At 44.6% G+C, this 72,089-nt stretch overlaps 1 protein-coding gene across 2 annotated transcripts; it reads left to right on the top strand.

The window, feature by feature from the left end:
• Positions 1-20,779: 20,779 nt before the first annotated feature.
• On the top strand, positions 20,780-32,666 carry pi15a (peptidase inhibitor 15a). 2 transcript variants are annotated; one of them, XM_041869142.2, is made up of 6 exons: positions 20,780-21,174; positions 21,470-21,805; positions 28,991-29,109; positions 29,999-30,131; positions 30,750-30,865; positions 31,792-32,666. In XM_041869142.2, exons 2-6 carry the CDS (start codon positions 21,527-21,529, stop codon positions 31,925-31,927), a joined length of 783 nt encoding a protein of 260 aa, XP_041725076.1. In that variant the 5' UTR covers positions 20,780-21,174; positions 21,470-21,526; the 3' UTR covers positions 31,928-32,666. The 2 variants fall into 2 exon arrangements, with proteins under 2 accessions (XP_041725076.1, XP_041725077.1); XM_041869143.2 differs by lacking the exon at positions 20,780-21,174 and adding an exon at positions 21,199-21,278.
• The last annotated feature ends 39,423 nt before the right edge of the window (positions 32,667-72,089 follow it).

Here is a 72,089-nt window from a genome sequence, read left to right on the forward strand (position 1 = left end):
ACGGGGGGTCGTCTTATAATCAGGGTCGTCTTATATTCGGACCAATACGGTATATGTTTTGCAGACATTATGGTCCTAAATTCTGTTTTCTGAAGCTTCTAAACAAAACTGGTCGTTTGGAATTCACGTGTTGATTGTAGTTTTGAGTTGGCTACTCCGTGACATACAATTCTTCATCTTTCTCAATGAATGAACCACAATGGACTTGATACTTTGAAACAATTTTTAAAAAAAAGTTTTGTTTAACAATAACATGCTACATGAATTCCTGTCCCGTCACCAAGGTTTCAATTGCTTCCTCTTTGTGATGTGCTGTTTGCACTTAATGGCCATTTGGTTTGTTCCTGTCCAGACTGCTGTTAGGGGAAAGTCATCTTAGATTCCACACAGTGAGTTTTGTGTCCGGCCAAAGGAACCAGGCTTGTATCTAGACAACAACATGAGCGCAACACATCCAGTCCAGCAAGGGGCTTCAGGGGTCAAGTCTTGGGGACTGGGGGGATGTAGTCGTTGTTGTTTTTTTTGGACCCAATGGGTATATAATATAATAATAATATGCCATTTAGCAGACGCTTTTATCCAAAGCGACTTACAGTCATGCGTGCATACATTATTTATTTTTTGTGTATGGGTGGTCCCGGGGATCAAACCCACTACCCTGGCGTTACAAGCGCCGTGCTCTACCAGCTGAGCTACAGAGGACCACAGGTAGGCTTTGGTACAACAATCCACCCACTAGGCACAAAGTGGTTGAATAAACGTTGTTTCCACGTCATTTCAACAAAGAAAATCAATGTGATGACGTTGAATCAACATGGAAAACTGATTGGATTTTTCTTCACCCAAGTTTGAACCTAAATCCAAGAACATGGTTAACAATTTTGTTGATTTCAAATCGAATTGACGTTAGTTGACAACTCAATCAAATGTAAATCAAAACTAGATGTTGAACTGATGTCTGTGATTTTGAATGACTGTCTTTCAAGGTCAGCAAGTACACAGTTTGATGAAAGGACTCAGATATGAATTGACTTAATCGCTGTGGTTGGAGTCATAGATAAAGAAGTCTGATATATTGTTTATGATAGTATAGTATAGTATAGTATAGTATAGTATAGTATAGTATATTATAGTATAGTATAGTATAGTATAGTATAGTATAGTATAGTATAGTATAGTATAGTATAGTATAGTATAGTATAGTGTCTGGTTGAACATGGGAGGAGATCAGAGTTGGAAATGAATCCCCTGAAGTTATAGTTCTCAGCAGTAGTGTATTTCTTTACTGTCGGCAATACAAACCCCTTGGCTCCTGGCGGCGATCCAAACCCCTTGGCTCCTGGCGGTGATCCAAACCCCTTGGCTCCTGGCGGTGATCCAAACCCCTTGGCTCCTGGCGGCAATACAAACCCCTTGGCTCCTGGCGGCAATACAAACCCCTTGGCTCCTGGCGGCGATCCAAACCCCTTGGCTCCTGGCGGCGATCCAAACCCCTTGGCTCCTGGCGGCAATACAAACCCCTTGGCTCCTGGCGGCGTTTGTTCACACTGAGAACTATACAATATCTGCTATGTAGCTATATATTGTACTGATACAGGGTTTACCAGCTGCATGTTAGAGAAGCAGCAGCCTGGTCAACTTGAAGTTGGAGACTGGGCTCCTGACCAATGTAAACCACTCTGAACTGTCACAATCTCTTTTTAACCTCCGGCCAACTAAAGCAAACTTGTGACATCACAGACCTTTATTTTTTTTCCCCCCGTCGTTAATTTTTTTCTCCAACTGACCAGTCCACCATCCTGTCTCTCTGAAACATCAACAGCTAGTGGGAGGCTAGCTTGGAAACCAGAAGAAATGTTTACTTTTCAAGTGCAGTAGCATAGCTTTGAACTTTGAACGTTGTATCATCTGAATACTGTACGTTACAGAGTTAAGAACCATTTCATTGTAGCCGTTATTTTACCTTTGAGACTTTCCAAAGAGTTCCAATTGTTAAATGTGAAAGTACATAAAAAAAGATTTCACAAAGACGAATCCATTTTTAAATATGCTTGAGAGAAAAATGAATACGAAGGAATGAGTGATGTCCACAGTCTCTCTGTTTAGGGGACCTGACGGAGATCCCACGTGTAATCGAAACATCGTCTGTTTAGTGTGGATCTCAACAAACACTGACCACAATAGTCTGAAATAACGACATATGAAATAATCCCAAAGCAGATAAACTAACTCCGTACTTCCCCAGTTCTAAACCTCTTTTTGGCAATAGCTGGGTTTTTTTTTTTCCAAATCAAAATAGAGCTCTCTCTCTCTCGTCCCCTCGTTCACACACTTACGACCTCTAAATGATTTTCCCAGACGTGGAGCGGCGTGCCCTGGGTGGAGTAGCACAGCTGTCCGCTGGTGTCTGCAGCTAGATAGAGATAGACAGATGGCTGTAACCTTTTGGCATGGACATTACCATTCAGGGTTTCCACCATTTTAATGTAGTCAACTGGGTTTCTATGGGCAGGGAGTAGGATGACCCAATGTTCCCGAATTCAAACACCACTAATTTAGAAACATTTTCAGAGTTGTCCCATTTTTCAGTCAGACATTCCAACCTGTCTCGTGCAGGTCATGTTGCGCTTATGAAAATACATACACTACCAGTCAAAAGATTGACCTACTCATGAAAGTTTTTTTTTTTTTTTTTTTTTACATTTTTACTATTTTTTACATTGTAGAAGTGTGAAGACATCAAAACTATGAAATAACACATATTTAATCATTTAAACCAAATCAAAACAAATGATATTTGTCACATGCGCCAAATACAACAGGTGTAGACCTTACAATGAAATGCTTACTTACAAGCCCTTAACCAACAATGCAGTTTTAAGAAAGAATACCCAAAAAATACAATATAAAATAATACGAAATAAAAGTAACAAATAATTAAAGAGCAGCAGTAAAAATAACAATAGCGAGGCTATATACAGGGGGTACCGGTACAGAGTCAATGTGCGGGGGCACCGGTTAGTCGAGGTAATTGAGGTAATATGTACAGGTGGGGGGGGTCTATGGTGTTGAACGCTGAGATGTAGTCAATGAATAGCATTCTCACATACAGTTGAAGTCGTAAGTTTACATACACTTAGGTTGGAGTCATTAAAACTCGTTTTTCAACCACTCCACTAATTTCTTGGTAACAAATTATAGTTTTTGCAAGTCGGTTAGGACATCTACTTTGTGCATGACACAATTCATTTTTCCAACAATTGTTTACAGACAGATTATATCACTTATAATTCACTGTATCACAATTCCAGTGGGTCAGAAGTTTTACATACACTAAATTGACTGTGCCTTTAAACAGCTTGGAAAATTCCAGAAAATGATGTCATGGCTTTAGAAGCTTCTGATAGGCTAATTGACATCATTTGAGTCAATTGGAGGCATACCTGTGGATGTATTTCAAGGCCTACCTTCAAACTCATCATGGGAAAATCAAAAGAAATCAGCCAAGACCTCAGAAAAACAATTGTAGACCTCCACAAGTCTGAAGGTACCACGTTCATCTGTACAAACAATAGTATGCAAGTATAAACACCATGGGACCACGCAGCCGTCATACCGCTCAGGAAGGAGACGCTTTCTGTCTCCTAGAGATTAACGTACTTTGGTGCGAAAAGTGCAAATCAATCACAGAACAACAGCAAAGGACCTTGTGAAGATGCTGGAGGAAACAGGTACAAAAGTATCTATATCCACAGTAAAAACGAGTCCTATATCGACTTAACCTGAAAGGCCGCTCAGCAAGGAAGAAGCCACTGCTCCAAAACCGACATAAAAAAGCCAGACTACGGTTTGCAACTGCACATGGGGACAAAGATCGTACTTTTTGGAGAAATGTCCTCTGGTCTGATGAAACAAAAATAAAACTGTTTGCCCATAATGACCATCGTTATGTTTGTAGGAAAAAGGGGGAAGCTTGCAAGCCTACATGACTATATGAATATAGATAATATTATTATTATTATTATTATTATTATTATAGATGAAACCTCTCTTGGTAGATAATGTGATCTACAGCTTATCATGAGATACTCTGCCTCAGGTGAGCAAAACCTAGAGACTTCCTTAGATATCGTGCACCAGCTGTTGTTTACAAATATACACAGACCGCCACCCCTTGTCTTACCGGAGTCAGCCGTTCTATCCTGCCGATGTAGCGTATATCCCGCCAGCTGTATGTTATCCCATGTCGTCGTTCAGCCACGACTCGGTGAAACATAAGATATTACAGTTTTTAATGTCCCGTTGGTAGGATATTCGTGCTTGTAGTTCGTCCATTTTATTATCAAGCGATTGTACGTTGGCCGATAGTATCGATGGCAAAGGCAGATTAGCCACTCGTCGCCGGCTCCTTACCAGGCGCCCCGATCTCCTTCCGCGATATCTCCTTTGCCAATGTCATAGGCCTATCGTCAACCAATGACATTTCTCAAATCCTTTCGGGCTAAATTCCAGCTTTACTTGGAGGACAGTTAGGACTTACAAAAAGCTACAAAAGTAGCCTGAGGAAATAACCGTATTAGACTGAAAGATCAGATCAAATGTGATTTTGTCAAACTTGTGAGGCTCTCACACTATCCCGGTTTAGAAGTCTCCCTTCCTAACTGTTTTCCATTCCCTGAGACCAACCAGAAATGTTTCCTTGGCCAAAATATTCCCAGATTTTAATAAAACAGCCACACATGTGGTCTCTCATCTCTGTATCATCAAATGTTGCGCAAGGCCAAAAAATTAGACTAGGTGCGCTTCAATTATCTCGTTGGGTGCAGCAGACTGCAGGGGTGTCATTTGTAAGTCGCTCTGGATAAGAGCGTCTGCTAAATGATGTAAATGTAAAAAAATGTAAAATGTGTAGTGCTGCTGGAGCTCTGCCACTTCTCACAATGGTGCTTGTTTAGTAAAGTTAGATCAAAGCTGAATCAATGTCTTGGAAGATCACATAAGGTTGAATTCTATTCTACATAACAGAACCCAATTTAATAGCCAGTATAACGCTACTGTTACACCAAAAACACCACCTCATTTCTTATGAGACTTTAGCATGGTTAGTCCCAAAACAAGTCTCAACCGCACCTCTAGGCCGAATGTGCTTGAAACAAAATACAGGAAGGACTTGAGGCAAAATACAGGAAGGTTTGGATTGAGACAAAATACAGGAAGGATTGGAACTAAATACAGGAAGGCTTGGATTGAGACAAAACACAGGAAGGCTTTGAGACAAAATACAGGAAGGCTTGGATTGAAACAAAATATAGGAAGGCTTTGAGACAAAATACAGGAAGGCTTGGATTGAGACAAAATACAGGAAGGCTTGGATTGAGACAAAATACAGGAAGGCTTGAAACTAAATATAGGAAGCATTTGAGACAAAATACAGGAAGGATTGAGACAAAATACAGGAAGGCTTGGATTGAAACAAAATACAGGAAGGCTTTGAGACAAAATATAGGAAGGCTTGGATTGAGACAAAATACAGGAAGGCTTGGATTGAGACAAAATACAGGAAGGCTTGAAACTAAATACAGGAAGCCTTTGAGACAAAATACAGGAAGGATTGAGACAAAATACAGGAAGGCTTGGATTGAAACAAAATACAGGAAGGCTTTGAGACAAAATACAGGAAGGCTTGGATTGAGACAAAATACAGGAAGGCTTGGATTGAGACAAAATACAGGAAGGCTTGAATTGAAACAAAATATAGCAAGGCTTGGAAGATCACATAAGGTTAAATTGTATTCTACATAACAGACCCCAATATAATAGCCAGTATAACGCTACTGTTAGACCAAAAACACCACCTCTTTTCTTATGAGACTTTTGCATTGGTTAGTCCCAAAACAAGTCTCAACCGCACCTCTAGGCCGAATGTGCTTGAAACAAAATACAGGAAGGACTTGAGGCAAAATACAGGAAGGCTTGGATTGAGACAAAATACAGGAAGGATTGGAACTAAATACAGGAAGGCTTGGATTGAGACAAAACACAGGAAGGCTTTGAGACAAAATACAGGAAGGCTTGGATTGAAACAAAATATGGGAAGGCTTTGAGACAAAATACAGGAAGGCTTGGATTGAGACAAAATACAGGAAGGCTTGGATTGAGACAAAATACAGGATGGCTTGAAACTAAATACAGGAAGGCTTTGAGACAAAATACAGGAAGGATTGAGACAAAATACAGGAAGGCTTGGATTGAAACAAAATACAGGAAGGCTTTGAGACAAAATACAGGAAGGCTTGGATTGAGACAAAATACAGGAAGGCTTGAAACTAAATACAGGAAGCCTTTGAGACAAAATACAGGAAGGATTGAGACAAAATACAGGAAGGCTTGGATTGAAACAAAATACAGGAAGGCTTTGAGACAAAATACAGGAAGGATTGAGACAAAATACAGGAAGGCTTGGATTGAGACAAAATACAGGAAGGCTTGAAACTAAATACAGGAAGCCTTTGAGACAAAATACAGGAAGGATTGAGACAAAATACAGGAAGGCTTGGATTGAAACAAAATACAGGAAGGCTTTGAGACAAAATACAGGAAGGCTTGGATTGAGACAAAATACAGGAAGGCTTGGATTGAGACAAAATACAGGAAGAATTGAAACAAAATATAGCAAGGCTTGGAAGATCACATAAGGTTAAATTGTATTCTACATAACAGAACCCAATATAATAGCCAGTATAACGCTACTGTTAGACCAAAAACACCACCTCTTTTCTTATGAGACTTTAGCATGGTTAGTCCCAAAACAAGTCTCAACCGCACCTCTAGGCCGAATGTGCTTGAAACAAAATACAGGAAGGACTTGAGGCAAAATACAGGAAGGTTTGGATTGAGACAAAATACAGGAAGGATTGAAACTAAATACAGGAAGGATTGAGACAAAATACAGGAAGGATTTGAGACAAAATACAGGAAGGATTGAGACAAAATACAGGAAGGCTTGGATTGAAACAAAATACAGGAAGGCTTTGAGACAAAATACAGGAAGGCTTGGATTGTGACAAAATACAGGAAGGCTTGGATTGAGACAAAATAGAGGAAGGCTTGAAACTAAATACAGGAAGCCTTTGAGACAAAATACAGGAAGGATTGAGACAAAATACAGGAAGGCTTGGATTGAAACAAAATACAGGAAGGCTTTGAGACAAAATACAGGAAGGATTGAGACAAAATACAGGAAGGCTTGGATTGAGACAAAATACAGGAAGGCTTGGATTGAAACAAAATATAGGAAGGCTTGGAAGATCACATAAGGTTAAATTGTATTCTACATAACATACCCCAATATAATAGCCAGTATAACGCTACTGTTAGACCAAAAACACCACCTCTTTTCTTATGAGACTTTAGCATGGTTAGTCCCAAAACAAGTCTCAACCGCACCTCTAGGCCGAATGTGCTTGAAACAAAATACAGGAAGGACTTGAGGCAAAATACAGGAAGGTTTGGATTGAGACAAAATACAGGAAGATTGAAACTAAATACAGGAAGGATTGAGACAAAATACAGGAAGGCTTTGAGACAAAATACAGGAAGGATTGAGACAAAATACAGGAAGGCTTGGATTGAAACAAAATACAGGAAGGCTTTGAGACAAAATACAGGAAGGCTTGGATTGAGACAAAATACAGGAAGGCTTGGATTGAGACAAAATACAGGAAGGTTGAAACAAAATATAGGAAGGCTTGGATTGAGACAAAATACAGGAAGGCTTTAAACAAAATACAGGAAGGCTTGGATTGAAACAAAATACAGGAAGGCTTGGATTGAGATAAAATACAGGAAGGCTTGGATTGAGACAAAATACAGGAAGGCTTGGATTGAAACAAAATACAGGAAGGCTTTGAGACAAAATACAGGAAGGCTTGGATTGAGACAAAATACAGGAAGGTTTGAGACAAAATACAGGAAGGATTGAAACAAAATATAGGAAGGCTTGGATTGAGACAAAATACAGGAAGGATTGAAACAAAATACAGGAAGGCTTGAGAAAAAATACAGGAAGGATTGAGACAATATAGAGGAAGGACTGAAAGGTAATACAGGAAGGCTTGGATTGAGACAAAATACAGGAAGGCTTGAGACAAAATACAGGAAGTCATGGATTGAAGCAAAATATAGGAAGGATTGGATTGAGACAAAATACAGGAAGGATTGAAACAAAATACAGGAAGGATTGAGACAAAATACAGGAAGGAATGAGACAATAAACAGGAAGGTTTGAAAGAAAATACAGGAAGGCTTGGATTGAGACAAAATACAGGAAGGCTTGGATTGAGACAAAATACAGGAAGGCTTGGATTGAAGCAGAATACAGTAAGGCTTGGATTGAGACAAAATACAGGAAGGCTTGGATTGAAGCTGAATACAGTAAGGCTTGGATTGAAGCAGAATACAGGAAGGCTTGGATTGAAGCTGAATATAGGAAGGCTTGGATTGAAGCTGAATACAGTAAGGCTTGGATTGAAGCTGAATACAGTAAGGCTTGGATTGAAGCTGAATACAGGAAGGCTTGGATTGAAGCTGAATATAGGAAGGCTTGGATTGAAGCTGAATATAGGAAGGCTTGGATTGAAGCTGAATACAGGAAGGCTTGGATTGAAGCTGAATATAGGAAGGCTTGGATTGAAGCTGAATATAGGAAGGATTGAAGCTGAATATAGGAAGGCTTGGATTGAAGCAGAATATAGGAAGGCTTGGATTGAAGCTGAATACAGGAAGGCTTGGATTGAAGCTGAATATAGGAAGGCTTGGATTGAAGCTGAATACAGGAAGGCTTGGATTGAAGCTGAATACAGGAAGGCTTGGATTGAAGCTGAATATAGGAAGGCTTGGATTGAAGATGAATATAGGAAGGCTTGGATTGAAGCTGAATATAGAAAGGCTTGGATTGAAGCTGAATATAGGAAGACTTGGATTGAAGCTGAATATAGGAAGGCTTGGATTGAAGCTGAATATAGGAAGGCTTGGATTGAAGCTGAATATAGGAAGGCTTGGATTGAAGCTGAATATAGGAAGGCTTGGATTGAAGCAGAATACAGGAAGGCTTGGATTGAAGCTGAATATAGGAAGGCTTGGATTGAAGCTGAATATAGGAAGGCTTGGATTGAAGCTGAATACAGTAAGGCTTGGATTGAAGCTGAATACAGTAAGGCTTGGATTGAAGCTGAATACAGGAAGGCTTGGATTGAAGCTGAATACAGTAAGGCTTGGATTGAAGCTGAATATAGGAAGGCTTGGATTGAAGCTGAATATAGGAAGGCTTGGATTGAAGCTGAATACAGTAAGGCTTGGATTGAAGCTGAATATAGGAAGGCTTGGATTGAAGCTGAATATAGGAAGGCTTGGATTGAAGCTGAATACAGTAAGGCTTGGATTGAAGCTGAATATAGGAAGGCTTGGATTGAAGCTGAATATAGGAAGGCTTGGATTGAAGCTGAATACAGGAAGGCTTGGATTGAAGCTGAATACAGGAAGGCTTGGATTGAAGCTGAATACAGGAAGGCTTGGATTGAAGCTGAATATAGGAAGGCTTGGATTGAAGCTGAATATAGGAAGGCTTGGATTGAAGCAGAATACAGGAAGGCTTGGATTGAAGCTGAATATAGGAAGGCTTGGATTGAAGCTGAATATAGGAAGGCTTGGATTGAAGCTGAATACAGTAAGGCTTGGATTGAAGCTGAATACAGTAAGGCTTGGATTGAAGCTGAATACAGGAAGGCTTGGATTGAAGCTGAATACAGTAAGGCTTGGATTGAAGCTGAATATAGGAAGGCTTGGATTGAAGCTGAATATAGGAAGACTTGGATTGAAGCTGAATACAGTAATGCTTGGATTGAAGCTGAATATAGGAAGGCTTGGATTGAAGCTGAATATAGGAAGGCTTGGATTGAAGCTGAATACAGTAAGGCTTGGATTGAAGCTGAATATAGGAAGGCTTGGATTGAAGCTGAATATAGGAAGGCTTGGATTGAAGCTGAATACAGGAAGGCTTGGATTGAAGCTGAATACAGGAAGGCTTGGATTGAAGCTGAATACAGGAAGGCTTGGATTGAAGCAGAATATAGGAAGGCTTGGATTGGAGCTGAATATAGGAAGGCTTGGATTGAAGCTGAATATAGGAAGGCTTGGATTGAAGCTGAATATAGGAAGGCTTGGATTGAAGCTGAATATAGGAAGGCTTGGATTGAAGCTGAATATAGGAAGGCTTGGATTGAAGCAGAATACAGGAAGGCTTGGATTGAAGCTGAATATAGGAAGGCTTGGATTGAAGCTGAATATAGGAAGGCTTGGATTGAAGCTGAATACAGTAAGGCTTGGATTGAAGCTGAATACAGTAAGGCTTGGATTGAAGCTGAATACAGGAAGGCTTGGATTGAAGCTGAATACAGTAAGGCTTGGATTGAAGCTGAATATAGGAAGGCTTGGATTGAAGCTGAATATAGGAAGGCTTGGATTGAAGCTGAATACAGTAAGGCTTGGATTGAAGCTGAATATAGGAAGGCTTGGATTGAAGCTGAATATAGGAAGGCTTGGATTGAAGCTGAATACAGTAAGGCTTGAATTGAAGCTGAATATAGGAAGGCTTGGATTGAAGCTGAATACAGGAAGGCTTGGATTGAAGCTGAATACAGGAAGGCTTGGATTGAAGCTGAATACAGGAAGGCTTGGATTGAAGCTGAATACAGGAAGGCTTGGATTGAAGCTGAATATAGGAAGGCTTGGATTGAAGCTGAATACAGTAAGGCTTGGATTGAAGCTGAATACAGGAAGGCTTGGATTGAAGCTGAATACAGGAAGGCTTGGATTGAAGCTGAATACAGGAAGGCTTGGATTGAAGCTGAATACAGGAAGGCTTGGATTGAAGCTGAATATAGGAAGGCTTGGATTGAAGCTGAATATAGGAAGGCTTGGATTGAAGCTGAATATAGGAAGGCTTGGATTGAAGCTGAATATAGGAAGGCTTGGATTGAAGCTGAATACAGGAAGGCTTGGATTGAAGCTGAATACAGGAAGGCTTGGATTGAAGCTGAATACAGGAAGGCTTGGATTGAAGCTGAATACAGGAAGGCTTGGATTGAAGCTGAATACAGGAAGGCTTGGATTGAAGCTGAATATAGGAAGGCTTGGATTGAAGCTGAATATAGGAAGACTTGGATTGAAGCAGAATACAGGAAGGCTTGGATTGAAGCTGAATACAGGAAGGCTTGGATTGAAGCTGAATACAGGAAGGCTTGGATTGAAGCTGAATATAGGAAGGCTTGGATTGAAGCTGCATATAGGAAGACTTGGATTGAAGCAGAATACAGGAAGGCTTGGATTGAAGCTGAATACAGGAAGACTATATAGTTTGTTGACATCATCTGCTCTAATTCACTAACGAAACAGTAATTGAAGAAGATCTAAATGCATATTCCCATGAAACTGATTGAGATCAAATGACTGGCACACAGATGCAGTTTCACTGGTAAAACGTGAAGAATTATCATTCACGATTGACAGTGACGATGACCTATTGTGAAACGAGGTCCGCCTAACTTGGTGTTTGAGGGTATTCAAAATAGAAACTGTTATTGGAACAATATGTGGGGGCACTGGCAGGCGTTGCAATTGGAGGATGCATTTCATCCATATTCTATAGCAGCTAGTTGACCAATTGGAGGATGCATTTTATTCATATTCTATAGCAGCTAGTTGACCAATTGGAGGATGGATTTCATTCATATTCTATAGCAGCTAGTTGACCAATTGGAGGATGCATTTCATCCATATTCTATAGCAGCTAGTTGACCAATTGGAGGATGGATTTCATTCATATTCTATAGCAGCTAGTTGACCAATTGGAGGATGCATTTCATTCATATTCTATAGCAGCTAGTTGACCAATTGGAGGATGCATTTCATCCATATTCTATAGCAGCTAGTTGACCAATTGGAGGATGCATTTCATCCATATTCTATAGCAGCTAGTTGACCAATTGGAGGATGCATTTCATTCATATTCTATAGCAGCTAGTTGACCAATTGGAGGATGCATTTTATGCAGATTCCGAAATGAGATTCTACAGGTTAAATTGAATCTCATGTAGGCTACACTGTCCCTCGAATGTCCTGCAAAATCATCCTGTTGTCCCGCATTTGGGTATTTTAAATGTGGTCACCCTAGTTGGGAGCTATCAGCCAATGATCAGAGCAATGGTCTTGTTTAAATTGGGTTGCCTATGGTTTCTAAATGGCTGTCAACTTGATCACCTCCTTCTAGTGGCCACAATAAATGAATGATACACAAGATTTGGTTTAGGACTCCAGCACTGCAGGTGGAGGTAAATCATCAATATTACGTATCTTAGGCATCTTCAACAGTTGTTGTTTATTGTAAGAACAAAATAAAAATCAATAATATAAAATGTACTTTGTTCATCTTCATTTTGATTTAGAAAAACAATCACCAGCCTTCTAGTGACCTCCATGTTTGATGGTTCAACCACCAGCCTTCTAGTGACCTCCATGTTTGATGGTTCAATCACCAGCCTTCTAATGACCTCCATGTTTGATGGTTCAACCACCAGCCTTCTAATGACCTCCATGTTTGATGGTTCAACCACCAGCCTTCTAGTGAACTCCATGTTTGATGGTTCAATCACCAGCCTTCTAGTGAACTCCATGTTTGATGGTTCAACCACCAGCCTTCTAGTGAACTCCATGTTTGATGGTTCAACCACCAGCCTTCTAGTGAACTCCATGTTTGATGGTTCAACCACCAGCCTTCTAGTGAACTCCATGTTTGATGGTTCAATCACCAGCCTTCTAATGACCTCCATGTTTGATGGTTCAACCACCAGCCTTCTAGTGACCTCCATGTTTGATGGTATTTCCCAGTTCAAGCACGTGTATGCACGCAACTCATCCTTATGACTTAACAACTGGTAAATACCCCCTTCCCACTTGGTTATGAATGCAGCATTAGCCTCAATGGCGCTTTCCTGTACTGTCACAGACACCATAATGGCAAAGATACAAAGATGAGTCCTCTATCTATCTCTATAGGTTGCAAAGGGTGATGGACAGCTGGACGAATCCATCCCTTAACAGATTAATGTACTTGTTTTTTTGTCAGGGACAGTGTGTATCTAATGAAGAGTATCTGTTGCACCTGAATTAGTGATTAGTAGTGAGATAATTTACTTCCATCTGCACTACTTGGATTGCTAATGTGGAATAACGGTATCATACTCCAGGAGTCAGTCCAAAAATGCAATACTCCATATAGGAACTAGTAAAACTGGTTGGCTTCATCTCTATTTCTCTGTGTTTGTCTATCTGCCTAGATCCCTCTCTCTCTCTCTCTCTCTCTCTCTCTCTCTCTCTCTCTCTCTCTCTCTCTCTCTCTCTCTCTCTCTCTCTCTCTCTCTCTCTCTCTCTCTCTCTTCTCTCTCTCTCTCTCTCTCTCTCTCTCTCTCTCTCTCTCTCTCTCTCTCTCTCTCTCTCTCTCTCTCTCTGCTGAATCCCCTTCTCTCTGTGTTGGCATCAGGACAGGCCTTTGGAGAGGCCCTCCTCAGAAAAAGGGGGTAAGGCAAGGGGGAAACTTGGAACAATATATTGTAAGTAAATAAATGCTCTGTCTGAAAAATAACGCTTTTCCCAAACAGATCCAAGGCCCTGGCAGCGGCCCAGTGCCCCAAATAACGCCCTTAATTACTCTTATTAGTAATAACAGCTCAGCCCCTACTTCACAAAGTCACTGAGTTCATTGTGCAGTGAGGAGCTGAGCAGAACCCTCACACTGACAGGCAGGGAGGAGCTGAGCAGAACCCTCACACTGACAGGCAGGCAGCTGAGCACGTGGGGCCTGGATTAGAGAGAGACAGAGAGAGAGAGAGAGAGAGAGAGAGAGAGAGAGAGAGAGAGAGAGAGAGAGAGAGAGAGAGAGAGAGAGAGAGAGAGAGAGAGAGAGAGAGAGAGAGAGAGAGAGAGAGAGAGAGAGAGAGAGAGAGGGAGGAGAGAGAGAGAGGGAGAATGAGAGAGAGAGAGAGAATGAGAGAGAGAGAGAGAGAGAGAGAGAGAGAGAGAGAGAGGCAGAGAGAGAGGGAGGAGAGAGAGAGAGAGAGGGAGAATGAGAGAGAGAGAGAGAATGAGAGAGAGAGGAGAGAGAGAGAGAGAGAGAGAGGCAGAGAGAGAGGGAGGAGAGAGAGAGAGAGAGAATAGAGAGAGAGAGAAGAGAGAGAGAGAGAGAGAGAGAGAGAGAGAGAGAGAGAGAGAGAGAGAGAGAGAGAGCTGTAGGTTAGGGTTCCCAAACTCGGTCTTGTTGCCACACTGGGTGCACTACACAGCTGATTCAAATAATCAGCATCCCATTATTCAAATAATCAGCATCCCAAATGGCACCCTATTCCCTATCTAGTGCAGTGGTTCCCAACTCTGGTCCTCGAGTACCCCCAACAGTACACATTTTTACTGTAGTCCCGGACGGGCACACCTGATTCAACTGGTCATCTAATCATCAGGTCCTCAGTGAGTTGAATCGGGTGTGTTTGTTCGGTGCTGTTTGGTTACTCCGTATTCCAGGACAACTGATGTAGTGCACTACGTTTCAGCAGGACCCGTAGGGCTCGGGTCAAAAGCAGTGCACTACATAGTAAATAGGGTTCCATTTGGGATGCAAACATAGCATACAGTCCTGATAAGTGCACTTTATATACACGCAAACTCCTTGTGAATGCATATACAGTGGGGAGAACAAGTATTTGATACACTGCCGATTTTGCAGGTTTTCCTACTTACAAAGCATGTAGAGGTCTGTAATTTTTTATCATAGGTACACTTCAACTGTGAGAGACGGAATCTAAAACAAAAATCCAGAAAATCACATTGTATGATTTTTATGTAATTCATTTGCATTTTATTGCATGACATAAGTATTTGATACATCAGAAAAGCAGAACTTAATATTTGGTACAGAAACCTTTGTTTGCAATTACAGAGATCATACATTTCCTGTAGGTCTTGACCAGGTTTGCACACACTGCAGCAGGGATTTTGGCCCACTCCTCCATACAGACCTTCTCCAGATCCTTTAGGTTTCGGGGCTGTCGCTGGGCTATATGGACTTTCAGCTCCCTCCAAAGATTTTCTATTGGGTTCAGGTCTGGAGACTGGCTAGGCCACTCCAGGACCTTGAGATGCTTCTACGGAGCCACTCCTTAGTTGCCCTGGCTGTGTGTTTTGGGTCGTTGTCATGCTGGAAGACCCAGCCACAACCCATCTTCAATGCTCTTACTGAGGGAAGGAGGTTGTTGGCCAAGATCTCGCGATACATGGCCCTATCCATCCTCCCCCTCAATACGGTGCAGTCGTCCTGTCCCCTTTGCAGAAAAGCATCCCCAAAGAATGATGTTTCCACCTCCATGCTTCACGGTTGGGATGGTGTTCTTGGGGTTGTACTCATCCTTCTTCTTCCTCCAAACACGGCGAGTGTTAGACCAAAAAGCTCAATTTTTGTCTCATCAGACCACATGACCTTCTCCCATTTCTCCTCTGGATCATCCAGATGGTCATTGGCAAACTTCAGACGGGCCTGGACATGCGCTGGCTTGAGCAGGGGGACCTTGCGTGCGCTGCAGGATTTTAATCCATGACGGCGTAGTGTGTTACTAATGGTTTTCTTTGAGACTGTGGTCCCAGCTCTCTTCAGATCATTGACCAGGTCCTGCCGTGTAGTTCTGGGCTGATCCCTCACCTTCCTCATGATCATTGATGCCCCACAAGGTGAGATCTTGCATGGAGCCCCAGACCGAGGGTGATTGACCGTCATCTTGAACTTCTTCCATTGTCTAATAATTGCGCCAACAGTTGTTGCCTTCTCAACAAGCCGCTTGCCTATTGTCCTGTAGCCCATCCCAGCCTTGTGCAGGTCTACAATTTTATCCCTGATGTCCTTACACAGCTCTCTGGTCTTGGCCATTGTGGAGAGGTTGGAGTCTGTTTGATTGAGTGTGTGGACAGGTGTCTTTTATACAGGTAACGAGTTCAAACAGGTACAGTTAATACAGGTAATGAGTGGAGAACAGGAGGGCTTCTTAAAGAAAAACTAACAGGTCTGTGAGAGCCGGAATTCTTACTGGTTGGTAGGTGATCAAATACTTATGTCATGCAATAAAATGCATATTAATTACTTAAATATCATACAATGTGATTTTCTGGATTTTTGTTTTAGATTCCGTCTCTCACAGTTGAAGTGTACCTATGATAAAAAATGACAGACCTCTACATGCTTTGTAAGTAGGAAAACCTGCAAAATCGGCAGTGTATCAAATACTTGTTCTCCCCGCTTCAGAAGCTTACTCCACAGCTAGCTCGAAACGTCACCAATGGAGATTTCCAATTCGACATTTCTCTATAGCTCAATTGGTTGGCACGTTGTCAAGGAGGACGGTCACTTATGTTTGTGATCAGGGGATTCATTGCATTTATCAGGTGCCCGAATCTACAGTGGACAGGCCCCCACAACCAAGAGAAACAGGTCCTATCCAATATAATGACAGGATGTGTGCCCCAAGTCAGCTGTCAGAAAGAGCTCTGGCTGGAGAGACAGAGCTGATACAGGGGATGTTAAATATCACACAGCTACTAACCTGGGAGGGAGAAAGGGTCAAAATGATGGCAGTGTAATGTAATGCAGTGGCTTTATGCAGTGGCTTTATACAGTGGCTTTATACAGTGGCTTTATGCAGTGGCTTTATACAGTGGCTTTATACAGTGGCTTTATGCAGTGGCTTTATGCAGTGGCTTTATACAGTGGCTTTATACAGTGGCTTTATGCAGTGGCTTTATGCAGTGGCTTTATACAGTGGCTTTATGCAGTGGCTTTATGCAGTGGCTTTATGCAGTGGCTTTATGCAGTGGCTTTATACAGTGGCTTTATGCAGTGGCTTTATACAGTGGCTTTATGCAGTGGCTTTATGCAGTGGCTTTATGCAGTGGCTTTATACAGTGGCTTTATACAGTGGCTTTATGCAGTGGCTTTATGCAGTGGCTTTATGCAGTGGCTTTATGCAGTGGCTTTATACAGTGGCTTTATGCAGTGGCTTTATGCAGTGGCTTTATGCAGTAGCTTTATACAGTGGCTTTATACAGTGGCTTTATGCAGTGGCTTTAAGCAGTGGCTTTATGCAGTGGCTTTATGCAGTGGCTTTATACAGTGGCTTTATACAGTGGCTTTATGCAGTGGCTTTATACAGTGGCTTTATGCAGTGGCTTTATGCAGTGGCTTTATGCAGTGGCTTTATACAGTGGCTTTATGCAGTGGCTTTATACAGTGGCTTTATACAGTGGCTTTATGCAGTGGCTTTATGCAGTGGCTTTATGCAGTGGCTTTCTGCAGTGGCTTTATGCAGTGGCTTTATGCAGTGGCTTTATACAGTGGCTTCATGCAGTGGCTTTATACAGTGGCTTTATGCAGTGGCTTTATACAGTGGCTTTATGCAGTGGCTTTATGCAGTGGCTTTATACAGTGGCTTTATACAGTGGCTTTATGCAGTGGCTTTATGCAGTGGCTTTATGCAGTGGCTTTATACAGTGGCTTTATACAGTGGCTTTATGCAGTGGCTTTATGCAGTGGCTTTATGCAGTGGCTTTATGCAGTGGCTTTATACAGTGGCTTTATGCAGTGGCTTTATGCAGTGGCTTTATGCAGTGGCTTTATACAGTGGCTTTATGCAGTGGCTTTATGCAGTGGCTTTATGCAGTGGCTTTATACAGTGGCTTTATGCAGTGGCTTTATACAGTGGCTTTATGCAGTGGCTTTATACAGTGGCTTTATACAGTGGCTTTATATAGTGGCTTTATGCAGTGGCTTTATACAGTGCCTTTATACAGTGGCTTTATGTAGTGGCTTTATACAGTGGCTTTATGCAGTGGCTTTATACAGTGGCTTTATACAGTGCCTTTATGCAATGGCTTTATGCAGTGGCTTTATACAGTGGCTTTATGCAGTGGCTTTATACAGTGGCTTATACAGTGGCTTTATGCAGTGGCTTATACAGTGGCTTTATACAGTGGCTTTATACAGTGTCTTTATGCAGTGGCTTATATAGTGGCTTATACAGTGGCTTTATACAGTGGCTTATGCAGTGGCTTTATGCAGTGGCTTATACAGTGGCTTATACAGTGGCTTTATGCAGTGGCTTATACAGTGGCTTTATACAGTGGCTTTATGCAGTGGCTTATACAGTGGCTTTATACAGTGGCTTATTCAGTGGCTTTATACAGTGGCTTATACAGTGGCTTTATGCAGTGGCTTTATACAGTGGCTTTATGCAGTGGCTTTATGCAGTGGCTTATACAGTGGCTTATACAGTGGCTTTATACAGTGGCTTTATACAGTGGCTTTATGCAGTGGCTTATACAGTGGCTTATTCAGTGGCTTTATACAGTGGCTTATACAGTGGCTTTATGCAGTGGCTTTATACAGTGGCTTATACAGTGGCTTTATACAGTGGCTTTATACAGTGGCTTTATACAGTGGCTTTATGCAGTGGCTTTATACAGTGGCTTATACAGTGGCTTTATGCAGTGGCTTTATACAGTGGCTTATACAGTGGCTTTATACAGTGGCTTTATACAGTGGCTTTATACAGTGGCTTATACAGTGGCTTATACAGTGGCTTTATGCAGTGGCTTTATACAGTGGCTTATACAGTGGCTTTATACAGTGGCTTTATACAGTGGCTTTATGCAGTGGCTTTATACAGTGGCTTTATACAGTGGCTTATACAGTGGCTTTATACAGTGGCTTTATACAGTGGCTTTATGCAGTGGCTTTATACAGTGGCTTTATACAGTGGCTTTATGCAGTGGCTTTATACAGTGGCTTATACAGTGGCTTTATACAGTGGCTTATACAGTGGCTTTATGCAGTGGCTTTATACAGTGGCTTATACAGTGGCTTTATACAGTGGCTTTATGCAGTGGCTTTATGCAGTTGTTGGGATGACGAAAAGTATCTTCTAGTTTCAATACATTTTCAGACACTTTTACTTCCAGAGAACAAATCTATAGTGTATGTGGTTCAGTAAGGAGTAAGCCTATAGATATGCAGAACTAAAGCCTTATTCAATATCAGCAAAGACATGGAGAGTAAAGTGATGGAAGACCTACAGCACTGTACTGTATGTGATGGAGACCTACAGTACTGTTACATGATCTTACTGCTCTCCAGCATTGAGTGATATATCCCACCACCATTCCAGCACCTGAAAAGTAAATAATTTCCAAGAAATAACCCATTAGCCGGAGAGAGAGAGCGAGAGAGAGAGAGAGAGAGAGAGAGAGAGAGAGAGAGAGAGAGAGAGAGAGAGAGAGAGAGAGAGAGAGAGAGAGAGAGAGAGAGAGAGGGGGGGTAGTTCCTGCGTCACGTTGCTTTAAATTGGTTCAGCAGCTGCCAAAGAAAATGATGACCTGCTGAATGCAGGGTTTCTTAACTTGGCCCGACGCCCGTCAGCTCTCTGGCTCAAAGCTCTGCTGGACCCAAACACTGAACAATAGTAATCAGACCTCCTCTGGACCCAAACACTGAGAGTGTTTACATCTTTACAGTATTATGAATACCACAAAGAAAACCAATAGTAGAAAAGGGACCCAGCACTCACCCCAGCCAGACCAGAAACCTGTTGGATTTCTCTCCTGTGTTTATGCTCTTATGTTCTGGCCACTTGACTGATTCAAACATCAATGTGCCATTTAGAATAAGGCCATCTTCTTCATATCATTGGGATTCTTGGGGATGGAATATCAGGCTAAAGACATTTGTATGCAATAGTGCAACTGCATGTGTAACTTATGCCATGTCACCTACCGTACAACATGACTGCAGCTAATAACTAATCTTATAAGACATATTCCTCCTTGGTCCCTTTCTGGCCCTCCAAATCATGTTGGTATCCCACAATAAAACCTGTCACCTAAGAACAAGAAATGGTATCTTCCTTTCTCTATAACAGGGATGGGCAACCCTTTTGTTTTTAGGAACTCAGTCGAGGTCTCAACTCACTGTTGAGAGTTAGAATGGTAGAATACACAAGGCGCAATTTCCAAATGTGGTACATTTTGTATACACTACGCCATCACGCCCTGATTTCTATCCGCAACAAGACAGTTTGGTGGAAACACACCACTGGTGGGAGAATTCGCGTTTTTTTTTTTATGCAGATTCTTTAATATTGGCATGAAAATCTGTCGCCAATTGGATGGAAACCTAGATACTGACAGTCACTCCATTAGCCATGTCAGCTAACATTTCTTAGGTTGGTAAATGAATCTAGCCAGCTATCTAAGCTTGTGGTAATCATGGTAGAAACTACCGACCGGGGGGCCCCCATTGATTTTGTTAGTCACTCTCACTCAGATATAGTTTTAAAAGCAAACATTTCTCTCCGCCCCATTGGCAAAATTAGTAGAATTGTATAAAATGTGTTATTAAATAGCAAAATTGTAACATTTTCTCTACACCCCATGGCAAAATGTGTAGAATTGCAGGAAATGTACTCTAAAACTCTGCTGTCAAGAGGGGTGCTGCTAAAATGTTCTGCTCTATTTTTTTTACTTAGGGCTCCCAAAGGCTAAGGCCGGCTCTGACTGAATGTGTGGGTATGGAGCCCCCCCCCCCCCCTACCCCCCCCCCCCCTCCTCTGACCTGTATTGCGGGATTATGCGGCTTTCTTCTCATATGTTTTCCTTTTCACTTTGTCCAGCTGGCCAAACGTAAAGCAGATGTTTGTGATGAAGTGAAGCAAGCTCTCTCTGCCAGGAAATGGGATAAAAGAAAACATAACATGACGTCTCTCCAAATGATGTTTTGTTTCAGGTGACAGGGAGGGACTTCGTCCACACACCTTCGGACCTCTCAGCGTACTTCCTCCATCAACCGCTGTGATATATAAACCCAGCGCGCCGAACTGCAGCCGAAGTCCTCCTATAGTTTGCAAGGAGCTACTGGCTAGTCTAGTCTACTGCTGGGAGGAAGCGTCTCTCTCTCTCTCGTCTACTACTCTAACTAGATCGTTGGAGGAGTGTCGCCTGGCAACGCAGGCACTAGATACCGCCGCAAAGTAGAAGGTAGGACCTTTCCAAGATTCCGTTGAGGGATTTTATTTATTCTGTTGTTCCCGATATTTTTCTGCTGCATGTGTTTTTAATATTTTTTGGGAATATTTGAGAAGGTTTTTTTCATACGTTTGTACTATTTCAAATACATGTCACAATCTTAAATTACATACTTGCAGATTTGCCTTGGACACAAATAACAAGCTAATGTCATTCAATTTTACGCTTGGCACATAGCCTATGGCAGGTTTTAGTTGGCACAAATAGACTACTTGAGTAATGTCCGTTCTTTTGTATTTAATTTCAGATTAAATCAAGACTAGGGATAGCCTACATCCCGTCAGATATCTTAAAAGAAGCAAACATGAATGTTCCGCACTTTGCCATAGACGTTCTGCTGTTGTGCATATCTTTCGGAGCAAGTGTATTGGCAGCCAACTCTCCCACCGTGTCCTCGACGTTGCCAGCCACCAATTTCACCGAACTTGGCGCAGCGTTCAGCCATGGAGAAGCAGACAGCGAGAATATTCCCCTGACCAGGAGGAAGCGTTATATTTCCCAAAACGACATGCTTGCCATTCTCGATTACCACAATAAAGTAAGGGGGAAGGTTTTCCCTCCGGCGTCCAATATGGAGTACATGGTAAGTGATTTATATGTTCAAATTTATCAATCAATTGCTCATTGATTAATGATGAATGATCTTTCTGCTTCCCTGCCTTCACTTCCTTCACTTGCTATTCTAATGTTGTATATTGATATCGCGGTTTATGTATTGATAAATAGCCTACTTGTTATATCAGTGGCCAGGGTTATTATAAAATGTACGGGAGAAGCTGCTCTATTAATTGATAAATGTCTACTTAGCTGCACCGTTCATTGATTCATGTGTGTTGCTTAGTGTAAGAAGCTGTCTGTCTGGCATGGTGATAGGTTGATGTGAATGAAGGTCCCCCAAATGGTACCCTATTCCTTATATAGTGTACTACTTTAGACCAGAGCATGGCACCCTATTCCCTATATAGTGCACTACTTTAGACCAGAGAATGGCACCCTATTCCCTATATAGTGCACTACTTTAGACCAGAGAATGGCACCCTATTCCCTATATAGTGCACTACTTTAGACCAGAGAATGGCACCCTATTCCCATATAGTGCAACTACTTTAGACCAGAGAATGGCACCCTATTCCCAATAGTGCACTACTTTAGACCAGAGAATGGCACCCTATTCCCTATATAGTGTACTACTTTAGACCAGAGAATGGCACCCTATTCCCTATATAGTGCACTACTTTAGACCAGAGAATGGCACCCTATTCCCTATATAGTGCACTACTTTAGACCACGGCCCATATGGCTCTAAAGTAGTGCACTATATAGGGAATAGGGTGCCATTTGGAATGCAAACCAATGTGTAGTTCAGAGCAGGATGTTCAGTGACAAATATCTCCTCTGGCCCTCTCTGGCCCCCTCTGGCCCTCTCTGGCCCTCTCTGGCTCTCGGCCCCTCTGGCTGGCCCCCTGGCCGCTCCGGCCCCTCTGGCCCCTCGGCCCTCTCTGGCCCCCTCTGGCCTCCGCGGCCCTCCTGGCCCCTCTCGGCCCCCCTCCGGCCCTCTCTGGCCCTCTCTGGCCCCCCCTCTGGCCCCCCCTGGCCCCCCTGGCCCCGGGGCCTCTCTGGCCCTCTCTGGCCCTCTCTGGCCCTCTCTGGCCCCCTCTGGCCCCTCTGGCCCTCTCTGGCCCCCCTCTGGCCCCCTCTGGCCCTCTCTGGCCCTGACCCAGCTGGGCCCTCTCTGGCCCTCTCTGGCCCTCTCTGGCCCTCTTTGGCCCTCTCTGGCCCTCTCTGGCCCTCTCTGGCCCTCTCTGGCCCTCTCTGGCCCTGACCCAGCTGTTGAGCACATTTCAGGGTTCAGGATCACCTACAGCCTTGCTGGAAGAGGGGACACGTGTAACACCAGTGGCACTCTTGCTGGCTGGCGGGAAAACATTGAGAGCTAAAGTACTCCTCAATGCCAGGACCTATGAAAAGTACCTCATGTAGACCAATGGGTTCATGTAGACCGTGGTTATGTCCTAAATGAAATACAATGGAACCTTGTCAGTAGTGCACTACATAAGGAATAAGGTGCCATCTGTGATTCAAGTGTCCATGTAGTGGTGTAATGGGTTTGGTTGGAGTAGTTCATGAATGAATGATGAATGGGTTTAAACACACGGTAGCTGGTAGCTGGTAGCTGGTAGCTGGTAGCTGGTAGCTGGTAGCTGGTTGGATTTCCTGGACAGTGTCCAAGTTAGAGGCAAGGTTTATGTCCTTAAGGATGGCTGTAGAGAGAATGTTGCATGTTGCAGATACAGAGAAGAGTGCATTGTTCCCAAAAAGAGACTGCTGTAAAAGGCCCTTGCTATGATAAACCAACTATTGGCAGTGTATCGCTCTGAACAGGCCAGTTGCATAGCCGTCATGGGAGCGATGGTGGCTGGCAACGTCGAGGAAACGGTGGGAGAGTTGGCTGCTAATACACTTAAAATCTATGGCAAAGTGCGGAACATTCATGTTTGCTTATTTTAAGATATCTGACGGGATGTAGGCTATCCCTAGTCTTGATTTAATCTGAAATGAAAGAAAAAAAAGAACAGACATTACACGAGTAGTCTATTTGTGCCAACTAAAACCAAGTACTACCATCTAGGAGGTTGAACCACGTGAGAGAGAGAGCAGTACTACCATCTAGGAGGTTGAAACCACGTGAGAGAGAGAGAGCAGTACTACCATCTAGGAGGTTGAACCACGTGAGAGAGAGAGAGCAGTACTACCATCTAGGAGGTTGAACCACGTAAGAGAGAGAGCAGTACTACCATCTAGGAGGTTGAACCACGTGAGAGAGAGAGTAGTACTACCATCTAGGAGGTTGAACCACGTGGAGAGAGAGAGCAGTACTACCATCTAGGAGGTTGAACCACGTGAGAGAGAGAGCAGTACTACCATCTAGGAGGTTGAACCACGTGAGAGAGAGAGCAGTACTACCATCTAGGAGGTTGAACCACGTGAGAGAGAGAGTCAACTACCATCTAAGAGGTTGAACCACGTGAGAGAGAGAGTCAACTACCATCTAGGAGGTTGAACCACGTGAGAGAGGGAGCAGTACTACCATCTAAGAGGTTGAACCACGTGAGAGAGAGCAGTACTACCATCTAGGAGGTTGAACCACGTGAGAGAGAGAGTCAACTACCATCTAAGAGGTTGAACCACGTGGAGAGAGAGAGTCAACTACCATCTAGGAGGTTGAACCATGTGAGAGAGGGAGCAGTACTACCATCTAAGAGGTTGAACCACGTGGAGAGAGAGCAGTACTACCATCTAGGAGGTTGAACCACGTGAGAGAGAGAGCAGTACTACCATCTAGGAGGTTGAACCACATGAGAGGGAGAGCAGTACTACCATCTAGGAGGTTGAACCACGGAGAGAGAGACAGTACTACCATCCAGGAGGTTGAACCACGTGAGAGAGGGAGCAGTACTACCATCTAGGAGGTTGAACCACGTGAGAGAGAGAGCAGTACTACCATCTAGGAGGTTGAACCACGTGAGAGAGAGAGCAGTACTACCATCTAGGAGGTTGAACCACGTGAGAGAGAGAGCAGTACTACCATCTAGGAGGTTGAACCACGTGAGAGAGAGAGCAGTACTACCATCTAGGAGGTTGAACCACGTGAGAGAGAGAGTCAACTACCATCTAAGAGGTTGAACCACGTGAGGAGAGAGAGTCAACTACCATCTAGGAGGTTGAACCACGTAGAGAGGGAGCAGTACTACCATCTAAGAGGTTGAACCACGTGAGAGAGAGAGCAGTACTACCATCTAAGAGGTTGAACCACGTGAGAGAGAGAGCAGTACTACCATCTAGGAGGTTGAACCACGTGAGAGAGAGAGTAAACTACCATCTAGGAGGTTGAACCACGTGAGAGAGAGAGCAGTACTACCATCTAGGAGGTTGAACCACATGAGAGAGGGAGCAGTACTACCATCTAAGAGGTTGAACCACGTGAGAGAGTAGTATTACCATCTAGGAGGTTGAACCACGTGAGAGAGAGAGCAGTACTACCATCTAGGAGGTTGAACCACGTGAGAGAGAGAGTAGTACTACCATCTAAGAGGTTGAACCACATGAGAGAGAGAGTAGTACTACCATCTAAGAGGTTGAACCACGTGAGAGAGAGAGTAGTACTACCATCTAAGAGGTTGAACCACGTGAGAGAGAGAGTAGTACTACCATCTAGGAGGTTGAACCACGTGAGAGAGAGAGTAGTACTACCATCTAAGAGGTTGAACCACGTGAGAGAGAGAGCAGTACTACCATCTAGGAGGTTGAACCACGTGAGAGAGAGAGTAGTACTACCATCTAAGAGGTTGAACCACGTGAGAGAGAGAGTAGTACTACCATCTAGGAGGTTGAACCACGTGAGAGAGAGAGTAGTACTACCATCTAAGAGGTTGAACCACGTGAGAGAGAGAGCAGTACTACCATCTAGGAGGTTGAACCACGTGAGAGAGAGAGCAGTACTACCATCTAGGAGGTTGAACCATGTGAGAGATTAGTACTACCATCTAGGAGGTTAAACCACGTGAGAGAGAGAGCAGTACTACCATCTAAGAGGTTGAACCACGGAGAGAGAGAGTAGTACTACCATGTAAGAGGTTGAGAACCACGTGAGAGAGAGAGAGCAGTACTACCATCTAGGAGGTTGAACCACGTGAGAGAGAGAGCAGTACTACCATCTAGGAGGTTGAACCATGTGAGAGATTAGTACTACCATCTAAGAGGTTGAACCACGTGAGAGAGAGAGAGCAGTACTACCATCTAGGAGGTTGAACCACGTGAGAGAGAGAGCAGTACTACCATCTAGGAGGTTGAACCATGTGAGAGATTAGTACTACCATCTAGGAGGTTGAACCACGTGAGAGAGAGAGCAGTACTACCATCTAGGAGGTTGAACCACGTGAGAGAGCAGTACTACCATCTAGGAGGTTGAACCACGTGAGAGAGAGAGCAGTACTACCATCTAGGAGGTTGAACCACGTGAGAGAGAGAGCAGTACTACCATCTAGGAGGTTGAACCACGTGAGAGAGAGAGTAGTACTACCATCTAGGAGGTTGAACCACGTGAGAGAGAGAGAGCAGTACTACCATCTAGGAGGTTGAACCACGTGAGAGAGGAGCAGTACTACCATCTAGGAGGTTGAACCACGTGAGAGAGAGAGCAGTACTACCATCTAAGAGGTTGAACCACGTGAGAGAGCAGTACTACCATCTAAGAGGTTGAACCACGTGAGAGAGAGAGAGCAGTACTACCATCTAGGAGGTTGAACCACGTGAGAGAGAAGTACTACCATCTAGGAGGTTGTCTCGTCTTGACCCTGATCCAATTCCTCTTTGGCTCTGTGTTCCGTTCCAGCTGTTCTGTTGACTAACCAAAGACAGCACGTTTCATTGTTGCATCAGTACTCATGGAAAATTGTTGCGTTGGAGTACCTGGAACATAGCAGAACAGTTCCACGTGAATTAGACGTTTTAAAGAGACTTCTGCAGTCTAGCTGCACGCAAATTAGTTGTCTTAGAAACATTTTCTCACTGCCTTAATATATGGGAACGTGGAGTATAGACAAGGCTTTAACGTATGGCAACAGGGAGTATAGACAAGGCTTTAACGTATGGCAACAGGGAGTATAGACAAGGCTTTAACGTATGGCAACAGGGAGTATAGACAAGGCTTTAACGTATGGCAACAGGGAGTATAGACAAGGCTTTAACGTATGGCAACAGGGAGTATAGACAAGGCTTTAACGTATGGCAACAGGGAGTATAGACAAGGCTTTAACGTATGGCAACAGGGGAGTATAGACAAGGCTTTAACGTATGGCAACAGGGAGTATAGACAAGGCTTTAACGTATGGCAACGAGGGAGTATAGACAAGGCTTTAACGTATGGCAACGGGGAGTATAGACAAGGCTTTAACGTATGGCAACGGGGGAGTATAGACAAGGCTTTAACGTATGGCAACAGGGAGTATAGACAAGGCTTTAACGTATGGCAACAGGGAGTATAGACAAGGCTTTAACGTATGGCAACAGGGGAGTATAGACAAGGCTTTAACGTATGGCAACAGGGGAGTATAGACAAGGCTTTAACGTATGGCAACGGGGAGTATAGACAAGGCTTTAACGTATGGCAACGGGGGAGTATAGACAAGGCTTTAACGTATGGCAACGGGGAGTATAGACAAGGCTTTAACGTATGGCAACGGGAGTATAGACAAGGCTTTAACGTATGGCAACAGGGAGTATAGACAAGGCTTTAACGTATGGCAACGGGGAGTATAGACAAGGCTTTAACGTATGGCAACGGGAGTATAGACAAGGCTTTAACGTATGGCAACAGGGAGTATAGACAAGGCTTTAACGTATGGCAACAGGGAGTATAGACAAGGCTTTAACGTATGGCAACAGGGATTATAGACAAGGCTTTAACGCATGGCAACATGGAGTATAGACAAGGCTTTAACGTATGGCAACAGGGAGTATAGACAAGGCTTTAACGTATGGCAACAGGGAGTATAGACAAGGCTTTAACGTATGGCAACGGGGAGTATAGACAAGGCTTTAACGTATGGCAACGGGGAGTATAGACAAGGCTTTAACGTATGGCAACGGGGAGTATAGACAAGGCTTTAACGTATGGCAACAGGGATTATAGACAAGGCTTTAACGTATGGCAACAGGGAGTATAGACAAGGCTTTAACGTATGGCAACAGGGAGTATAGACAAGGCTTTAACGTATGGCAACAGGGAGTATAGACAATGCTTTAACGTATGGCAACGGGGAGTATAGACAAGGCTTTAACGTATGGCAACGGGGAGTATAGACAAGGCTTTAACGTATGGCAACAGGGAGTATAGACAAGGCTTTAACGTATGGCAACAGGGAGTATAGACAAGGCTTTAACGTATGGCAACAGGGAGTATAGACAAGGCTTTAACGTATGGCAACAGGGAGTATAGACAAGGCTTTAACGTATGGCAACAGGGAGTATAGACAAGGCTTTAACGTATGGCAACGGGGAGTATAGACAAGGCTTTAACGTATGACAACGGGGAGTATAGACAAGGCTTTAACGTATGGCAACGGGGAGTATAGACAAGGCTTTAACGTATGGCAACAGGGAGTATAGACAAGGCTTTAACGTATGGCAACAGGGAGTATAGACAAGGCTTTAACGTATGGCAACGGGGAGTATAGACAAGGCTTTAACGTATGGCAACAGGGAGTATAGACAAGGCTTTAACGTATGGCAACAGGGAGTATAGACAAGGCTTTAACGTATGGCAACAGGGAGTATAGACAAGGCTTTAATGTATGGCAACGGGGAGTATAGACAAGGCTTTAACGTATGGCAACAGGGAGTATAGACAAGGCTTTAATGTATGGCAACGGGGAGTATAGACAAGGCTTTAATGTATGGCAACGGGGAGTATAGACAAGGCTTTAACGTATGGCAACAGGGAGTATAGACAAGGCTTTAACGTATGGCAACGGGGAGTATAGACAAGGCTTTGTGTGTATATATGTCTTAGTTTAGTCATGTCTACAGTTCAGTCCATGTTTTCTCATGATTCTCATGTTTCTCATGTTCCCTCTATGTGTGTGTGTGTGTGTGTGTGTGTGTGTGTGTGTGTGTGTGTGTGTGTGTGTGTGTGTGTGTGTGTGTGTGTGTGTGTGTGTGTGTGTGTGTGTGTGTGTGTTTCTACCTGTATGTTTCTACGTGTGTGTAGACGTGGGACGAGACCCTGGCTAAGTCAGCGGAGGACTGGGCTCATGCGTGTCTGTGGGATCACGGCCCTCGCCACCTCCTCAGGTTCCTGGGCCAGAACCTCTCTGTCAGGACCGGACGGTGAGTCACCTCTGATCTCTGAGCCCTCACTGTTGACCCTAGATGCTGACCCCAGGTCAGTTTGGTGTTCCACCTTCTAAAGGTTCAGGATGTGGGGGAGGGGAAACTGATCCTGGAACTCTGCCTCCAATGGCAACTTCTAGTCATGACCCCTGACTGCTTCCCAAATGTCGTGACCCTGACTGCTTCCCAAATGTCGTGACCCTGACTGCTTCCCAAATGTCGTGACCCTGACTGCTTCCCAAATGTCGTGACCCTGACTGCTTCCCAAATGTCGTGACCCTGACTGCTTCCCAAATGTCGTGACCGACTGTTCCCAAATGTCGTGACCGACTGCTTCCCAAATGTCGTGACCCTGACTGCTTCCCAAATGTCGTGACCGACTGCTTCCCAAATGTCTGACCCGACTGGACCTGATGTTCCCAAATGTCGTGACCCTGACTTCCAAAGGACCCTGACTGCTTCCCAAATGTCGTGACCCTGACTGCTTCCCAAATGTCGTGACCCTGACTGCTTCCCAAATGTCGTGACCCTGACTGCTTCCCAAATGTCGTGACCCTGACTGCTTCCCAAATGGGGCCCTATTCATTACGTAGTGTACTGCTTTTGACCAGAGCTCCAAGGGGGTTGCATAGGAAATAGGATGCCGTCTGGGACACAGACCCTGTCTCAGGCCTTAAATGAATCAGCTGCGACTCACCAGTATAGGCCCCTTGACTGACTGACTGACTGACTGACTGACTGACTGACTGAGTGACCTAACGTTGGGGAAACATTGCTTTAGTCCATGACTCACATCTTGAGACCCTATTAGAAATATCATCTTATCTTTCAAGTTAAGGATCTGCTCTCGGTACTAATCTGAGCGTCTGTGTGTCTCTGTCCTCAGCTACCGCTCTATCCTCCAGTTAGTGAAGCCCTGGCACGATGAAGTGAAGGACTATGTGTTCCCCTACCCCCGGGACTGCAACCCCAGGTGCCCCCTGAAGTGCTACGGACCCATGTGTACACATTATACACAGGTAAGAAGACACAAGCAGGAGTGCCATGTCATTCTGGGCGGAATCATAACTTGATTTAACCCAATGCCATCAATACTTGATTGATATGAATGTTTGTGTTGCTCATGCATCTCTTAAAAGTCCAATGCAGCCGTTTTTATCTCAATATCAAATAAATCATTTTCTGGGAAACAATTAAGTACCGTACTGTGATTGTTTTAAATTAAAATGGTCAAAAAGAAACAAAAATAGCTTCTTAGCAAAGGGCAATTTCTCAAGCAAGAATTTTGCTAGGACCGTCTGGGAGTGGAAAAACTGAAAATTAGCTGTTATTGGCAGAGAGGTTTGGAACTCTCTTTCTTATTGGTCTATTAACTAATTTACCTGCCTGATGATGTCACCATGGAAAGCCAAAACTCCGTCCAATCAAAACAGGCTGAAATTTCAAGCTGTCTTTTCTAACAGCTCGTACACTAAAAGGGGCGTCGTCATCATGTTCACATTGTCACAGTGTCATTCCAACCTCATAGTGTGGAAATATACATACAACACAGGGGAAATCAGGTTTTTTGACTGCCTGTGTAACTGTTTAAATGACCTTTGCATAACGATGATCCCTACTGTCTCTCTACTTTACAGATGGTTTGGGCCACAACAAACAAAGTTGGCTGTGCTGTGCACACGTGCCACAATATGAACGTATGGGGGAACGTGTGGAAGCGGGCAACATACTTAGTGTGCAACTATTCATCCAAGTAAGTAGACAGTAATAATATGCTCATTCTATCGTCTCCCTTTGATATTTCAGGAAGTAGGAATACAGTATCTTTGAGAAAGGTATTTGCTTTCACATCAACTTCTATGCTGTTGTCCTATTACCAACGGCGTACTGCACCTTAGTTCTGAGCATGCCAGTACTCAACCTGCTGTTGTCCTATTACCAATGGCGTACTGCACCTTAGTTCTGAGCATGCCAATACTCAACCTGCTGTTGTCCTATTACCAACGGCGTACTGCACCTTAGTTCTGAGCATGCCAGTACTCAACCTGCTGTTGTCCTATTACCAATGGCGTACAGCACCTTAGTTCTGAGCATGCCAATACTCAACATGCTGTTGTCCTATTACCAATGGCGTACTGCACCTTAGTTCTGAGCATGCCAATACTCAACCTGCTGTTGTCCTATTACCAATGGCGTACTGCACCTTAGTTCTGAGCATGCCAGTACTCAACCTGCTGTTGTCCTATTACCAATGGCGTACTGCACCTTAGTTCTGAGCATGCCAATACTCAACCTGCTGTTGTCCTATTACCAATGGCGTACAGCACCTTAGTTCTGAGCATGCCAATACTCAACATGCTGTTGGCATAGTGCGGTTAATCTCCGTCCATTTAGAGCTTTAGCAAACACACTGATCAATGCGTTGCTCCACAGGGTCAATGGTGCCCACTATCAATGCAGCTACTGACAGTCTTACTGAAAACGAAGTCATCCGCACTCTGTAATGAATTACACCGGCATCTCTCTGGATAGCTTATACATTCCCCTAACTACGTTCCTTAGAAGGTAGTTACACGCTAGTTATGTAGCTTATACGCTAACCCTAACCTCCAGACCACTCTGTGCCAATATTAACTCTGTCTGTCTGTCTGTCTGTCTGTCTGTCTTGTGTTTTTCCAGGGGGAACTGGATCGGAGAGGCCCCCTACAAAGTAGGCGTCCCGTGCTCTGCCTGTCCCCCTAGCTACGGAGGCTCCTGTTCCAACAACATGTGCTTCCCAGCCCTCAACACAAACTATCTGCAATGGTTCAAATAGAGCCAGGAGTCCCTGTCCAGACTAAGGCACCGTCCCAAATCACACGCTATTCTCTATGTAGCCCTGTGGACCCTGGTCTAAAGTAGTGCACTACGTAGGGAATAGGGTGCCATTTTGGGACGCAGGCTAACATCAAGCTAACATCATGACCCCACTTTACCCCCAAAACAGAGACTTTCCCCCCTGAAGGATTTGCACAACAGTCCTGAAAACACGCTATTTTTGTATATATGGGCTTATTTACGTTGGAAGGTAGCACATGTTTTATAATAATGTGTACATAGAATGTATATTAATGTTGTTTTTACATTGTTGCTAGAACTGGTGTTTTTGTATGATTATCCTATGATGAATTGGATTTATTGATTGATTGATTGATTGATTGATTGATTGATAGGAAGATAATTTATCTTGTGAACCGTGTTTAATTACAGATATGGTGCAGATACTGTTTAAAACAGCAGCGCTACTATTGCTAGCAAAAACAAATGATTGCTAACGAACTGTAAACTATTTTAGCTGGCTAGCTAATCATCTTGGCTAACTGTGGAGCAAAACAATTCACTTATTTACCATTAATTAGCTACCGCAAATATATTTTCTAACAAATGCAACGCTATCTCCTAACCTGCAAGGTGTCTCCAGCGATGTTTACTTTTTGACATTCTGTGACGCCTCCAGTTCCAGGCGTAGTACAGTGGGGGAAAAAAGTATTTAGTCAGCCACCAATTGCGCAAGTTCTCCCACTTAAAAAGATGAGAGAGGCCTGTAATTTTCATCATAGGTACACGTCAACTATGACAGACAAAATGAGAAAGAATAATCCAGAAAATCACATTGTAGGATTTTTTATGAATTTATTTGCAAATTATGGTGGAAAATAAGTATTTGGTCACCTACAAACAAGCAAGATTTCTGGCTCTCACAGACCTGTAACTTCTCCTTTAAGAGGCTCCTCTGTCCTCCACTCGTTACCTGTATTAATGGCACCTGTTTGAACTTGTTATCAGTATAAAAGACACCTGTCCACAACCTCAAACAGTCACACTCCAAACTCCACTATGGCCAAGACCAAAGAGCTGTCAAAGGACACCAGAAACAAAATTGTAGACCTGCACCAGGCTGGGAAGACTGAATCTGCAATAGGTAAGCAGCTTGGTTTGAAGAAATCAACTGTGGGAGCAATTATTAGGAAATGGAAGACATACAAGACCACTGATATTCTCCCTCGATCTGGGGCTCCACGCAAGATCTCACCCCGTGGGGTCAAAATGATCACAAGAACGGTGAGCAAAAATCCCAGAACCACACGGGGGGACCTAGTGAATGACCTGCAGAAAGCTGGGACCAAAGTAACAAAGCCTACCATCAGTAACACACTACGCCGCCAGGGACTCAAATCCTGCAGTGCCAGACGTGTCCCCCTGCTTAAGCCAGTACATGTCCAGGCCCGTCTGAAGTTTGCTAGAGTACATTTGGATGATCCAGAAGAGGATTGGGAGAATGTCATATGGTCAGATGAAACCAAAATAGAACCTTTTGGTAAAAACTCAACCTCGAGCGTGTTTGGAGGACAAAGAATGCTGAGTTGCATCCAAAGAACACCATACCTACTGTGAAGCATGGGGGTGGAAACATCATGCTTTGGGGCTGTTTTTTCTGCAAAGGGACCAGGACGACTGATCCGTGTAAAGGAAAGAATGAATGGGGCCATGTATCGTGAGATTTTGAGTGAAAACCTCCTTCCATCAGCAAGGGCATTGAAGATGAAACGTGGCTGGGTCTTTCAGCATGACAATGATCCCAAACACACCGCCCGGGCAACAAAGGAGTGGCTTCGTAAGAAGCATTTCATGGTCCTGGAGTGGCCTAGCCAGTCTCCAGATCTCAACCCCATAGAAAATCTTTGGAGGTAGTTGAAAGTCCGTGTTGCCCAGCGACAGCCCCAAAACATCACTGCTCTAGAGGAGATCTGCATGGAGGAATGGGCCAAAATACCAGCAACAGTGTGTGAAAACCTTGTGAAGACTTACAGAAAACGTTTGACCTGTGTCATTGCCAACAAAGGGTATATAACAAAGTATTGAGAAACTTTTGTTATTGACCAAATACTTATTTTCCACCATAATTTGCAAATAAATTCATTAAAAATCCTACAATGTGATTTTCTGGATTTTTTTTTCTCATTTTGTATGTCATAGTTGACGTGTACCTATGATGAAAATTACAGGCCTCTCTCATATTTTTAAGTGGGAGAACTTGCACAATTGGTGGCTGACTAAATACTTTTTTCCCCCACTGTATGTGGTCCAGATGCATTTTGAAGTTTGAGGTAAAGGCACAGTAACACAGTTCTGGCTGCTTATCTCAAATCAATTAAATGGTGCTGAACACACAGAGCACTATATAACTCTCAATGGTGCTGAACACACAGAGCACTATATAACTCTCAATGGTGCTGAACACACAGAGCACTATATAACTCTCAATGGTGCTGAACACACAGAGCACTATATAACTCTCAATGGTGCTGAACACACAGAGCACTATATAACTCTCAATGGTGCTGAACATACAGAGCACTATACAACTCTCAATGGTGCTGAACACACAGAGCACCATATAACTCTCAATGGTGCTGAACACACAGAGCCCTATATAACTCTCAATGGTGCTGAACACACAGAGCCCTATATAACTCTCAATGGTGCTGAACACACAGAGCACTATATAACTCTCAATGGTGCTGAACACACAGAGCACTATATAACTCTCAATGGTGCTGAACACACAGAGCACTATATAACTCTCAATGGTGCTGAACACACAGAGAAGTGTACAGCTCTCAATGGTGCTGAACACACAGAGAAGTGTACAGCTCTCAATGGTGCTGAACACACAGAGAAGTGTACAGCTCTCAATGGTGCTGAACACACAGAGCACTATACATTCTATACATAATTCTATATCATTCTATAACAGTAGGTTCAGTGAAATGTGTATACCATGACAGATTAAAAGTATCCAGGTGTGTCCTTACAACAGATTGGAGTACCAATGTGTTTTGGTCTATCGCATGATTCTGTCGGTATAATGTGTTCACTGATCTGTTTTCAGTTCTTAGAACGACATCTTCATGTGCCTTAATAAGTGTTTATTGTATACTTCCATAATATCCGGAAATTACCAGTTGTATGTATATAGATAACCCTCATACCCTGAATATGAAAATCCTTATACTACATTCATACTGAAAGTTATTCATTTTTATACGGCAGAAGTATTTCATTGAAGGAGTTTTTAAATAAATAAATAAGTAAAGGAATGATGTCCGTGCATACTGGTTCTGAATGATGTCCGTGCATACTGGTTCTGAATGATGTCCGTGCATACTGGTTCTGAATGATGTCCGTGCATACTGGTTCTGAATGATGTCCGTGCATACTGGTTCTGAATTATGTCCGTGCATACTGGTTCTGAATGATGTCCGTGCATACTGGTTCTGAATGATGTCCGTGCATACTGGTTCTGATTTAAGATCATCTAATGTAATGAAAAACAACCTTGTATTGTTTTCTTTAATTTAGTGTGGTTGGTAATTTAGTGTGGTTGTTATGGTCATTTAGTGTGGTAGGCAATTTAGTGTGGTTGGTAATTTAGTATGGTTGTTATGGTCATTTTGTGTGGTTGTTATGGTCATTTAGTGTGGTTGGTCATTTAGTGTGGTTGTTATGGTCATTTAGTGTGGTTGGTATTGTGGAGGTGTTTTCTTGCCAATACTAGCGCTTAGTTCATACAATATTACCATACCGACCACATTAAATTACCATACCAACCACACTAAATGACCAACCACACTAAATTACCAACCACACTAAATTACCAACCACACTAAATGACCATACCAACTACACTAAATGACCATACCAACCACACTAAATGACCAACCACACTAAATGACCATACCAACCACACTAAATTATCATACCAACCACACTAAATGGTCATTTAGTGTGGTTGGTCATTTAGGTCATTTAGGGTTCTTTGGCTGTCCCCATAGGACAGTTAAAATGGTTCTACATGGAACCCAAAGTGTTCTACCTGGAAGCAAAAATGTTCTACATGTAAGGAAAAATAGTTACTTCAAAGGTTCTCCTATGGGGACAGCTGAAGAGTGTACTGAATCACACAATCTCTACGGGACTAGCATAATATCAGCCCTACAGTATGAATGTATGGGACTAGCATGATCTCAGCAGTGTTATTGTGGTCCTCTGTAGCTCAGCTGGTAGAGCACGGCGCTTGTAACGCCAAGGTAGTGGGTTCGATCCCCGGGACCACCCATACACAACAACAAAAAATGTATGCACGCATGACTGTAAGTCGCTTTGGATAAAAGCGTCTGCTAAATGGCACATTATATTATATTATTATTAAGGAAATATATATAGAAGAAACTCAAAACTTGTCAACAACGCCAACTGAGATTCAATAGATCAACAATGCACATCACAGAGCTAGGAAATTAATTTACATGATATTTTTTTTCGATCAGCACTGACTGTATTTAAATTCTTTGTATTTACAGTGATGATGGAATTGAGCTTCTTCGCTGTGTATTTTGTAATAAAAACATATATTTTGGGCTTGTATTGGACCATGTCCTGTGGTTTAATGCCAGTTCTATTCCCCTCTATGGACCCTTCTGGCTCAGACAACGCTTACTTGTCCAAGACTAACTTACTACTAACTACTCCACCCATTTCCCAAGCCTTCTCCGATCCCTCTTTTATCTCTCTCTCTATCTCTCTCTGTCTGTCTGCGTGTTCTCATGGCTGATATTGATTAGAGAACCGACCCATGGGAAACCCAGGATCATCCTTTCTCTTTTGATTCGCTGTTTCCATTTCAACCCTGAGATCTCAGAGCCACATCCAGAATATAAAAAAAACACAGCAGAGCTACAACTGAATCCTAATAAGAAAACGTTGACTTTGGCCGCGTTAAATCCTCATCTACACAAACAGACAGGCAACCAATACCCTTCAGTCCTGTCACGTGAAACCGTTGACCTCCGTGAGAGAGAGGAAGGGAGAGAGAGAGAGGAAGGGAGAGAGAGGGAGGGAGGAGAGAGAGAGAGAGAGAGAGAGAGAGAGAGAGAGAGAGAGAGAGAGAGAGAGAGAGAGAGAGAGAGAGAGAAAAGGGGAGTGAAGGGTAGAGGGAGGATCAGATAGGGAGGGAGAGGGAAGAGGTGAGCGAGTGTGAAAGAGAATAAAAGCAGAGCGAGTGAGAAAGAGAGAGAATGAGAGAACCAACTTCACCTTGCTGCATAGTAAGACAGCTTTCACAGCTTAAACATTCTCTCAGCTTTCAAAGTTTAAATATTCATTTCAAAGATGATGGAGAAAAAAAATAAATAGAAAATGCATCTTTTTTTGTTTGTATTATCTTTTACCAGATCTAATGTGTTATATTCTCCTACATTTCCACAAACTTCAAAGTGTTTCCTTTCAATTGGTATCAAGAATATGCATATCCTTGCTTCAGGTCCTGAGCTACAGGCAGTTAGATTTGGGTATGTCATTTTAGGCGAATAAAAAAAAAAAAAAGGGTCCGATCCTTTCTCTCAGCTTTCACAGCTAAAACATTCTTTCAGCTTTCACAGTTTAAATATTCTCTCAGCTTTCACAGTTTAAACATTCTCTCAGGTTTTACAGCTTAAACATTCTGTCAGACGAGGAAAGTATGTAGAAAAATCAGAGAGGAGGAAACATGATGCCATAAATGTTTTGATCTGTTGGGCAGACGCAACAGTTCCTCCACAAACCTACAGCCAGCTGGGAGAGTAGCACACACACACACACACACACGCACACACACACACACACACACACACACGCACGCACACACACACACGCACGCACACACACACACACACACACACACACACACGCACACACACACGCACACACACACACACGCACACACACACACACGCACACACACACACGCACGCACACACACACACACACGCACGCACACACACACACACACACACACACACACACACACACACACACGCACGCACACACGCACGCACGCACACACACACATACACACACACACACACACACTGTGGGCCCTGGCCAACCCCATACCAGTCCTAGCAGACCATCATACTCTCTGGAAGCCCTGAAAGAGGACCAGGAAGAGAGTTATTATGTATGAGTAGAAAACGTGTGTGTGTGTGTGTGCGTGCGTGTACTGAACCCAGGCCAGCTGGATGATTGGTGGTTGTTTAAGGTACCTGGGTGGGTGGGATGGGGTGGAGGAGGTGCTGAGGAGTCAAGACAGACATGAGCAATCAATCAGTGGTTAGACAGAGAGACAGACAGAGAGACAGATGTGCATAGAGGAGCATGGGCAGGTTAATCACATGGATTTAGTGTAACGATCCCGGCAGTCTGAGTCGGGTCCTGTCTGGTGACTAGTGTTACGGTTCGTAGTTTCCAGTTTCCCGAGGGTTCGGGAACGCTCCGGGGAGCTCTCTTGTTTTCCACACCTGCATCCCGTCAGCAATCTGCACACCTGGTCCTCATCATCACCCTTCTTAGGCTCTGGCCAAACATCCAGTTCCTGCCGGATCGGTAGCCATGAACAGTAGGTGTTCTGAGTATCAGTTTAGAGTATCTAACGTGAGTTTTGTTGTTTTGTACTTTGTTGGGTTATTGTTTCCTTACCTCCGTTTTGTCCCATCTGCAGTCACACGTCCGGAACCTTCACCCCACCTCTGCCTGATGGTCGGCGGCTGCCGAGCCATCCCTGGACCTAGAACTGCACCCCCAACAACTCATCCACGCCGCCCGCTCTGTCCCTGGATTATTCTGCACCTTTTTTGTATCTGAATAAACCCTCACCTTCGTTCAACTCTCCTTGTCCTGGTCTGCTTCTGGGTTCTGGCTGAGGGAACTGTGACAGAACGATCCGGCCAATTATGAACCCAGCGGACCTGGACTCAGTTCGCCATGCCATTACCCAGCAGGAGAAGATGTTGGGCCATCATAGCACGGTACTACAGGAGATCGCGTTGTCAGTTCGGAACCTTTCTACCGGCCTGATGGAGGTCCAGAACCAACGCCAGTGTCCGGTGGAGGACCCACTACCGGTTTCACCCATCTCGCCTGCCGCTTCTGAAGTGGTGTCCCTCCGTGAGCCCAAGGTTCCGACGCCGGATAAATATGAGGGGGAGCTGGGAAGATGCCGTTCCTTCCTTATGCAGTGTGGATTAGTGTTCGATCTACAGCCCTACTCTTATGCCACAGACAAGGCTAGGATAGCCTTTGTGATTGAGTTGCTGCGTGGTCGAGCGCTGGAGTGGGCTTCAGCCGTTTGGGAACGACAGGATCCCTGCATGGCTTCATACCAGGGGTTCACGGCCGAGATGAGGAAGCTCTTCGACCATTCCGTCCGAGGGAGGGACGCAGCTAGGCGCCTGTTTTCTCTTCACCAAGGAACTCGCAGCGTGGCCGACTTCGTGATCGAGTTCAAGACGTTGGCTGTGGAGAGTGGGTGGAACGAGGAGTCGTTGCAAGCGGCCTTTTACCAGGGTCTGTCGGAGCAGCTCAAGGATGAGTTGATCTCCTATCCGGAGCCTAGTGACCTGGACAGCTTGGTAGCCTTGTCTATTCGGGTGGATAATCGAGTCCGAGAGCGAAGGAGGGAGAAGCAATGGGGTCCGGTCCAATCGATCAGCTTCTCAGTTCCCAGTCGGGTCGGGTGGTGGACCAGAACACGTCGATCATTCTCCACCACAAAGGATTAGTGGAGAGGACCTCTCTCCCGATTCTGAACCCATGCAAGTGGGGCGGCACGGGTTAACCAAGGAGGAGCGTCAACATAGACGTAGGACCAACTGCTGCCTCTACTGTGGTCGCTCGGACATTACATCTCCACTTGCTCCCGGCGGTCGTCAAACTGCCCGGCTCGCAAAGTTGGGAGGACTTTTAGCGAGCCAGTTTCAACCTCTCAGTACCCCTCTGTCAGACCCCCGCTTCCCGGCTACCCTTGTGAACAGGAATCAGAGCTTAGCGCTTAACGCTTTTATCGATTCAGGTGCCGATGGAAGCTTTCTTGATGCCGAGTTGGTGGAACAGCTGGGGGCTTTCCAAGGAGCAATTGCCGGAAGCCATTGAAGCGACCACTCTGAACGGCAGTAGTCTGGCACGTATCACGATGAGGACTGAACCGGTTAAGATGCGGTTGTCAGGGAATCATTCTGAGATGATTTCATTTTTTCATTCTGCCGTCTTCCCATGTTCCTCTGGTCCTTGGATACCCCTGGCTGAAGGAACACAATCCCACGTTCGATTGGGTGACGGGCAAGGTAACGAGTTGGAGCCTGGATTGTCATGCTAACTGTCTCAAGACTGCCTGCCCCCATTCGGTTCCCAGTCAGGTGATTGAGGCTAAACCCCCAGATTTGTCCCTGGTTCCCGAGACATATCACGATTTGGGGGAAGTTTTCAGTAAGCAGAAGGCTCTGTCACTCCCTCCCCACCGACCATATGATTGTGCCATCAACCTGGTCCCTGGAGCTGTCTACCCCAAGGGAAGGTTATACAGTATCTCTCGACCTGAACGTGAGGCGTTGGAGACCTACATCAAGGAGTCCCTAGCTGCTGGTCTCGTTCGTCCCTCGTCATCACCCCCTGGGGGCAGGATTCTTCTTTGTGGGTAAGAAGGATGGTTCTCTTCGACCGTGTATTGATTATCGGGGGTTGAATGACATCACGGTCAAGAACAAGTATCCCCTGCCCTTGATGAGTTCTGCCTTCGACTCCTTACAGGGTGCTACGGTGTTCACCAAGCTAGACCTACGCAATGCGTATCACCTGGTCCGGATCAGAGAGGGGGACGAGTGGTTGACGGGTTCAATACACCGATGGGGGCACTTCGAGTATCAGGTGATGCCGTTTGGACTGACCAATGCTCCAGCGGTATTCCAGAGTATGGTGAACGACGTCCTGAGAGATATGATCGGTCTCTTCGTGTTTGTTTACCTGGATGACATTCTGATCTTCTCGAAGGAACCTTCCGACCACGTCCAGCATGTCCGGCAGGTTCTGCAGCGATTATTGGAGAATCGCCTGTTCGTGAAGGCCGAGAAGTGCGAGTTTCACGCCCACACGACATCCTTTTCTCGGGTACATCATCTCCAGGGGTGAGATTAGGATGGACCAGGAGAAGGTTAGAGCGGTTCTGGAATGGGCCCAGCCCGGTACGAGATTGCAGCTCCAGAGATTTTTGGGGTTTGCGAATTTCTACCGCAGATTCATCCGGGATTACAGCCGTGTGGCCGCTCCATTAACTGCCTTGACTTCCAGTATCAGGACCTTCAAGTGGAATCCGGAGGCGGATCGAGCGTTTCTGGATTTGAAGAGGCGATTCACCAACGCACCGATTCTCTCTCAACCGGACACGGCCCGTCAGTTCGTCGTTGAAGTGGACGCGTCTGATGTGGGAGTTGGCGCCATCCTGTCGCAGCGATGCTCCACGGACAGTAAACTCCATCCCTGCGCCTACTACTCTCGTCGCCTTCGCCTGCGGAGAGGAATTACGATGTGGGTAACCGGGAGCTTCTCGCGGTGAAACTTGCCTTGGAGGAGTGGCGCCACTGGTTGGAGGGCGGAGCAACCGTTTATTGTCTGGACTGACCACAAGAATCTTGCTTACGTGCAATCGGCTAAACGTCTCAACTCCCGTCAGGCCAGGTGGGCGTTGTTTTTCGGACGATTCAGGTTTGTCCCGGACGTTCCGACCTGGGTCTAAGAACGGCAAGGCGGACGCCTTGTCCCGGATGTTCTCCAAGACGGAGGAGAGTGGGTCCAAGACCGAGACAATTCTCCCCGGAACTGCGTCGTGGGAGCAGTTATGTGGAAGATTGAGGAGGAGGTGCTGGCGGCCCTTCGGACTCAGCCCGGTCCGGTAACGGTCCACCCGGTCGGTTGTTTGTGCCTGAGTCGGTTCGTCCTGCTGTCCTCAAATGGTCCCACGCCAGTAAGATGGCTTGTCACCCTGGCGTGGCTCGGACAATGGCGTTTCTTCGCAGACGCTTTTGGTGGCCTGCCATGGCCGAGGATACTCGGGGTTTTGTTGCTGCCTGTCCAGTGTGTGCGCAGAATAAGAGTACCAATCGGCCCAGCTCTGGACTACTTCACCCCCTTCCTATTCCCCGGCGTCCATGGTCGCATCTGGCCCTGGACTTCGCCACGGGTTGCCCGCTTCTGAGGGGAACACGGTCGTTCTGACTATCGTGGACAGATTCAGCAAGTTCGCCCACTTTGTGCCTATTGCCAAGCTTCCCTCTGCCTCGGAGACGTCGAGATCCTGGTTAGGGAGGTTTTCAGGGTCCACGGTTTGCCCAGTGATATCGTTTCCGACCGTGGCCCTCAGTTTACCTCTGCTGTCTGGAAGTCCTTCTGTTTGGCCATTGGAGCTACAGTCAGTCTCACATCTGGTTTTCACCCCCAATCCAATGGTCAGGCGGAGAGAGCCAACCAGAAGATGGAATCCACGCTACGCTGTCTGGTCTCTTCCAACCCCACCTCCTGGGCCTCTCAGTTGCCTTGGGTTGAGTATGCCCACAATACTCTCCCTACATCTGCCACTGGGATGTCTCCCTTCCAGTGCCTGTATGGCTACCAACCTCCCCTGTTCCTTCTCAGGAGAAGGGAGCTCTCAGTGCCTTCTGTTCAGGCCCATATTCGTCGTTGCCACCGGACCTGGCATCGGGCCAGAAAGGCACTCCTTAGAGGTTCGGACCGTATCAGCTCCAGGCGAACGTCGCCGGATCCCCGCTCCCACCTATACCATCGGAGATAGGGTTTGGTTGGCCACACGGGATCTTCCGTTACGGACTGAGTCTAGGAAGTTGTTACCGAAGTTCATTGGTCCGTTTGTGGTGGAGAAGGTGATCAATCCGGTGGCAGTTCGACTCAAACTACCGAGGACGCTCAGAGTCCATCCCACCTTTCATGTCTCCTGCCTCAAGCCTGTCTTCCTCAGTCCTCTGTTGCCTCCTCCGCCCCCTCCTCCTCCTCCTCGGATGATCGGAGGTGGTCCTGCCTACACGGTGCGTCGCATCATGGATTCCAGACGGCGGGGCCGGGGTTTCCAGTACCTCGTGGACTGGGAGGGGTATGGTCCTGAAGAGAGGAGTTGGATTCCGCGGCGACAGGTCCTAGATGCTGACCTCATCAGCGAATTCTACCGCCTCCATCCTGGCGCTCCGGGAGTCCGCCCGGTGGCGTCTGGTCGGAGGGGGGTACTGTAACGATCCCGGCAGTCTGAGTCGGGTCCTGTCTGGTGACTAGTGTTACGGTTCGTAGTTTCCAGTTTCCCGAGGGTTCGGGAACGCTCCGGGGAGCTCTCTTGTTTTCCACACCTGCATCCCGTCAGCAATCTGCACACCTGGTCCTCATCATCACCCTTCTTAGGCTCTGGCCAAACATCCAGTTCCTGCCGGATCGTTAGCCATGAACAGTAGGTGTTCTGAGTATCAGTTTAGAGTATCTAACGTGAGTTTTGTTGTTTTGTACTTTGTTGGGTTATTGTTTCCTTACCTCCGTTTTTGTCCCATCTGCAGTCACACGTCCGGAACCTTCACCCCACCTCTGCCTGATGGTCGGCGGCTGCCGAGCCATCCCTGGACCTAGAACTGCACCCCCAACAACTCATCCACGCCGCCCGCTCTGTCCCTGGATTATTCTGCACCTTTTTTGTATCTGAATAAACCCTCACCTTCGTTCAACTCTCCTTGTCCTGGTCTGCTTCTGGGTTCTGGCTGAGGGAACTGTGACATTTAGGTTAGCAGACGGGGCGAGGACAGTATAGGAAGGAAGTACAGTGAAGCACCTCAAGGGAAGCATAATGAATTAGGGGGTTGTGGAAAGAAGGGCGACCTGGCATGGACAGAATCGTAAGTTAGGGGTCACACTTTATAGTCCACCTGTAGATGAGATGGTCATACTATCAACAAACTATCTGTCGATAAATAACTGACTATCTGTCGATAAATAACTGACTATCTGTCGATAAATAACTGACTATCTGTCGAGTCGATAAATAACTGACTATCGGTCGATAAACAACTGACTAACTAACGATAAGTAACTGCTTGCTAACGTTACAGTTAGGGTTAGGGTTAGGTTTAGGGTAAGGGTTAAGTTAAGGGTTAGGAGAACAGTTAAGGTTAGAGCTAGGGTTAGGGTTAGTAAAACATTTGTTGAAATGTTACTGATAGTCTGTAGAGCATCTACAGATGGACTATCCAAATAAAGTGTTACCCACATTTTAGTTTTTTTAGTTTTTCGCCCTAGCACTACACAGCTGATTGAAATGATCAAGTCATCATCAAGCTTTGATGATTTTAACCAGGTGTGTAGTTGCTAAAACTAACATCTGCTCCTCTTTGAGTCCCCAGGACCAGGATGAAGAAACACTGGAGTTGGGAGACAGAGACCTGATGGGAAGGAGAGTGTCAAACAACAGTCAGGGAGAGACCTGACTTCACCTTGCTGCACAGTCAAGAGGACCTACAAGAAAACGGAAATTGTATATTGCGTGAACATCATTGGAATATTATGTTAAATCTAAAACAAACATGATATGATTGTCATAAAAACGGACATTTCATTCTTACAACATTAAGGGAATGTCCTGTTCAATCTAACTTAAACATGAATGTGTGAATGTCATCACAACTGAGTATATTTAGTGTTTTGGGAACCTATCTCTTGTCATGTCCCCGCAATGTTACCACAACCTAATGAAACATTCTGGGAACCTTTAAAGAGCAGGTGTTCTTGGAACGTTCTTGTAACATCAGGTGAATGTTTTTTTGCACCCTAAAAGAAACATTGTAGAATAATCTGCACAACTGGACAGTTTCTGTGTTTTGGGAACATATATTTTATGATGTCACCACAATGTTCCCAGCAGACTGTTCCCACAACCTAATGAAATGTTCTGGAACCCTTTAAAGAACAGATTTAATGTGTTATAGGAACATTCTTGCAACATCAGGCGAATGTTTTTATACAAACATTCAAACTTTTGGGGGAGTGTTCTGTGATGGTTGTTACAGATGTTGTGAACAACATTTTTAGTGAATGTTAGGAGAACATTACATGGACAATTAATTTGAAACATTTTTGATAAATAAATAGATGTTATCAAAAACATCCTCTGAATGTCTTTGGGGTGTTATCATCCTACTGTTAGATAAAACCCTAACTACAACTTTAATGGGAATATTAGCTAATGTTCTGGGAATGTTTTGGTTTGCTGGGATGTACAGTGCCTTCAGAAAGTATTCATTCCCCTTGACTTATTCCACATTTTGTTGTGTTACAGCCTGAAGTCAAAATGGATTAAATATTTTAAAAAATTATCAGCCATCTACACACAATACCCCATAATGACAAAGTGAATATATTATTTTCTAATTTATTGAAAATGAAATACAGAAATATCTAATTTACAGAAGTATTCACACCCCTGGGTCAATACATGTTAAAATCATCTTCGTCAGTGATTACAGCTGTTAGTCTTTCTGGGTAAGTCTCTAAGAGCTTTGCACACCTGGATTGGACAATATTTGCCCATCATTATTTTTTTAAATTCTACAAGCTCTTTCAAGTGGGTTGTTGATCGTTGCTAGACAGCCATTTTCAAGTCTTGCCATAGATTTTCAAGCTGATTTAAGACAAAACTGTAACTAGGCCACCCAGAAACATTCAATGTTGTCTTGGTAAGCAACTCCAGTGTATATTTTAGGTAATTGTCCTGCTGAAAGCTGAATTTGTCTCCCAGTGTCTGTTGGAAAGCAAACTGAACCAGATTTTCCTCTAGGATTTTGCCTGTGCTTAGCTCTATTCCGTTTATTTTCATAAAAAAAAACTCCCTAGTCCTTGTCGATGATACCCATAACATGATGCAGACACCACCACACTCGATGAAGAGTGGTACTCAGTGATGTGTTGGATTTACGGCAAACATAATGCTTTGTTATCAGGACATAACATTAATTTCTTTGCCACATTTCTTGCAGTACGTTAGTGCCTTGTTTCAAACAGGATGCATGTTTTGGAATATGTTTTATTCTGCACAGGCTTCCTTCTTTTCACTCAATTAGGTTAGTATTTTGGAGTAACTACAATGTTGTTGATCCATCCTCAGTTTTCTCCTATCACAGCCATTAAACTGTGTAACTGTTTTAAAGTCACCACTGGCCTCATGGTGAAATCACTGAGCGGTTTCCTTCCTCTCCGGCAACTGAGTTAGGAAGGACTGGGTGTATTGATACATCATCCAAATGAATTAAGAACTTCACCATGCGCAAAGGGATATTCAATGTCTTTTTTTTTTTTTTTTTTTACCCATCTACCAATAGGTGCCGTTCTTTGCGAGGCATTGGAATACCTCCCTGGTCTTTGTGGTTTGAAATGCATTGCTCAACTGGGACCAACACTTTACATTTACATTACATTTATATGAGTTTATATTTTTGTTGAATGTAATTTGTAAAAATGTCTATAAACATAATTCCACTTTGACATTATGAGGTATTGCGTGTAGGCCAGTGACACAAAATCTCAATTTTATCCATTTTAAATGCAGGCTGTAACACAACAACATGTGGGAAAAGTCAAGGGGTGTGAAAACTTTCTGAAGGCTCTGTAAGTTGAAAACATTATAGGTGTGTGTAACTAGTTCCACAGACTTCTTTTGTGGTAAGATTACCTAAATATAATTTCTAGTTGAATGAACAATGACAATTTGAGCAAACACATCATTTTAAGTTGACTGCATTTTTTTTTAGTTCGGGCCAACTAAAAAATGTATATTCAGGTAACACTGACATTAACAGTTAGTGGAAGCAAAAATACATTTTTATTACCACAGAAACATCTCTGTCTCTGTCTCTCTCTCTCTCTCTCTGTCTCTGTCTCTGTCTGTCTCTCTCTCTCTCTCTCTCTCTCTCTCTCTCTCTCTCTCTCTCTCTCTCTCTCTCGTCTCTCTCTCTCTCTCTCTGTCTCTCTCTCTGTCTCTGTCTCTCTCTCTCTCTCTCTCTCTCTCTCTGCTCGCTCTCGCTCTCTCTCTCTCTCTCTCTCTCTCTCTCTCTCTCTCTCTCTCTCTCTCTCTCTCTCTCTCTCTCTCTCTCTCTGTTCTCTCTCTGTCTCTGTCTGTCTCTCTCTCTCTCTCTCTCTCTCTCTCTCTCTCTCTCTCTCTCTCTCTCTGTCTCTGTCTGTCTCTCTCTCTCTCTCTAAAATACAAATAAAGCATCAGATGTATACTGATCATTATGGGTGTCATGGCTGCCTACTTAAGCCCATCTAGCTGTGTATTTAGGACGATGTCTTCATAACATCGGGCCACATCTCTCATCCCGCTATGGGATTAAATCTTTACTCACCGTGCTGCTTGGGAACACTAATGCAACGTCAAGGAAAAAGACTGTACGCTAAGGATAATTTTAAGGATTTTAAGTTATATAACATAAACGAAGATGTCACAGGTATTTTTTCTACTCTCTTGGGACCGGCATTAATATATTCAGGTGGATATAAAACAGAACCTTCCGCTCCAAATTGGCACGACGTTTTATGAGGTGGAGACACGGACTGGGATTGTATCATAAAGAGGTCACAGTCTGGACCCACCTCAGCCCAGGACTCTAATGGAATCCTACTGTATGCTGTACCTCATCTCGGAACCGTGGTGCGTGCGTGTGTGTGTGTGTGTGTTTGCGGACGCTTAATGTAATCATATACCCCACCTTGGACCAGGACTCTGGGACCTATAACCCACACACATGGCCTGCCCTGTCTCAGTACTACACCCCTTCATCCTGAGCTACCAGGACACCTCTACCCCCCCAGAACCTGTTGAATCTACTGGAAAAACAAACACCATGTCTGCCCTGGTCAAAGTAGTGCACTAAGTAGGGAATAGGGGGTGTCGTTTGGGATGTGTTGGTGGTGCTACCCAGAATGAGCCACGTCTACACTGTTACACTGGCCATCACGTTGGATGTTTAAGAACACAAACGGAGTCTGACAGTGACCCATGTTCAGCTAGCTGTGTTTAGCTCTACCATGCAGTGTTTGTCTTGGACCCGGTCATCACCTCACCACCCCAGGGAAGGAAAGAACAGACTAGTAGCACTTTATTTCACAGTAGTTTCCACAGGTAATTACATGCTAAGCACTAAGAAATGATGTGGTGGCGTTGGATAGAAGAGCCAACTGGAACAACCAAGGTCCATGGATAGAAGAGCCAACTGGAACAACCAAGGTCCATGGATAGAAGAGCCAACTGGAACAACCAAGGTCCATGGACAGAAGAGCCAACTGGAACAACCAATGTCCATGGACAGAGGAGCCAACTGGAACAACCAAGGTCCATGGACAGAAGAGCCAACTGGAACAACCAAGGTCCATGGAGAGAAGAGCCAACTGGAACAACCAAGGTCCATGGATAGAAGAGCCAACTGGAACAACCAAGGTCCATGGATAGAAGAGCCAACTGGAACAACCAAGGTCCATGGATAGAAGAGCCAACTGGAACAACCAAGGTCCATGGATAGAAGAGCCAACTGGAACAACCAAGGTCCATGGAGAGAAGAGCCAACTGGAACAACCAAGGTCCATGGACAGAAGAGCCAACTGGAACAACCAAGGTCCATGGACAGAAGAGCCAACTGGAACAACCAATGTCCATGGATAGAAGAGCCAACTGGAACAACCAAGGTCCATGGACAGAAGAGCCAACTGGAACAAACCAAGGTCCATGGACAGAAGAGCCAACTGGAACAACCAATGTCCATGGATAGAATAGCCAACTGGAACAACCAAGGTCCATGGATAGAAGAGCCAACTAGAACAACCAAGGTCCATGGACAGAAGAGCCAACTGAACAACCAAGGTCCATGGATAGAAGAGCCAACTGGAACAACCAAGGTCCATGGATAGAAGAGCCAACTGGAACAACCAAGGTCCATAGACAGAAGAGCCAACTGAAACAACCAATGTCCATGGATAGAAGAGCCAACTGGAACAACCAAGGTCCATGGACAGAGGAGCCAACTGGAACAACCAAGGTCCATGGACAGAAGAGCCAACTGGAACAACCAATGTCCATGGATAGAAGAGCCAACTGGAACAACCAAGGTCCATGGATAGAAGAGCCAACTGGAACAACCAAGGTCCATGGATAGAAGAGCCAACTGGAACAACCAAGGTCCATGGATAGAAGAGCCAACTGGAACAACCAAGGTCCATGGACAGAAGAGCCAACTGGAACAACCAAGGTCCATGGATAGAAGAGCCAACTGGAACAACCAAGGTCCATGGATAGAAGAGCCAACTGGAACAACCAAGGTCCATAGACAGAAGAGCCAACTGGAACAACCAATGTCCATGGATAGAAGAGCCAACTGGAACAACCAAGGTCCATGGACAGAAGAGCCAACTGGAACAACCAAGGTCCATGGACAGAAGAGCCAACTGGAACAACCAATGTCCATGGATAGAAGAGCCAACTGGAACAACCAAGGTCCATGGATAGAAGAGCCAACTGGAACAACCAAGGTCCATGGATAGAAGAGCCAACTGGAACAACCAAGGTCCATGGATAGAAGAGCCAACTGGAACAACCAAGGTCCATGGACAGAAGAGCCAACTGGAACAACCAAGGTCCATGGACAGAAGAGCCAACTGGAACAACCAAGGTCCATGGACAGAAGAGCCAACTGGAACAACCAATGTCCATGGATAGAATAGCCAACTGGAACAACCAAGGTCCATGGATAGAAGAGCCAACTGGAACAACCAAGGTCCATGGACAGAAGAGCCAACTGGAACAACCAAGGTCCATGGATAGAAGAGCCAACTGGAACAACCAAGGTCCATGGATAGAAGAGCCAACTGGAACAACCAAGGTCCATAGACAGAAGAGCCAACTGGAACAACCAATGTCCATGGATAGAAGAGCCAACTGGAACAACCAAGGTCCATGGATAGAAGAGCCAACTGGAACAACCAAGGTCCATGGAGAGAAGAGCCAACTGGAACAACCAAGGTCCATGGATAGAAGAGCCAACTGGAACAACCAAGGTCCATGGATAGATGAGCCAACTGGAACAACCATGGTCCATCAATAGAGGAGCCACCTGGAACAACCAAGGTCCATGGATAGAAGAGCCAACTGTAACAACCAAGGTCCATGGACAGAGGAGCCAACTGGAACAACCAAGGTCCATGGATAGAAGAGCCAACTGGAACAACCAAGGTCCATGGATAGAAGAGCCAACTGGAACAACCAAGGTCCATAGACAGAAGAGCCAACTGGAACAACCAAGGTCCATGGATAGAAGAGCCAACTGGAACAACCAAGGTCCATGGATAGAAGAGCCAACTGGAACAACCAAGGTCCATGGATAGAAGAGCCAACTGGAACAACCAAGGTCCATGGACAGAGGAGCCAACTGGAACAACCAAGGTCCATGGATAGAAGAGCCAACTGGAACAACCAAGGTCCATGGACAGAGGAGCCAACTGGAACAACCAAGGTCCATGGATAGAAGAGCCAACTGGAACAACCAAGGTCCATGGACAGAGGAGCCAACTGGAACAACCAATGTCCATGGATAGAAGAGCCAACTGGAACAACCAAGGTCCATGGATAGAAGAGCCAACTGGAACAACCAAGGTCCATGGACAGAGGAGCCAACTGGAACAACCAATGTCCATGGATAGAAGAGCCAACTGGAACAACCAAGGTCCATGGATAGAAGAGCCAACTGGAACAACCAAGGTCCATGGACAGAGGAGCCAACTGGAAGATTAAAGCATCATACCCAAGGCTGTAAATCCTGCAATACTGATACATGTCGTCAGCAAACCTATGACCAGCCAAGATCAATGTCCACATGGAAGGAAGCCCACTGCTGAGATCAGGGACGGCCTGTTCAATAGGGCGATATGGGCGACGCACTGCCAAACGGGAAAAGGAAGGGATTTTTTTTCTAATCAATTATATCACGGCAACAGAAGTTATCAGTGTTCACGTCTGATCTGCCAGCCACTAAATGTCAAATCAGGCTAAAGTCGTGCTTCAAATGGCCCCGCCCGTTTTTGGGGCGATTTCAGTCAAGTTGAAAATCGCCCAGAAGTCTCTCATAGCCTGTCATGTAAAATCTATTTTTTTCAAATTTCAAAGCTTTCAATACATTCTCTATGGGTGTCTGTGGGCTTGCACTTACGCGCTTTCGTCATACGTGACGTAACCATGAACGTAACTAAGACAATAGCGGCTAGCAGCGTCTCTTTTGCGACCTGCAGTGTGGCGTTATTTTATGTTTTTAATTTGTAGACTTAGTTTACAAACATTCTGCCAACCATGGATTTCCAGTGGTTGGTTTTGGACTGATCTTGTTGATCGTGTACATACCCGCCTACGAACGGACTAAATAATGAAAACGCTGCTGGCAGCGGAATCCCAATACAGCTGGGAGACTTGGCTGGATGACAGAGTCCCGGACAGAGAAGTGGAGCCGGCCGGCTTCACCCTGGTCAGAGCGGACCGCGATCCTGGTAAGAGAGCGACTCTGTACCCCGACATTGAACTGCTTTCTGTGTCATTGCGACCTTACTATCTGCCCCGTGAGTTCCCCCAATTGTTTGTTACCGTTGTGTACTGTTGATAATCACAAGTTTACTGGAGAACTGAGACCAAGTAGAGACTTTGGACAGGGTGGATATGGTATAATAAAGGCAGTTTATTCAGAGGTAAAGATATCTGGAATCGCGTGCACGGACTCGTTCGTCAAACTCTTAGGGAGAAGAGAGCCCCGAAAACATTGTGTGCAGACATTTTATACAATAAATGATGTAGGTTGAATCTAGTAGTTCTGATCTTCTGATTGGTCCTGATGAGTTGGGCGAGGTCCCCTCCACTGTTGCATTGGCTCTGAGTCGGGTTCTCTGTCTTCAAATGTTCAGCCTAAAGAGAGGGGATTTTTGTGTGTGTGTGTGTGTGTGTGTTTAACAGTGATGATGTGTGTGTGTGTGTGTGTTATCAGTGATGATTGTGTGTGTGTGTGTGTGTGTGTGTGTCCTCAGAGCAAGAACTCGTGAGTTGGAAGAACTGAGAGACCTATGGCGTGGGTGTTGTCCTTGGCCACCTGCTGACAAGGCTGACAAGATAGGACTCTTTTGTCCATTGTTATAGGATAGGAACAGCATTGATTGAAAACAAACGCCCAACACAAAATGGGTCATGCACAAGATTTTAGTCAGACCAAGCTATAACATTATATATTTACTACGACAGTACATTCAACCAAAAGCTAATATAACAAAGGCATCAGAGATTATTTATAATCTGTCACAGAAACTGGAATCCATCTCCCCAGATCAGTCAATAAATGCTTCTGGTATTGACTTATATGCTGCCCCTGTCTTCATGTTGTTGCTGGACATATCTTTTTTAAAATGTGTGTAGGTCACCTAAATCATCAGAAAAATTGCCCCTCCTGAGAATTTTTTCAGGAGCCGCCACTGGCTGAGATGCTGAGAGAGGGACACCAGAATACACGGGTTTCCCCATGAGTAGCCTTGTTTTTCCCACTCACACACACACACGTGCATGCAGACACACACAACATCAGCAACTGACCATAATTATACTGGGGTATGGGAGCCTTGTCTATCAATCATAATTATACTGGGGTATGGGAGCCTTGTCTATCAATCATAATTATACTGGGGTATGGGAGCCTTGTCTATCAATCATAATTATACTGGGGTATGGGAGCCTTGTCTATCAATCATAATTATACTGGGGTATGGGAGCCTTGTCTATCAATCATAATTATACTGGGGTATGGGAGCCTTGTCTATCAATCATAATTATACTGGGGTATGGGAGCCTTGTCTATCAATCATAATTATACTGGGGTATGGGAGCCTTGTCTATCAATCATAATTATACTGGGGTATGGGAGCCTTGTCTATCAATCATACCACAAAGATAGTTGACAATACATGTATAACGACTTGTTATTGGTATCAGGGATAAGGGAACTGTCCGTCTATACAGGAGAGTTGCGACCAAGCTCACTATTCAGTTGAGTATAATGCAGGAGAAGTATCTTTTTGGCTTTTACAAGTGTAATGGGTATTTTAATGAACGCTGCCATCTTGTGGTAGAAGTGGTGTAAAACAGGAATTATTTGAGGTGGGTTGTGGCATCCTTAACCAATAAAACGAATAGACGAGTTGGCTGATAACATTACGAAAATGATGAGCATCGATGTGGCCGGAAGCCGAACATTGTTGTGATTCTGAACGGTCAGAAAGCTACCAACAATGACATGAAGCTGCCATGTGGGGAATCGTAGGTGGCTCGTTTCAGCTCGTTGTATCTTGTTATTGATACCATGTCTTATTTTGAGGTATTTTGACTGATTTCATGTCAATGCTAATATGGCAAAAATTCTCTAGCTAGCTGACCAACAAATGTAACAATGTATTTGAGAGACAAGTGCTCATTGTGCTTTATGTATGTATGTTTTTAATAAACGTTTGGTAATGAAATATAGTTTACATCTTGTCAATAATCTATGCCAACCCAGTCTGTTTTGCCCCATAGTTGTGCACGCCTTGGTTTTGTTGCTAAACAACTAACCCATCTATACACTAAAATATAAATTCACATTAAATTGGAAAGCTGTACAGTCAGTATATTATACAGTATATATCAGTGAAGTTCTTTTATAATCTGAAGAGGTGAAAACAAAAGTAACACAACTTTCTGAAAAGAAATTCTCTTTGTGAGGTATTTTGCTGTTTCAAGGAACACTGTTTTTCAGGAATGTCCACATCACTCATACATGTGTGTATGTGTGATAGAGAGAGAGAGCGAGAGAGAGTGTGTGTGTGTGTGTGTGTGTGTGTGTGTGTGTGTGTATGTATGTGTGTGTGTTTATGTGCGTGTGTGTGTGTGTGTGTATGCATATGTATATGTGTGTATGTGTATACAGTGGGGGAAAAAAGTATTTAGTCAGCCACCAATTGTGCAAGTTCTCCCACTTAAAAAGATGAGAGAGGCCTGTAATTTTCATCATAGGTACACGTCAACTATGACAGACAAATTGAGAAAAAATAATCCAGAAAATCACATTGTAGGATTTTTTATGAATTTATTTGCAAATTATGGTGGAATATAAGTATTTGGTCACCTACAAACAAGCAAGATTTCTGGCTCTCACAGACCTGTAACTTCTTCTTTAAGAGGCTCCTCTGTCCTCCACTCGTTACCTGTATTAATGGCACCTGTTTGAACTTATCAGTATAAAAGACACCTGTCCACAACCTCAAACAGTCACACTCCAAACTCCACTATGGCCAAGACCAAAGAGCTGTCAAAGGACACCAGAAACAAAATTGTAGACCTGCACCAGGCTGGGAAGACTGAATTTGCAATAGGTAAGCAGCTTGGTTTGAAGAAATCAACTGTGGGAGCAATTATTAGGAAATGGAAGACATACAAGACCACTGATAATCTCCCTCGATCTGGGGCTCCACGCAAGATCTCACACCGTGGGGTCAAAATGATCACAAGAACGGTGAGCAAAAATCCCAGAACCACACGGGGGGACCTAGTGAATGACCTGCAGAGAGCTGGGACCAAAGTAACAAAGCCTACCATCAGTAAAACACTACGCCGCCAGGGACTCAAATCCTGCAGTGCCAGACGTGTCCCCCTGCTTAAGCCAGTACATGTCCAGGCCCGTCTGAAGTTTGCTAGAGTGCATTTGGATGATCCAGAAGAGGATTGGGAGAATGTCATATGGTCAGATGAAACCAAAATAGAACTTTTTGGTAAAAACTCAACTCATCGTGTTTGGAGGACAAAGAATGCTGAGTTGCATCCAAAGAACACCATACCTACTGTGAAGCATGGGGGTGGAAACATCATGCTTTGGGGCTGTTTTTCTGCAAAGGGACCAGGACGACTGATCCGTGTAAAGGAAAGAATGAATGGGGTCATGTATCGTGAGATTTTGAGTGAAAACCTCCTTCAGCATGACAATGATCCCAAACACACCGCCCGGGCAACGAAGGAGTGGCTTCGTAAGAAGCATTTCAAGGTCCTGGAGTGGCCTAGCCAGTCTCCAGATCTCAACCCCATAGAAAATCTTTGGAGGTAGTTGAAAGTCCGTGTTGCCCAGCGACAGCCCCAAAACATCACTGCTCTAGAGGAGATCTGCATGGAGGAATGGGCCAAAATACCAGCAACAGTGTGTGAAAACCTTGTGAAGACTTACAGAAAATGTTTGACCTGTGTCATTGCCAACAAAGGGTATATAACAAAGTATTGAGAAACTTTTGTTATTGACCAAATACTTATTTTCCACCATAATTTGCAAATAAATTCATAAAAAATCGTACATTGTGATTTTCTGGATTTTTTTTCTCATTTTGTCTGTCATAGTTGACGTGTACCTATGATGAAAATTACAGGCCTCTCTCATCTTTTTAAGTGGGGGAACTTGCACAATTGGTGGCTGACTAAATACTTTTTTTCCCCACTGTACAGGCCCGTCTGAAGTTTGCCAATGAACATCTGAACGATTCAGAGGAGAACTGGGTGAAAGTGTTGTGGTCAGATGAGATGAAAATCAAGCTCTTTGGCATCAACTCAACTCGCCGTGTTTGGAGGAGGAAGAATGCTGCCTATGACCCCAAGAACACCATCCCCACCGTCAAACATGGAGGTGGAAACATTATGCTTTGGGGGTGTTTTTCTGCTAAGGGGACAGGACAACTTCACCGCATCAAAAGGACGATGGACGGGGCCATGTACCGTCAAATCTTGGGTGAGAACCTCCTTCCCTCAGCCAGGGCATTGAAAGTGGGTCGTGGATGGGTATTCCAGCATGACAATAACCCAAAACACATGGCCAAGGCAACAAAGGAGTGGCTCAAGAAGAAGCACATTAAGGTCCTGGAGTGGCCTAGCCAGAGTCCAGACCTTAATCCCATAGAAAATCTGTGGAGGGAGCTGAAGGTTCGAGTTGCCAAACATCAGCCTCGAAACCTTAATGACTTGTAGAAGATCTGCAAAGAGGAGTGGAACAAAATCCCTCCTGAGATGTGTGCAAACCTGGTGGCCAACTACAAGAAACGTCTGACCTCTGTGATTGCCAACAAGGGTTTTGCCACCAAGTACTAAGTCATGTTTTGCAGAGGGGTCAAATACTTATTTCCCTCATTCAAATGCAAATCAATTTATAACATTTTTTACATGCGTTTTTCAGGATTTTTTTGTTGTTATTCTGTCTCTCACTGTTCAAATAAACCTACCATTAAAATGATAGACTGATCATGCCTTTGTCAGTGGGCAAACGTACAAAATCAGCAGGGGATCAAATACTTTTTTCCCTCACTGTATATCTGGTGATATTCTCCTGTCTTATCTGGTGTCCTGTGTGAATTTTTTTATGCTCTCTCTAATTCTCTCTCTCTCAATTCAATTCAATTCAATTCAATTCAATTTATTGGCATGACGTAACAATGTACATATTGCCAAAGCTTACTTTGGATATTTACACTATTAACATAATTAAAATAATAATAATCAATATAGTCAACGGGACAACAGTAACAACAATAACCAAGGGTCAAAATAACCATTGAACAATAACAATATAGAGGACATGTGCAGGTTGGTTGGTCTGTCAGACACTGTCCCTCATCTTATGGCAGGCAGCAATGTAGTGCTCTGCCAACCCACAGCTCTCTGAGTCCTCCCCCAACAGGAAGGGTAGCCTGCGTCCTCCCCCAACAGGACAGGTAGCCTGTGTCCTCCCCCAACAGGACAGGTAGGCTATTCTCATCAGAGAGGAATTTGAAACCTTGAAAAACGGTTTCAAAAATGGCACTCCCTTATTGTTTTATATTTTTTACATTTTGTCAGGAAATGCAGCTCTGTCTCAGGTTCTGCTGCGTTGCAGTGGTTGCACAGCCTTTCTTCTACAGGGAGCCAGGTTTTCCTGTGTCTACCCTTCTCAATGGCAAGGCTGTGCTCACTGAGCCTGTACTTTGTCAAGGTTTTTCTAAGGTTTTGATCAGTAACCATGGTCAAATATTTAGCCACGGTGTACTGTCAATTTACATTTACATTTACGTCATTTAGCAGACACTCTTATCCAGAGCGACTTACAAATTGGTGCATTCACCTTATAGCCAGTGGGATAACCACTTTACAATATATATTTACTTTTTTTGGGGGGGTGGGGTGGGGTAAGGGGGGTAGAAGGATTACTTTATCCTATCCCAGGTATTCCTTAAAGAGGCAGGGTTTCAAGTGTCTCCGGAAGGTGGTGAGTGACTCCGCTGTCCTGGCGTCGTGAGGGAGCTTGTTCCACCATTGGGGTGCCAGAGCAGCGAATAGCTTTGACTGGGCTGAGCGGGAACTATGCTTCCGCAGAGGTAGGGGGGCCAGCAGGCCAGAGGTGGATGAACGCAATGCCCTCGTTTGGATGTAGGGACTGATCAGAGCCTGAAGGTACGGAGGTGCCGTTCCCCTCACAGCTCCGTAGGCAAGCACCATGGTCTTGTAGCAGATGCGAGCTTCAACTGGAAGCCAGTGGAGTGTGCGGAGGAGCGGGGTGATGTGAGAGAACTTGGGAAGGTTGAACACCAGACGGGCTGCGGCATTCTGGATGAGTTGTAGGGGTTTAATGGCACAGGCAGGAAGCCCAGCCAACAGCGAGTTGCAGTAATCCAGACGGGAGATGACAAGTGCCTGGATTAGGACCTGTGCCGCTTCCTGTGTAAGGTAGGGTCGTACTCTCCGAATGTTGTAGAGTATGAACCTACAGGATCGGGTCACCGCCTTGATGTTAGCGGAGAACGACAGGGTGTTGTCCAGGGTCACGCCAAGACTCTTCGCACTCTGGGAGGAGGACACAACAGAGTTGTCAACCGTGATGGCAAGATCATGGAACGGGCAGTCCTTCCCCGGGAGGGCCAGATAGCACTGCATTTTACTTTGTGCTTGTGTTTCCCAATAAGCAATGTAGTTTTGTTTTGGGCTTGGTAATGATATAAATGACTGTATTTTAGATGTTTCCAAAACTTAATTGCTATTTTTTGAGTTTTTATTATTAGTGGATATTGGCCTAATTCTGCCCTGCATGCATTGTTTGTAGTTTTTTTCTGGACATGTAGGAGAATCTTACAGAACTCTGCATGCAGGGATTCAATGGGGTGTTTGTCCCATTTGGTGAAATCTTGTTTTGCAAGTGGACCCCACACCTTGCTGCCATAAAGTGCAATTGGTTCAATGACACATTCAATTAGTTTTAGCCAAATTGTAATAGGTATTTCAACTTGAATTTGTTTTTTAATGGCGTAGAATGCCCTGCGTGCTTTCTCTCTCAGTTCATTCACTGCATCATTAAGGTGTCCAGTTGAGCTTATTTTGAAATCTAAGTAATTGTAGTGTGTGCAGTACTCTATATATGTTGTACCAATTGAGAACTTTGGTCTAATTCCCTGATATCTGGATCTTCTCTGGAAAACCATTATTTGAGTATTTTTGGGGTTTACTGCCAGGGCCCAGGTCTGTCAGTACTGCTCTAGCAGGTCCAGGCTCTGCTGTAGGCCATGTGCTGTGGGTGACAGCAGGCACAGGTCATCTGCCAAGAGCAGGCATTTAACCTCTGAATTGTGGAGACTAACACCAGGGGCTGGGGATTTTTCTAGAATAGTGGCCAATTCGTTGATGTAAATATTGAAGAGTGCAGGGCTCAGATTACAACCCTGGCAAAGGCCCCGCCCCTGGTTAAAGAATGATGTTATTCTTTTGCCAATTTTGATGCTGTACGTATTGCCAGTATACATTGATTTAATTATGTCATATGTTTTACCCCCTACACCACTTTCTATAACTTAGTATAACAGTCCTGTATGTCAAATAGAATCAAATGCTTTTTGGAAGTCGATAAAGCAAGCGTACATTTTGATATTATTTTGGTGGACGTGTTTATCTATCAGGGTGTGTAGGGTGTAAATAGGATCGGTCGTGTGATGTTTTGGTATAAATCCAATTTGGTTTTTACTCAAGACATTGTGCTTATTAAGGAAGTTTAGAACTCTTATATTTATAATACTACAGAAAACCTTCCCCAGGTTACTGTTCACACAAATGCCTCTGGAATTGTTAGGGTCAAATTTGTCTTCGTTCTTAAAGATTGGGGTTATGAGTCCTTGATTACAGATGTCAGGGAAATAACCTACACTCAGAATCAAATTAAACAGTTTTAATATAGCCAATTGATATTTTGCACTAGTGAATTTGAGCATCTCATTTAGGATGCCATCAGGTCTGCATGTTTTTTTTTAAATTTGAGGGCCTGAAGTTTCTTATAGAGCTCCTGGTCAGTAATTGGGGAGTCCAATGGATTTTGATTGTCTCTCTCCCTCTCTCCCTCCCCTCCCGGAGGACCTGAGCCCTAGGACCATGCCTCAGGACTACCTGGCCTGATGACTCCTGGCTGTCCCCAGTCCACCTTGTCCTCTCTCCCTCCCCTCCCGGAGGACCTGAGCCCTAGGACCATGCCTCAGGACTACCTGGCCTGATGACTCCTGGCTGTCCCCAGTCCACCTGGTCGTGCTGCTGCTCCAGTTTCAACTGTTCTGCCTGCGGCTATGGAACCCTGACCTGTTCACCGGACGTGCTACCTTGTCCCGGACCTGATGTTTTCAACTCTCTCTCTCTATCGCACCTGCTATTTCAACCTCTAAATGCCCGGCTATGAAAAGCCAAGTGACATTTACTCCAGATGTACTGACCTGTTGCAACCTCTACAACCACTATGATTATTATTTGACCCTGCTGGTTATCTATGAACGTTTTAACATCTTGGAGAAAAATCTGGCCTTAATGGCCATGTACTGTTATGATCTCCACCCGGCACAGCCAGAAGGGGACTGGCCAACCCTCAGAGCCTGGTTCCTCTCTAGGTTTCTTCCAAGGTTTCTGCCTTTCTAGGGAGTTTTTCCTAGTTTGGGTTTCTGTATAGCACTTTGTGGCATCTGCTGATGTAAAAAGGGCTTAATAAATACATTTTGATTGATTGATTGGTTAGCTTCGTTAGGTTACGTTAGCTAGCTAGCTAACTAACTACCGCAGAGGCTAACGTGACTAACGTCATGTTCTATTTAGTGTCCGATCAGCTCAACAACCAGCTCAGCACCAGGACCTAGTGGAAGTCACCTTCTAAAAAAATCTACTAAATCTGTCTATGACGCCATGATGGGGGGTGTGAAGGTTAGTCAGATGTATCGACATGGTGGGTGGATATAGTACCTTGTTAGAGTGTGTATTGATGGGGACAAAGTATCAAGATGTTGGCTAATCACTGACTACTGTGAGTCCTACAGATGAATCCTGCTGCTGCTGATGATGACCTTGACACCAGCTTCAGTAGGACAGAAGCCCGTAGACCCGTTGGATGAACGTTTTCAGCCTGGAAAACGCTCAAGCTAAACATCATCTGACTTTGAAACAAGCCAAAGGTATTTATGAAAGCACAATACTCTCTTGAGAAAACAAAAATCACAGATACACTAAACTGTCCACAAGACAAGTGCTTCTAAAAAATTTTTTTCACACCATTGCAGTCAGTTCTTTGGCATTGGGGGAGAGGGGCTGTCAGTGTCCTCTTCTAGCCTATCCACTCTATTGTTGGCAGTGCTCGTCTACTCTACAGCACAACTGTAGGTGGTCATACACAACAATACACGACTAGACTGTCTACAAGTCAAGCCCCCCTCAAAGTTTTCACATCTTTGCTAACAGCCCATCACAATGCCCCATTATTGACTCTGAGTGTAACAAAACACAAACCAATCTACTGTACCCTTTTTTTTGTTTACAGATGAACATGGTTTATTGTATGGTTACACATCCTCATGTCTTTCCAGGAGACTTGAAGTACATACAAATCTTCTGAAAGACATCGAAGCAGAGGGTGGTGAAGAACATCGCCACAGCGCCAAAGACTGCTAAACCAGCTGCCATTACACAACACAAGAAGAGGTTCAAAAGCTGAAGAACATTCTGGAACCTGCAACCAACACATTTACATTTTAGTCATTTAGCAGATGCTCTTATCCAGAGCGACTTACAGTTAGTGAATACATATATATATTTTTTATACTGGCCCCCCGTGGGAAACGAACCCACAACCCTGGCGTTGCAAACACCATGCTCTATCAACTGAGCTACACCCCTGCAGGCCATTCCCTCCCCTACCCTGGGCCAATTGTGCACCGCCCATGGGTCTCCCGGTCGCGGCCGGCTGCAACAGAGCCTGGATTCAAACCAGGATCTCTAGTGGCACAGCTAGCACTGCGATGCAGTGCCTTAGACCACTGCGCCACTCAGGAGACTACAACATCCATATTCAGTTAGACTGATGTTGTAGTATAATATAGAATTCCTAGTATGGTCACGACTGCATTGTCCTATAGATATCACTAGCTGTTGTTCATATGTATACAATGGTGTTTTATATAATATTTTTTATACAGTTGAAGTCTGAAGTTTATATACACTTAGGTTGGAGTCATTAAAACTTGTTTTTCAACCACTCCACAAATGTCTTGTTAACAAACTATAGTTTTGGCAAGTCGGTTAGGACATCTACTTTGTGCATGACACAAGTAATTTTTACAACAATTGTTTACAGACAGATTATTTCACTTATAATTCACTGTCACACAATTCCAGTGGGTCAGAAGTTTACATTCACTAAGTTGACTGTGCCTTTAAACAGCTTGGAAAATTCCAGAAAATGATGTCATGGCTTTAGAAGCTTCTGGTAGGCTAATTGACATAATTTGAGTCAATTGGAGGTGTACCTGTGGATGTATTTCAAGGCCTGCCTTCAAACTCAGTGCCTCTTTGCTTGACATCATGGGAAAATCAAAAGAAATCAGCCAACGCCTGAAGGTACAACGTTCATCTGTACTAACAATAGTACGCAAGTATAAACACCATGGGACCACGCAGCCGTCATAAAGCTCAGGAAGGAGACGCGTTCTGTCTCCTAGAGATGAACGTACTTTGGTGCGAAAAGTGCAAATCAATCCCAGAACAACAGCAAAGGACTTTGGGAAGATGCTGGACGAAACAGGTACAAAAGTAAAACGAATCCTATATCGACATAACCTGAAAGGCTGCTCAGCAAGGAAGAAGCCACTGCTCCAAAACCGCCATAAAAAAGCCAGACTACGGTTTGCAACTGCACATGGGGACAAAGATCGTACTTTTTGGAGAAATGTCCTCTGGTCTGATGAAACAAAAATAGAACTGTTTGGCCATAATGACCATCGTTATGTTTGGAGGAAAAAGGGGAAGGCTTGCAAGCCGAAGAACACCATCCCAACCGTGAAGCACAGGGGTGGCAGCATCATGCTGTGGGGGTGCTTTGCTGCAGGAGGGACTGGTGCACTCCACAAAATAGATGGCATCATGAGGAAGGAAAATTATGTGGATATATTGAAGCAACATCTCAAGACATGAGTCAGGAAGTTAAAACTTGGTCGCAAATGAGTCTTCCAAATGGACAATGACCCCAAGCATACTTCCAAAGTTGTGGCAAAATGGCTTAAGGACAACAAAGTCAAGGTATTGGAGTGGCCATCACAAAGTCCTTAACTCAATCCTATAGAAAATGTGTGGGCAGAACTTGAAAAATGTGTGTGAGCAAGGAGGCCTACAATCCTGACTCAGTTACACCAGCTCTGTCAGGAAGAATGGGCCAAAATTCACCCACTTATTGTGGGAAGCTTGTGGAAGGCTACCCGAGATGTTTGACCCAAGTTAAACAATTTAAAGGCAATGCTACCAAATACTAATTGAGTGTATGTAAACTTCTGACCCACTGGGAATGTGATGAAAGAAATAAAAGCTTAAATAAATCATTCTCTACTATTATTCTGACATTTCACATTCTTAAAATTAAGTGGTGATCCTAACTGATCTAAGACAGGAAATGTTTACTAGGACTAGATGTCAGGAATTGTGAAAAACTCAGTTTAAATGTATTTGGCTAAGGTGTATGTAAACTTCCGACTTCAACTGTATAGGGTTAAGGTGACTAGGCATCAGGATATATGATAAACAGAGTAGCAGCAGCGTAAATTATGATTGTATGTGAGTGTGTGTGCGTGTGTGTAGTCAGTATACATGTGTGTGTGTGTTAAATGACTCCAGCTGCATCAGAAACCAAAAGAGTGTTGACTTCATCTTCTGGATCAATTCATTGTGATATTCATGAAATGTATTTGGATAAACTAGTTTCAATCTTACTGCTAAAACCAATGATGCAGGGAGTTGGCGTATCATTTAAACTTCCATTCATTTGCAAGTAAACGTCTCTCAATAAAAACAGAAGATTAGTCTGTCAATATAGCAAATAAGTAGACATGTCTTGTTTTCAGACAAAGTTTATTTGCTCTGGAGACCGAGGTGAGTTTACACAGCAGTATGCAGGAACAGTTATGGCAATGTATGACAATATATACACAGTAGAAGAAAAATATACTACTAACGCCTATAATAAATACTTCAGTTCTGCAAAGGGAATACTGGCATGTGGTGTGTTTTGGGTGGTGCAGTGAGGTGTTCGGAGTCACTTTGATACAAGGTGAGATTGTTGTTATGGAACCTTCCACATCTTCTCTTGAATTGCTCAAATGGCCCCAGCAAAACACGCAGGCAAGGGGATTCGGTGTCCTGTGGTTGTACCAGTGAGCCCCGTTATGGCCGAATCGATCGTGAAATTATACTGAACAACACTGCCTTGTGTGAAAAAGAGCTTTAGCTATATTGCTAGCTAGCTAACTACGACAGCAAAACGACTTACTCGACTGTCATTTGATTTGCTATCACATCTCCTCTTTAGAGTCATCAACATCTTTGTATCCAATCGGCATTGTCTGAGAGAAAGACGACAACGCTATTAGACGTGGCGCAGTGGTCTAAGGTACTGCATCGCAGTGCTAACTGTGCCACTAGAGATCCTGGTTCGAATCCAGGCTCTGTCGTAGCCGGCCGCGACCGGGAGACCCATGGGGCGGCGCACAATTCGTCCAGGGTAGGGGAGGGAATGGCCGGCAGGGGGTGTAGCTCAGTTGATACAGCATGGCGTTTGGTTCGATTCCCACGGGGGGCCAGTATAAAAAATAAATAAAGAATGTATTCACTAACTGTAAGTCGCTCTTGTTGATAAAACAAGTTTACTGGAGAACGGAGACCAAGTAAAGACTTTTGGACGAGGTGGATAATTGTATAATATAAGGCAGTTTATTCAGAGGTAAAGATATCTGGAAATAGCGTGCACGGACCCGTTCGTCAACCTCGTAGGGAGATATCTGAGAGCGCGCCCCTAAACATTGTGTGCTGACATTTTATACAATAAAATAAAGTAGGTTGATTCTAGGAGTTCTGATCTTCTGATTGGTCCTGATGAGTTGGGCGAGGTCCCCTCCAGGTTAGCATCACTGTTGCATTGGCTCTGAGTCGGGTTCTCCGTCTTCAGATGTTCAGCCTAGAGAAGGGATTTTGTGTGTGCGTGTGTTATCAGTAATAATGTGTGTGCGTGTAATAATGTGTGTGTGTGTGTGTGTGTGTTTTGTGTTTGTGTGTGTCATAGGAAAATGTTCAGCCGAAAGAGGGGATTTTGTGTGTGCGTGTGTTATCAGTAATAATGTGTGTGTGTGTGTGTGTGTATGTCCTCAGAGCAATAACTCGTGAGTTGGGAGGACTGAGAGACCTATGGCGTGGGTGTTGTCCATAGCCACCTGCTGATAAGGCCGACAAGATAGAAGTCTTTGTCCATTGTATTAAATCCGAAGGCCCAACACAAGATGGGTCATGCACAAGATTTTAGCCAGACCAAGCTATAACATAATATATTTTCTACGACAAATCCTCTCTCTTCACGTCTCCCCAGAGACGTGACCAAGTAACAGTAAAGAAGGAAAACTTAAGACGTGACACAAGCTAACAGTGTATTTGGCAAAATAGGGAAAACTTTATCAGAAGATAAAGTTTTGATTCCCCCTCTTCACGTCTCTCACAAGAGACGTGACATAAAGCTTAAATGCTGCAATTTGGCAAAATAGGGAAAACTTTATCAGAAGATAAAGTTTTACATTCCCCCTCTTCACGTCTCACAAGAGACGTGACAAAAAGCTTAAATGCTATTCATCATCCAGATATCCTTGGTCAGCATCGTCAATAGCAAGCAAAGGAAACATCTGACCGTTATCTGCAGGATGTGGATCAATAGCGGTGGTTATAATCCTGGTTGTCAGCGTCCGTATGCATGGAATGCAACAGCATCCACAAAGCACTAGAATTGCCGCAAAAACAGAGATGGATACAAGTATAGAAGAAACAAGCGTTTTATATTTACCAAACGCATCCATCCAAGAGTCCCACATTGAAGTATCCACCCCTGAGTGGCTCTTCATTTTGCCATTAAGAGTTCGTAACCCTTCCAGGGCGACAGTCAAGCTGCCATCTGTGGCTGTATTGTTGGGAATAAAGGTACAACATTGTTCACCAAACATAGCACATACTCCTCCTTTTTCAGCCAGGAGCATGTCGACAGCAATACGATTTTGGAAAGCCATGAGAGAGGTCGCAGCCAACTGGCCATGCACCGCCTCAAAACCTTGTTGTGTCCAATTGCCTAATTTTTGAACATTAAAATGGACATAATTGATTCTGTCAACATTTTTATTAATTGTGCACCACCAGCAAAATGAAGATTCAAAACCCAGGCTACTTGGTCAATCAATTTATACTCATCTGGTACCCCCCTAGGGACCCCAATTGCATCAATGTAGGTTGGGTCCCCATGAGTAGGGCCCACAGCGCGCCTGGTCCTGGTAGGAATTAAGTCAGACACATGGGTCACCAGCTCCTGAACACCTGTTGGATACACAGAAATTGGTAGCAAAAGAGAGACTAGTGCACAGGTGCCTGTGGCATTTCCAGGCAGTCCATCAAACAGATGAACGCCTCCACACCACCACCAGACATCAGCCCTGGAAACAGGTTTAAACTCAGCATTAGGCGTATAGATAAACTGACACCATCCAACAGGTACCATACCCAACAATGGTAGACCTTTCGTGAGATTAACACAGGTAAAGTTAGCTCTAGCCACCTGATAGGAAAAAAATTGGTTTCTTAGTTGCTTTAGTAACCAAGGGATGAACTACGTCCCATAGTGTACAATTGGCGGAAGGGTTGTCATGTTTCATGACAGACAGGAAGCATTCTGGCGTAATGGCGGCAGGGATAATGCGAAGCAATGGCCGTGCCCCCATACAAACCACACAACTCTGATGAGTCACCTTTGCCGCTTCCTCAGTCAACAAGAGCCAGTTGTTAGAAAGGCCGGAGACACCTGTAGCGGTCAGGGATTACATCATCCAAAGTAGGTGGAGTGGTAAGTAAAATAATAGAATTATTCTTATTACCATTTTCATTAATAGCCTGTGCTTTTGTGTTATTAATATGACAAATTCGAACATTCCAATGGACTGGTGCAGTGGTACAGCTTACATAAGGAGCAAGTCTAAAGTCCTGGCAGCCTAATGCAATACCAGGATAGATAGTAAATTTGAGTCCTTTAGAGCTTTTTGTCAAAGTCAAGAGTTTCCTCCATTGTTTTCCTAATGTAGTAGAGGTGCAACTGGACCAGTCATAATTAGTCTCACATACCAAGTTTGTCCAAGTCCAATCGCTATGGGTGTCCCCCACTGTCATATACCAGTCCCAGTCACGGTAGTAGGAAAGGTCTCTGAAGTCTACCCACGGCACTGTCGCAGTAGTGGTAACATTAAAGGGTATACATAATGTGGTGCTTCTATACAATTGTCTGGGCCCACAGGAAAGGGTGTTAGAGACAACTTGTCGTTTATTTACGTGGTGGCTGTGGCTTACATTCTGATCTGGGCTCAATGTGTCGGAGTGCAGGTTGATCGGACGTATGGTTGTGGCATTGAATGTGTCGTTAGGTTTACTAGTGGGTGTAATGGGTGTCTGTGTCATGTGCTGTACTGACCAGAGTATGATTCCTAGAGTAACCCCAATAGTTACAATCAGCAAAACAAGGAGTGGAGCAGAGCACCCCAGTCTCTCCCATGGTGGTCTGTCCCTCCTCTGTCTTTTCCCCTCCAGTATCTGAAGATGGGAGTCTCCTCCACATATTCAGATAGTGTTGGTGTCAAGAATTTGATCCGAATTTAATGTGATTAAATCACTTCTGACTTCAGTCAGGGTTCTGGAAGGAGTTGGTGCTGGTGTACAATGTGTCAAGTGGTGCCAAGGTGCGCCTGATTTACCTTTGACCTGGACTGAGTGTGAAGTAACCTCCTTCACTTCAGTACGGTCCAGTCCACCTGGGATCTTGCCACTTTCTCTTGTGAACCTTGATCCTTACCCAGTCGCCAACTTTTACCTTCAGCAGCGCCGGATCTCCCGTCAGCTCCCCTCTTGGACCTTGTGAATCTGTTTGGAGAGAGCTGCAGAGAGTTCCGTTAGTTTTCTCACATATTCAGACATTACAATTTGTTGTACATCAAGGGCGGGCATATGACCTCCCTCCCTTGGTGGACCAGGCATGACTCTACCAGTCATAATCTCATGTGGAGAGAGATGGGTGCCTGCTCCTGGAGAGGCTCTCATGGCCATCAACGCCAGGGGCAGAGCTTCAACCCACGTCAACTTTGAACCTGCACATACCTTGGCTATCTTAGCCTTCAAAGTTTGATTGGCGCGTTCCACGAGGCCCTGAGATTGCGGCCGGTACACAGACCCAAACTTGTGCACAATGCCGAACCTCTCCTCCACCTGTCTCAGGTGTTGGTTACTGAAATGGGACCCGTTGTCGGATCGAATTTGTCTTGGAACCCCATACCTTGGTATGAGTTCAGTCTGCAGCCACTTAATGACCGACCTAGCATCCTCACGTGCTGTTGGTATTGCCTCAACCCATTTGGAGAATCGATCTACCATTACCAATAAGTACCTTTTCCCATTAGTTACATTATCAGCCCCCATGTCAGTGTAATCTATGCTAATGTCCTGAAAACATGCATTAGGTACTGGGTATGAACCCATGGGTGTTTGGAAAGGTTTCTTTGGGTTGTGGCTGCCACAAATGCTGCACTCATCACAAAACAAGTCTGTCATGTCCTTAATGTGTGGGTGCCACCAAATATGGGAAACCTTCTGTAAAGTTTTGAGTTTCCCTTCATGGGTGGGCCCATGAGCCTCACGTATCAGCTCGGGACAGAGATTAGCTGGGGCCACCAACCTGCCGTCATGGCATCTCCAAAGTTCATCAGGTCCTTTGGTGGCTCCCATCTGTCCCCATACCGAGTGCTCATACGGGCCCGCTGTGAATTGTAGTTCCTTTATGTGTTGGTCTGTGAGTTCTGTTCTAGCTGGTTGAGTCTGCAGCACCATCTGTCTTGGAGTGTAGCCCCCAGCTTTCTTGGCTGCTTTGTCAGCTGCGTCATTTCCCTCGCTGACTTTGTTCTTGAGTTGCTGATGTCCTTTGCACTTCATGATGGCCACCTGCTCAGGTAGTGAGACTGCTTTTATCAGTCTCTCCATTTGTGCCTTGTGTTTGATCGGAAGGTTTCCTGTTGTGGTGAAGTTACGTCTGACCCATTGTGGTCCATCTGTATGGACTGCTCCATGAGCATATGCTGAGTCAGTGTAGATGTTCACAGTCTTTCCTTCAGCCTTTTCCAGGGCTTGAGTCAAACCAATGATCTCGGCTAGTTGGGCTGAGGCAGGTTGTGGGATGATGTCTGATTCCAGGGTCACGTGTGACCCGTCTGGAAGCTGCTGTACCACTGCATATGCTGCTATGTTCCCTTCTTCTCCTCTATAGCAGCATCCATCGGTGTACAACCATAGATCAGGATTGGTAAGGGGGTTCGTTTCCCAAGTCTGGTCGCAGTTTCAGTTCCTGTGCCGCTCTCTCTTCGCAGGAGTGTGCCAACCCTTCTTCTGCATTGAGTGCGTCTGCCATGTTTTTGTCGGTGTTGACAAAAGTAATGTGTGATTGGGTGCATTTATTCTGGATTTTGTTCTTTCTTTCAGCGCTGAACGTGAATTCCTTGCTCATCAGATATGCTGCAACCCCATGGTGTGTATGGATTTCCAATTTGTGGCACATTACCAGGTGGGCGGTTTTTTCAATAGCTTTTGCCACTGCAGCCACGTACCTGGAACATGTTGTCTGACCTGCTTCAATATGGTCCAACTTAGAGGAATGATACATCAGTACTCTTCTCTCCCCCTCTTGTTTCTGAAAAAGGATGGAAGAAGTGAACCCCTCCTTTTCAGAAACATCAAGATGAAATTTGTTTTTGTAGTCGGGTGCTGTCAGAGCTGCTGCCACCGAGAGATCGGTTTTTAGGAGAGCAAACGCTGTTGATGCTTCAGGTGTCCAGGTAAGTGAGGAGTGTAAGTTTCTTGGTCCTGCTTCTCTCACTATTTCTCTCAGTGGTTCAGTCCTGGATGTGTAGTCAGGGATGTGGGTACGGCTGTACCCTGTCAACCCAAGGAAGGACAACATGCCTGACACTGTGGTGGGACGTGGATGATGGAGTATGGAATCTCTGTGGGATTTCGAGAGACCAGCACCTTCTCCTGAGATTTCTCTGCCAAGGAAAAGGACAGTTCTGCGACAGGACTGGACTTTGCTCATTTTGACCTTGTAGCCTTTGACAGCCAAGAAGTCAAGTAGGGTTTTTGTCATTTGTAGACAGAGATCAGATGTGGGAGCCCCCAGCAAAAGGTCATCTACATATTGGATGAGTATCACTCCTTCAGGGATTTTCAATTCAGCCAGGTGTGTCTTTAGGGATATGATTGAAGATTCCGGGAGAACACCTGTAACCCTGTGGAAGAACCGAATACGTATACTGTTGATGTTCATATGTGAAGGCAAAGAGAGGCTGTGAAGCCTCGTCCAGTGGAATGCTGAAGAAGGCATTAGCCAGATCCACAACGGTGAAGTATTGGTGTTTTGGTGAGAGATTACTCAGTGTAATGTGAGGGTCAGGGACAGGTAGGTCAATGGGTGCAGTGACGTCGTTCACTGCTCGAAGTCTTGTACCATCCGGTATGTTTCACCTCCTGTTTTCAAGACTGGTAAGATTGGTGTGTTCCATGGAGACACAGTGCGATATATGACACGAGCTCCCAACAACCCATCTATGGTTGGTTTGATCCCATGGTCTGTTCAGGTTTCAGACGGTACTGTGTTCGGTAGATAGGAATTTGTTCAGGGTTGAGTAACGTGATGGTGACTGGTGCCACCTGTAGTTGTCCAACATCAAATGGGGTGTGTGTCCATATGCCTTCATCAATGGTGGAAAGCAGTGCTTGTGATGAGGGGGTGGTCTGTGTAAGGTTTACCATGGTGTCTTGGGAGCGTCAAACGTTCAGGAAGGCAATGTTCCTCTGTGTCAACTGTCATAAACCTCCACATGTTCTCAGTGGTGGCTTTGGTTATTCCTGGAGTTTGGGTGGGTTCCCACTGGAGTTTGGATGCTCTTCTGATCATAGGCCCAAGGCTCCTTGCTTCAAAACCGTTTCCAACTGCCAGTGTAACATGGGGAGCAGATTCTTCGCCCAGTAGGTACCAGGATTTCAAATGGGAAGGTAGGATAACCGGAGCAGCCACTCCTTCCTGTCCACACACTATGGTACAACATCTGATTGTTGGTGTCAGGTGCATCATGTTTTCATCCCAGTCATCGGTATATGGGTTGACATCATTATCAGTCACATTAAGTGTACAGTGTATTTCAGCTTGAGGAGTCTTGTATGGGTGAAATGTGTAAATGAGTTGTCTCAGCTGGTTGAACTTGAATTGAACCTCAGGGGTTCCTTGGCCGGATTCGATGCACTTCAACCAGTATATTTCTTGGGTCAGGGAGAGCACTGGGGTTGGGATGATGGGTAGCATCAGCACCTAACTGGATGAACTGGTGTGGAGGTAATGGGATCAATGGAAACCTCCACACCCTTTTCGGTAAGGTAGATTGAACATTTCAGTTTGCACAATAGGTCCCTTCCTAATAGGTTGATTGGACAGTTGGGACAATATAGGAATTGATGCTTCAAATTGGAAGGGGCCCCATTGGAAGAGCAATGGTATGGTCTTGTTTTGTGCTTCGGGTGTTCCTGATACCCCCACCACCTGTATTGATTCGAAGAGAGTGGTTGACGAGATCTTATGGCAGAGTACGTACATCCTGTATCTACCAAAAATTGGTGGGTAACTCCTCCACTTCACATGACAGTTGGTTCAGTGTGGAGTGGAAAATGCTGACCCCCATTCCCGTTCTGTGGTGGTGGGCAGCTTCAGGGCCAGGGAGGATATTCGTCTGACATGCCCTGGAAGGTAGGAGCTGGCTGCTGGTTAGGCTGTTGGTTTGGGTCTTGTTGTTGTCATGAGCCTCTCACTCCACCGGGTTACCACCTTAATTTTCTTCCACTCTGCTCACCACTCTCTCTACTCAGCCTAACTAGCTCCACCTGTCCCTGCTCTGCTCGGCTCTAATTACTCTGCCAGCTGCGCTGCATTACCCACTAACCTCTCCCAGTATTTATAGCCCTGTCTTTCAGCTCTCCTTTGTCAGATCGTCTGCAAAGCTCACACCCGGAACCTGTTTGCTCGTGCTTCTGGCTCACCCTGGTTTTGTGACCCCGGACCTGCCTGGTTTTTGGATACTCTTCTGCCTCAGGAGATCCAGACCTGCTTCTGCCATTACGACTCCTGACTACTCTTCAATCCCGGTAACTCTGACCAGCCTTCTGCCTTGCTACTACGTATTTTGGATTTCCCTTGAACTGTACTGCTGCCTGGTTTCATTCCGCCCCGTTGTGTCTGTGTTTCCTCCCCCAGGACTTCTGGACCACCAACCACCGGCGTCATCGGACGCATCGCTGCCACTGGGGGAGGCACAGACCCAGC

Source organism: Coregonus clupeaformis, unplaced genomic scaffold, assembly GCF_020615455.1.
Source record: "Coregonus clupeaformis isolate EN_2021a unplaced genomic scaffold, ASM2061545v1 scaf0030, whole genome shotgun sequence".
NCBI classification, from domain to species: domain Eukaryota; kingdom Metazoa; phylum Chordata; class Actinopteri; order Salmoniformes; family Salmonidae; genus Coregonus; species Coregonus clupeaformis.

Excerpts from the sequence above, each read along its gene's own strand:
- pi15a (XM_041869142.2), top strand. The coding sequence starts at position 21,527 with ATGAATGTTCCGCACTTTGCCATAGACGTTCTGCTGTTGTGCATATCT. Across the intron at positions 21,806-28,990 it reads CGTCCAATATGGAGTACATG|ACGTGGGACGAGACCCTGGC; the intron begins GTAAGTGATTTA and ends ACGTGTGTGTAG. Across the intron at positions 30,132-30,749 it reads TGTGTACACATTATACACAG|ATGGTTTGGGCCACAACAAA; the intron begins GTAAGAAGACAC and ends TCTACTTTACAG.